The sequence below is a fragment of the Daphnia magna genome, unplaced genomic scaffold (assembly GCF_020631705.1).
Source record: "Daphnia magna isolate NIES unplaced genomic scaffold, ASM2063170v1.1 Dm_contigs123, whole genome shotgun sequence".
Taxonomy (NCBI): Eukaryota; Metazoa; Arthropoda; class Branchiopoda; order Diplostraca; family Daphniidae; genus Daphnia; species Daphnia magna.
The window spans coordinates 175,466-247,554 of record NW_025533131.1 but is presented as its reverse complement, the minus strand read 5'-3'; the positions used below and the strand labels follow the sequence as shown (position 1 = coordinate 247,554).

The window sequence follows — 72,089 nt, the reverse complement described above, 5'->3', positions numbered from 1 at the left end:
GAATAATATTCGACTGTGATGCGGGAGACTCGAGTTTGAATCCTGGGATATCCTGATGTTTTTTCAAGAATAGATGTCCAATGGATGTCATATTTATAGCCAAATAAAAAGATGTAGTCAACATCCGACCCCGACATCTGTCGGACATCCGACGGACTGCCTTGTGTTATGTGGGTAAAGGTAAAGTTCTGGATTGGCACGAAGAATACGTATCAGAACTAGGAGATGAACTTGAATACGATGACTGGAGATCAGCAATCATAGCAAGATTCCAAGACGCCTATAATCTAGCCACGCTAAAGAAAAAATTATTGCAACTAAAACAGAAACCGGAAGAAAACTGCAGAGCTTTCCTGTCAAGACTAAAGAACCTATACGACGGAATCGAAGGAAAAGAAGAAAAACTTGATCACAACAAGACAGTTGTGGAAGACCAGCTCTTGAGTAAAGTAAAAAAGATGCGGGATACCACCAAAATTAAAATTTTAATCCAAGGGATCTTACCAATTATAAAAACGGAACTTTACCTACGAATGCCAGAAGATGCCAACGACTTCGATGTACTATGCAAACAACTGTTTGTTTCAGAACAGATCTTGCAAAACAAGGAAAACAACGACGACAAAGAACTGACAGCAGTCATTGCTGGCATTGCACACCATGGAAAACAACAAGATTTCGAAATAGAGAAAATAAGACAGAAAATTTTAGAGATGGAATGTGCTAATAAAAATGAAATATCACAGGAAAAAACTGCAGTCAAAGCAGCCACTGACCAATCAAAGCCTCGCAGATCAAAATCACGGGAACACAATTCAAGACCATAATATACGAGAGTACGATTTAATAATAACCAGCAAAACAGCCGCGAATCAAGCTACTCACGCAGCCGAGAACCAAATTTTTCCAGAAGCAGAGAAGTCAGCCCATATAGAGAAAACTATAACGACCAGAGAGAAAGGGAAAGTTTTCAAGAACCGACAACGCAACGCCAAACACCTTATTCATACGGGCCACATCAAAATGGCCAACGGCAACTAAACCCAAGACAATTTTAACGGCCACAGAATAATTCGTATCAACCGCAAAGAAATATATACCAACCCAACACATTTCAAAATTTTGGGAACCCTCAATATCAGCCATGGCGTGAATCGACTGGTGATCAGTATCAGCCACGAGTACAACCTTTTCACAACACACAACCAGCGAAAAACAGTTACATTAGTGCTACAAGTGTAACAAAAAGGGACACATGGCGAGAGAATGCTGGACGGATATGGCATGTATCAACCGTCAACTACGACGTCAAATGTAGGAAACCACTCACTCTATAATTCCAATAGCATTAATCACTATCATGTAAAACGTAACTTTATGGCAGAAATACCTAAACTTATACGTATCCCAATTAGAATTTTTGAAAAAGAAACAAAAGCTTTAGTAGACACTTGTGCAGCAGCCAGTTTAATTTCATCTAGCTTTTATTTTAACATAAGTGGTAAAAATTTAAAACAAATAAAAAACACCGATGATCCGATATTTAGGGCAGTATCAGGACAAGAGCTCAAATCATTAGGCCAATATGAATTTCAAATAACAATAAATAAGAATAATTTAATTAATTAATTATGTGATGGAAAATCTTAATGAAAATTGTATCTTAGGATTAGATTTTTTGGCTAGCAATAACGTAAAAATTAATACTAAAAATAAGCAGATCACTTATGATCACTATGGAGTACAACATAGTTTTTCCGAAAGTATATTAACATTGTATAGCATAACTTTTTCCGAAGTGGGAATAAATATCCCACTAAGGTCTTTACCCAATTTAGAAGAAGAGGAACTTTCATTAACTACAAAAGACTACATTAATTTAGAAGCTTTTAGTCAATTAGATTTATCAAACCAGGTAAATGGAAAATAAAAAAGAAGGACTTTAAAATACCCTATTTTTCTAATGAAGAAAAAACAAAAATTGAATGGTTGCTTGTAAAAAACCAAAGACTGTTTGCCGATAAAGAATCAGACCTTGGGTTGGCTATTAATGTCAAACATTTCATTAATACGGGAGATAGCGCACCAATTAATCAGCGTCTGCGTAGAACGCCTGAAGCACTAAAAAATATGGTAAAATCGAAGATTGATAGTATGCTACAAAATAAAATAATAAGAGATAGCATAGTCCATTCTCAGCGGCAATTCTAATGGTTGACAAAAAGGATGGTGAAATGAGAATGTGCATTGACTACAGACAATTAAACAAAATAACGATAAAAGATAGATATCCCTTACCTAGAATAGATGATACCGTAGATGCATTGTGCGGTTCAAAGTATTTTTCAACACTGGATTTATTAAGCGGATACTGGCAAATAGAAATAGAAGAAAGCGATAAAAATAAAACAGCCTTTATATGTGAATTTGGACAATACGAATTCAATCGTATGCCATTTGGATTGACAAATGCACCAAGCACTTTTCAAAGAGCAATGAATAACATCCTGAAAGATGTACTTTTTAAGTTTTCATTGGTTTTCTAGATGACATTATTGTTTTCAGTAGTTCGATTGACGAACATATAAAACACTTAGAAAAAAATTTTGAATTGTTGACAAAAGCGGGATTAAAACTAAAACGAAAAAAATGCGAATAAGTTTTTTTAAAGTACTTTTATTTTTCATACCATTGATGGCCTACAGTTTTGAGGGTGACCCTGGTAAGTCCCCTCACGTACTACGTCATATTGTTAATGAAATTATTTTAAGCTCATAGCGGAACATAGTTACAATGAATTAGTTTATCTTTCAAGAGAAGTTGGACAATTTAGGTTACATAGTATCAGAACAAGGCATAACGCCAAATCTTAAAAAATTGAAATCAATTATTAATTACCCTGCACTAAAAACACAAAAGAATTTAGTTCATTTTTGGGACTAGCAAGTTACTACCGAAAATTCATCAGAGCTTTCGCTGATAAAGCTCATCCATTGACAGCACTGACAAGGAAGTCAGTCGAATGGAAACGGGGGGAAGAACAAAGGGACGCCTTTGATTGTATAAAGAACTGTCTCATATCTAGACCTATTCTGAGCTATCCCAATTTCACGCGCGAATTTATCATCTATACGGATGCATCAGGATACGGAATAGGAGCTGTCTTGGCACAAATACAACCTTTACCCCAATCAGCGGATTCAGCTGCGACCGACGAACAGGATCACAGTGAATCAGACGACCTAGAAGTCGTCGGCGTATACTTCTAAACATCTGAACGACCGTGAAGCCAAATGGTAAACAACAGAGAAAGAAGCATATGCATCTTCATGCTGTAGATGTATTCAGAACGTACTTATACGGTCGGAAGTTCACAATATTAACTGATCATCGACCTTTAGAATGGTTGATGAGCAAATCTGAACCGGCGGGACGACTAGCAAGATGGGCATTGAAATTACAAGAATTTGACATCGTAATAGGATATCGACCTGGTAAGTCACACCAAAACGCCGACACTCTTAGTCGTATTCCAATATTACCCATTGCTAAAGTAGAATCAAAAACAGAACCCCAGATTAATAATTTGGAGAAAGAATGGACTGAATTACAGCATGAAGATAACTACAGCCGAAGAATAATAGAGAATCTTAAAAAGATACAGAATGGAAACAAAAAGAGAAATATAAATTGATCTAAGTTAAATGAGAAACAAAAACTAATTGATAGATATGGAAGGATATTAGTTCCCATTGTGAAAATAAGAAAAATCATGGAGGAAAATCATGACCACATATTAGCAGGAAATTTAGGTATACCAAAGACCCTAGCAAGACTACGAAGGCAGTACTCTTGGCCTAATATACGATCTGATGTCACGGCATACGTTAACAGTTGTTTAAAGTGTGCAAGACGAAAAGCATTTGACACGAGTAAAGCACCATTGCAACCTTTGCCACCAGTAGATAGGGTATGGGAAAGAATTGCAATGGATGTAGTTGGACCAATTCAAGAAAGTGTTAAGGGATATAAATATATTTTAGTATTATCAGAATATGTCAGTAGATTTGTCTTTACATTTCCAATGAAAAATCAAACCGCACAAACAATAGTCAATATTCTAGTAAATAAGTTAATAACGAAATATGGAGCCCCAGAAATCGTGTTGACAGAACAAGGAACAAATTTTTTATCAAATATTGTTCAAGAAATATGTAAATTATTTAGAATAAAACAGATGCGCACAACTGCATATCATCCACAAACCGATGGATTAGTAGAAAGGTTTAACAGAACGCTATGTGATATGCTTGCTTGTTATGTGGTAGACGAACCCGAGGAATGGGACAGATATCTGCCATTCGTCACATTCGCATACAACACGTCAAAACAAGCAACTCTCAAAGATAGCCCATTTTACCTTTTCTACGGAAGAGAACCCATTCTACCAAACGACATTAAAATAAACCGTCATTACGAAATGGAAGGAAATCAACATGAAGAATATTCTCGCCAGTGGAAAAAGGCACAAGAATTAGCGAACCAACATTTGTTCAAAGCTCAAACGAAGCAGAAAAAGTATTATGACGACGGGACAAAACGAGTCAAGTACAATCCAAGTGATCTGGTACTATTAAAAGCACCACCCCAAGCCGGAAAATTTATAAATAGATGGAATGATCCATTTAAAATCACACGTGGTTTCTCAGAAATTACGTACGAAATCCAAAACATTACAAATGAAAAACAAAAATCGATTGTTCACTGCAACCGACTTAAACCTTATATGGCACGAGATGTTCCGGCCAAACAAGAACAAGAGATAGTCAGAGAGAAAAAAGCAGAAACGACAGCCATTAGACAAAGACCAGGGAGGCCTAAAAGCAACTTGAACTGGAACAACCCATAATATCATTCCTAGATCCAAGAATGCTATCCCCCAATCCAATATACCAGAATAATTCTGACTTGAGGACAACTTCACGATATAATTTAAGATCGAGAAATGAATCATCCAATTTCTAAAAATGCGATTAATTTTTTTTAAACAGATGGAGAAAAAAATACTACTCATTTGCATTTTAACTACATTGCAATCAACCCACACAATCTTCTCGTCTGTATGCGATTGCAACTATGTTAAAACACAAGGAATTCTAGATATTAACTGACCATACTATTGCAAAAACCCCAGCATGACCCATCAACCAAGATTCCTAACAAATTATACGCCAATGACTAAACAAAACACAGTAAATTCTAACAAGACGGGTCGATAAATTATCGTTGGGACACTGTTATGGAACGAGCCAGAAGCAACATTTTAGTTTCGAGTACAGAAATCCACATCAACCTAGAACATTGTCGGCAGCAGTAATAATATCTCTACATACTCAACACGCCTTATTTGGAAAAAATCTACCAATCTTGCCATCATTAAACCATCGTGATCCAAAGGAGATTAACTATAAAACAAACGCAACGGAATGAATAACTAAAAATTCAACCATAACGACAAAGTCAGCATCATCCATGACTGCTACAACAGATAAATCAGTCATACCTTCCATTGCAGCCACAGTACCAACAAGTGTGAAACCAGAAACAACAACAACAACGATTAGGCCACTCACAACAGCAACAAAACCGACAACAACATTTAAAACAACAACGACAAAATCAACTACTACCACAAAAAAGCCGACCACAACCACAAAAAAACCGACCACAACCACACAAAAACCGACCACTACCACACAAAAACCGACCACTACCACTCAAAAGCCAAGTACTACCACAGTAAAATCAACCACTATCACACAAATATCGGCCTCTACACCGAAATCAACTACCACATCAAAACCTACTACGAAATCAACAGAAGTAGAGCAATTACCCACAATAACATCAACAACCGCATCAACAACATTAACTAGTACATCACTCAAAACGGCTATCATGACACAGTCATCTACAACTACAGAAAAAGTTAACACAGAAACCACAGCAATAGACAAAATAAAACAAAAAACTAACCAAGCTGAAATTATTTCTTCCACCGAGCCAACTATAAGCCTAAAGTATCCTACACCAATTCAAACAAGAGAACAGCCAAGCGAAACAACAACCAGTGGAATAACAAAATCAAAGGATTACGAAGAAAAAGATATAGACAAAATTGAGAGACAGAAAAATACAACCCGAGATGAGTCAGAAATTCAAGACAAAAGTTTAAATGATCAATTTGAGGTTTCAAGACAACAAAAAGAAAATATAGCACACGAACGTGTAGTAGATGACTATCGACCGCTAAATGACGCGAATACAAGTAACGGTCTACCAAAATCCACTGAGGAGCTAAGTGACTTGATAAAATACGAGCTTGAAAAAATGCACGAGCAATATAAAATTAGTATTGAAACTGAACACGACAATAAATTGGCAAAGATAATTCGGATGTGTACTGCCAGTTATTAAAGATAAAATGAACGCAAGCCATAATCTTAGCCCAAACAAATGGATTACTTGCAGCCGCCGCACTCGGACTTCCAATGTGTACAAGGATATATGGTTTTTGTCAAGCCATGACATTGCAACAATGCGACCCAAAAAGGATCTCACTGTCAGCGAAAGAGACCAAGTGTGGGTTCCAGCCATTTTTCATTTACGGAAAAAACAACTGTACGATCGGACTCGACGGATGGTCTATTCACCCGTATTCAGAGTGTTTATGGAAATCACAACGGATAATCATCAATGGATACCCTCATACGTGGCAGCATAACGCAACCGCAGGAGACTGGATTAAACAAGAAGCGACCATACACACCTCAAATCTGGATTTAATTGCAAAATTCGAAAAACTGCACTTAAACAGCTTCGACTATGGATTAAGGAACCACCTAGCTCATGAAACAATGGAAATGGAACAGCTGAAAATCCTAAATGACCTGGTGGGACGAATTAATGAAGGAGAAGGCAAAGATTTATCTAACATCCTAGTAACAGAAGAACAGGACAATCAAATCGGAAACATGTTTTCCTGGTTTGACACATTAAAAATCATGGCTCTTTCCGCGATAGGATTCATCCTATTTCTCATCTGTCTAAGAATTTTTATTGCCTGTAATCCTATTCCACGGATTAAGCAAAGCTTCAGACGACGCAAACAATCACGTAAAGTGAGCGAAAGTGATATTCAAGAAATGGATTTCATGATACCAGAACCCATCTACAGTGCTGGAGGAGCAAATGAAAAACCGTTCGTTAGGGAATTTGCACCTTTAATGACGTCAGCGACAGAAAAACCAAAAGAAAACCATACATCGATAAACACACCGAGTGCACCAAAGAAAGGAAAATTGTATCCTTTCGAAGAATTAAAATGGGAAAACGAGCAAAACAAGGAATGTACGGGAAGTCACACGACATGCAGCTATGTCGTTGGCTACGGAATGGTGTGGTAGGATCTATGCAGATATACTCCAGAAGACCATTTAAAACGCACAATTAACAAATAACGAGAAAAAACAACAACAAAACAAAACAAAAAATGATAGATAAAAAAACAAACAAACAAACAAAACAAAACAAAACGAAACCATAGTGAGAAATTAAGCACACCGACGGAAAGCAAATCAATCATCCTCAGCAAAATCATTCAAATGGTTCAAAACATCCAATCGGACTTGACGGTGCTCGAGTCGTATCTGAATTTCGGAATATGTCAGCTCCGGATATTTGTTCGAAACCGAAGCCGCAGGATGATAAATGTCAACCCCTGATTCCGCCCACCACAAGAACCGTGCGTACAGCAGAGGAAGAATGTTGCGAAGTCGGGCGTAGCCAGGATATTCACTATATATGAAAAATAATAATAATAACAATAATAAATAAAATAAAATAAAACAAAACAATAAATGAATCCCAATAACAAGAAAAGGATAGCACAAATGACCAAGAAGACGGAATTACTTGTAATAGAAGTCATTGCACCACACAGGCTGTACCACAACCACGGGAGCAACGGGACAGGAAACACCACTTCGATTCGTGTTGAATAATTCTTCGAACAACTGGACATCGGCAGTGGTGAAAAGACGATACTCACAACACGAATGGAGAAACATCACCGGATGGAAAAGTGAAAAAGTCATTTTATTTCAGCAAGATGCTGGGAAACAAAGTCTAGCGTATACATCGCAAGAAAGTGGGGGATTCAAAATTAAAACAAAACAGCACAGACAGTCAAGCGACAACTAAAGAACAAAGATCACGCTACACCAATAAACTTCGATCGCCTTGACGCAATTTTTAAAAAAAAGGGGGGGCGGGGAAGACATAAATTTCCATAAACCAATTTGCGGAAGAGAGAAATCGTGTACGAGACTGAAACTGTATATAAGGAGGAGTCGTTTAAATCTAGCATTTACATATAAGGTAAGAAGTTTTTCTTTAAAAAGGAGGGGTCAATTAACAAAACATTCACATATACTGTAGAAAAAGCTTTTCAGACTAGAAGATAGTAATAGACAAAATAGGAAGGGGGCAACTAATAAAACATTGACATTCAAAGTAGATTTCTTTAGTAGATATTCGTAAGAAACGTTGAACATGTTAGGGGTGGGTATTCCAACTATATAACAAACAAACGAGCAAGAAAAGTTTTAGTTGTATTCTACATTGTATTCTACATGTAAACAGGATCAAATATACTTGTATTCAATGTGAATACACTGTGAAACCATTAGTTTTTACTTCTATATGTAGACAGGATCGAATATACGTGTATTAAATGTGAATACATTGTAATCTTATGAGTTTATACTTCTACATCTAAACAGAATCAAATATACTTGCATTCAATGTGAATACACTGTGATATCATGAGTTTACACTTCTACATGTAAAAAGAATCAAATATACTTGTATTCAATGGGAATTCACTGTGATACCATTATTTTTTACTTCTATATGTAAACAGTTTTAAATGTACTTGAATTCAATGGGAATACACTGTGATATTATGAATTTACACTTCTACATGTAAACAGAATCAAATATACTTGTATTTATTGTGAATAGACGGTGATACCATGAATTTTTACTTCTATGTGTAAACTGAATCAAATATACTTGTATTCAAGGTGAATACACTGTGATACCATTATTTTTGACTTCTATATGTAAACAGTATCAAATGTACTTGTATTCAATGGGAATACACTGTGATATTATGAGTTTTTACTTCTACAGGTAAAAAGAATTAAATATATTTGTATTCAATGTGAATACACTGTGATATTATGAGTTTATACTTCTACATGTAAAATGAATGAAATGTATTTGTATTCAATGTGAATACATTGTGATATTATGAGTTTATATTTCTACGTGTAATTTGATTCTGTTTACATGTAGAAGTATAAACTCATGGTATCACAGTGTATTCACATTGAATACAACTATATTTGATCCTGTTTACGTATGAAAGTATAAACTCATGATATCACAGTGTATTGACATTGAATACAAGTATATTTGATTCTGTTTACATGTGGAAGTATAAACTCATAATATCACAGTGTAATCACTTTGAATACAAGTATATTTAATTCTGTTGACATAAAGATGTGTAAATTCATAATATCACAGTGTATTCGCATTGAATACAAGTATATATGATTCTGTTTACATGTAGAAGTATAAACTCATAATATCACAGTGTAATAACATTGAATACAAGTATATTTGATCCTGTTTACATATAGAAGAAAAAACTCATGGTATCACAGAGTATTTACATTGAATACAAGTATATTTGATTCTGTTTACATGTGGAAGTATAAACGCATAATATCACAGTGAAGTCACATTGAATGGAAGTATATTTGATTCTGTTAACATGTAGAAGTGTAAATTCATAATATCACAGTGTATTCACATTGAATACAAGTATATTTGATTCTGTTTACATGTAGAAGTATAAAATTATAATATCACAGTGTATTCACATTCTGTGATTCTGTTTACATGTAGAAGTATAAACTCATAATATCACAGTGTATTAACATTGAATACAAGTATATTTGATCCTGTTTACATATAGAAGTAAAAACTCATGGTATCACAGTGGATTCACATTGGATTCAAGTATATTTGATCCTGTTTACATATAGAAGTAGAAACTCATGGTATCATAGTGTATTCACATTGAATAAAAGTATATTTGATCCTGTTTACATATAGAAGTAGAAACTCATGGTATCACAGTGTATTCAGATTGAATACTAGTATATTTGATTCTGTTTACATGTAGAAGTATAAACTCATAATATCACAGTGTATTCACATTGAATACAAGTATATTTGATCCTGTTTACATATAGAAGTAAAAACTAGTGGTATCACAGTGTATTAACATTGAATACAAGTATATTTGATCCTGTTTACATATAGAAGTAAAAACTCATGGTATCACAGTATGTTCACATTGAATACAAGTATATTTGATCCTGTTTAAATATAGAAGTAAAAACTCATGGTATCACAGTGCATTCAGATTGAATACAAGTATATTTGATTCTGTTTACATGTAGAAGTAACAACTCATGGTATAACAGTGTATTCACATTGAATTCAGGTATATCTGATCCTGTTTACATTTAGAAGTATAAAGTCATAATATCACAGTGTATTCACATTGAATACAAGAATATTTGATCCTGTTTACATATAGAAGTAAAAACTCATGGTATCACAGTGAATTCACATTGAATACAAGTATATTTGATTCTGTTTACATGAAGAAGTATAAATGCATAATATCACAGTGTATTCACATTGAATACAAGTATATTTGATCCTGTTTACATATTCAGTCGCGGCTGTAAGTTTCTTTACGTGTAGCTAAAATATCCGCCATTTTACTGTGTATTGGCGGATGGTATGTTTCTATGGCAGAGGTTGAGATACCTTATTTGTTCTTTTTTTTTTGTTTCTTACACCCTACCCCTCCGCCCATTTTTATACTTAACTCTTCTTTTATATAAAATTACTAGTTTACCACGACCCAGGTAGCACACAGAGCTGTTACAGACTCCTGTAACCGATCTGTTTCACATACTTGTGAAACAGATTCGTATCAGGCTTGTTACATCTCTGTTTTACAGGAAATTTGTCTGGAATTGCTCTGTTTTACAGGATTTGGTAAAAGTTTGTTTCACTGATCTGGAACAGATCTGTAATCTTTCTGTAATACATAATTCTGGTTTTTCACTGTACTACAGACCTGTTACAGATCTGTTTTTTACTTGAGAAAATTGTTTCTGATTTTGCTCTGTTTCCCATGTTTGTCACTTGTCTGTTTTTACTCTGTAAAAATACATTCTGTTTTTCTTCTGTCTAACACGTATGTTACATGCATGTTTTTACTCTGTATTACCGAGTGAAATATATTTCTGTTATGTGTCTGTACTACATGTCTGGTACGGGTCTGTATTTCCCTTGTAAAACATATGACAGAAATCATCTGTTCTCAGTAGGTACCCCCGATATGGTACAGGTCTGTTTTTTCCTTGTAAAACATATGACATAAATCATCTGTTTTGTGTCTGTATCTCAGGTATGTTACAGGCCTGTGTTTTCAATGTAAAACATACTTCAGTGATTATCTGTTATGGGTTTGTGGCCCAGGTATGTTACGGGTTTGTATTTCCCTTGTAACACCTATGTCAGTAATAATCTGATCTGTGTCTGTATCCCCGGTATGGTACATTTCTGGATTCCCAATAGCAAACAGACTTAAATGTTTTCTCATATATTACAGTGTAATACCATGCAGCCAGATGACATCTTATATAAGTCAGTGTTAGGCTAATGGTTAAGAGTTAAGCTCAGCACTCGAAAGGTTGAAGGTTAAATCTTGGTCAAGGCAAAATGGAAACATTGTTAAAGGTCGAAAGAATATTTATAATTTGTTGAAAAGCTTCCGGTTTCCGGATATGGAAGTAGAAGATCGGTGGTAACTGTTAAAGATCGTGATAAGACCGTGATGACTGTTGAGAGGACAAGGGAAGAAAATAGAGATGACCCAGAGCTTCAAAATGAGTATATGCACACATTTTTAAAATGTTCCTCAACTTCTTTGTTGATGACTAACTGTTAAAAAATGACAACGTGATCAAAGTTAAATAAATGTATTCAAGTTAAAGAGATCACACTTGAAAACATAGATTTTGTCAGACTATGTTATGCTATATTTCATAGCATAACTACATTCATCATTCAAAATCACGTCAATAAATAAAAACCTTTGTGTTGGTCAGACTCGTCGGGCAAAACATGCCAATGTCAAATAAATAAAAATGAATTCACTACGTACACATGGGGTTGAGGGATGTCAAATGAATTAAAATAAATTCAATTTACGTGGTATGGAGTATGGGGATGACTAACCATCGTTCAATCATCCCATCGTGGAAAGGAAGAGTAAAGCTAGAGAAATGCACTGAAACTTGAGGGAGGCTCGACTGCAGAAAAACTCACAATTAACATATTAAAAGCCGTGGTTTCTCTTGAATTAGCCAGGAAATTTACTTATTTTGGAGTAAAAACTAAAGACGGCGACGGTGACAGACTCGCGTTTAGCTCTACCTTTATTTGCAATGAATTATTAAAAATATCTGTTAGGGAAAACTTTCCGAAATCCGAGTTGGATGAGGAATTTTTTAAAAAACATATTTCCAATTGGCTGAATGGAAGTAAGGATACGAGGAAAAAAAATTTAAGTGCTAAACGGGATTGAAAATTTAAAATTTCGTGTTATTAATTTAACTTAATACTTTTTCAAATACAATATTTCTGCATCTCCAATAAAGAATTTTTTTGTTTATTTCTTGTTGCTCAAGCTGTTTTATAAACGCTTTTCATGCCGTTTATAAAACGAAATAAAATTTTATACACACATAGAAATCGTGTTTATGTGGCAACGTCTTTGAAGATGAGTTTAGTCTATACCAGCGCCACCGCACCCACGCTGAGGCAGCTACGCTACCATTAGTCGCGTTTTGGCGAAGTTGCGAGAAGGAACGGCTGCCGGTCGTTTTTTTATTAGCTTTTGGTGACATTTTGTGTGAGTCGAAAAAGAAATTTGTGTGTGTGTGTGTGTTTATGGAAGGCGTTCCAGCTGAAATATTTTGGGAATTATGGTGAATATTTTGCGTGTGTGTTGATGGAAAGCGATTCCGGCGGATTGGGTGGCGAAACTGTGTGTGTGTTTGTTTATGGAAAGGGAAAAATCTATTAGCCCCCGCTAGGGGGACTCTCTCTTGCGCCTACCAGCAGCCGCCAGCCGGCTGTGTTGTTGACAAGTGATAGTTCGTCGTCATGTCTTTTCATTGGAATTTTCATGTCTTCTCAGCACACTTGTAAGTTTTGGCATGTTAAAGTATTTTGTGTAATTGTTACATCATGATGAAAACATGTGCTACATGTGTGTTGATGGAAAGCGATCTGTAGGTTATATAATAGTTTTCATTATTCTTGGTTTATTTCTTATTTTGATTTTGCTTTAGATTTGCATTTAGACTGACTGAGAGCTATCAGTTTTTCCTTTCGAGAAAAATAAAAGGCCAACACCATGGTTAAAAAAGGGTTTTTGTTAACCATGCTCAAAGTTGCCACTACTCGTGTATCATCCAAGCTATCATGTGTGTTGATGGAAAGCGATCTGTAGGTTATTGCAATAGTTTTCATTATTCTTGGTTTATTTCTAATTTTGATTTTGCTTTAGATTTGCAATTAGACTGACTGAAAGCTATCAGATTGTCCTTTCCAATTGCTGAAAAAGTTTCTTGGTTGGATGCCAACATCAGCCGTGTGAAGGCAACTCTTAAGACTAAGGACTTGCCTATTAAAGCCGCTGCCTTCCATAGCGAACACCAGGTAAATTATCCCACTCTCCCTACCTCATCACGATTAATTCTTAGGTCACGATAATTAACATGCATTTAAATTTCCTTGCAGGCTTTTGAAAGCAGCATGAATCCAGTTTTGAACAAACCCAAACCACAGCCTCCTGCCCCACCGGCTGAAGCTGCACAGTCGGGCAAGCCAGAGGATGCTGCCAACGGCTCAACAATAGTGCTCCCAGAATTGATCCGCGGACCGCAGTCCCGACTCCATCATGCGAAATTAATTGGCCGTGCATCACCAACTTATATCGGATGGGCGCTCCGTATTGAAAACTATTGCTAAATTTCATAAAGCTTTACATAATTTTGCTTGGACAATCATGTGTAAGTGGTGTATAAAATGAAATGCGTGTTGAATACAAATTTTAAATCGCGTGAGTTGTATACTTGTATTATTGAAACGACGGATCTGTAAACAGTTGGTAGTACAAAGACTGTGGTACGCGTTATGTAACAAACCTGTTATACAGATTTTGTAAGTCAGGTCTGTAACAAACCTGTTATACAGATTTTGTAAGTCAGGTCTGTCACAGACCTGTGTGACAGTCTGTAAAAGTAGGACACTACAAACAATTTACAAACTCTCAAAAACAGATCTGTAACAGACCTGAAACAGAGTCTGTGTGCTACCTGGGGATGTGTCATACGATTACGCACCCCTATTATCTCACACTCAAATGAATAAAGAAAACGTTTTCTGATTCATTCAAACGATGGGACTTAATGTTAATTTCCATGCCCAAGTAAGTCCGAGTGTAGCTTAATACTAAGTCGATATTGTTAACACGTTAAATAGGGTTGCTTACCGTATGCCACATCGTGATAAAATAGTAATTGATTTTAAGCAGAAAAATTAAGTAAATATGGTTGGAAGGTTAGGGGAAAGAAACAAAAGAATGGAACAAATAAGGTATCTCAACCTCTCCCATAGGCATATACCATCCGCCAATACACAGTAAAAGGGCAACTAACAAAACATTCACATATACTGTAGAAAAAGCTGTATTCACATATTCACTGTACAGTGTATTCACATTGAATACAAGTATATTTGATTCTGTTTACATGTAGAAGTATAAACTCATAATATAACAGTGTATTCACATTGAATACAAGTATATTTGATCCTGTTCACATATAGAAGTGAAAACTCATGGTATCACAGTGTATTGACATTTAATACAAGTATATTTGATTCTGTTTACATGTAGAAGAAAAAACTCATAATATCACAGGGTATTAACATTGAATACAAGTATATTTCATTCTGTTTACATGTAGAAGTAAAAACTAATGGTATCACAGTGTTTTCATATTGAATACAAGTATATTTGATTCTGTTTACATGTAGAAGTATAAACTCATGGTATCACAGTGTATTCACATTGAATACAACTATATTTGATTCTGTTTACATGTAGAAGTATCAACTCATAATATAACAGTGTATTCACATTGAATACAAGTATATTTGATCCTGTTTACATGTAGAAGTAAAAACTCATAATATAACAGTGTATTCACATTGAATACAAGTATATTTGAAGCTTTTTACATATAGAAGTAGAAACTCATGGTATCACAGTGTATTCACATTGAATACAATTATATTTGATTCTGTTTACATGTACAAGCATAAACTCATGGTATCACAGGTTATTCACATTGAATACAAGTATATTTGATCCTGTTTATATATAGAAGTTAAATGTCGTGGTATCACAGTGTATTAACATTCAATACAAGTATATTTAATTCTCTTTACATGTAGAAGTATAGACTCATAATATTACAGTGTATTCACATTGAATGCAAGTATATTTGATTCTGTTTACATGTAGAAGTATAAATTTATAATATCACAGTGTATTCACATTGAATACAAGTATAATTTATTCTGTTTACATGTAGAAGTATAAATTTATAATATGTTCACGTATAGATATCGTTTATGGTGGAGGCTGTAAATTGTAGCGAATTCATGTTAACGTATTTGTCTATTTTGCCCTTGTATTCCGAGAAAAAGACGTGTTCCAACGTCTGGACGGAGACAAGGGAGCGGACTTGTTTTTGCTCTCTTCTCGGGTAGTAGTTTTTAAGTTTAGTTTCTGATTCGAGACTAGTAAGTGTAGTTTGCGAACCAAGTGCTCTTATTGTGTGTGGTAGTGTAGAGTGCGATCCGTGTGTTCTTGTGTAGTGGTGTTGGGCGCTATCAGTATAGTTTTAGTCCATAGCTACTGATAGCGAACGGTGAACCTGCCGCCCGGCTGTAGTGTCGATTCAGCCAGCGGCCCGGTGAACGATTCGTATTAGTTGCCCAATCTACGTGAGTTTCACAGTCCCCTCGTGCGTTGTAATTGTGTGCGTAACAAATGGTGGAGATGCAGGGTACTAGGCCTCTAGCGCACACATTATAATCGACCCAAACGATCCTCGCCCCAGACGATTTCTCAGCAAAGTATGGCCAGATAGGGTCAGGGACCCATTCATAAATTCCGTATAAACATCGTTTTTGCAAACATGCAGCGATCACTTCGAAATAGGCGGGAACGTCCGCGGGCGGACCAACACGATGTCGACCCAGTACGTGAACCCCCCATCCCGGCATTGGCACCGGCCCCGCCGGCTAATGACCCAATTCCGGCGGAACCAGTACCCAATCCACCCGTTGTTCCTCCGTGTCCGCCAGTCTTAGCACCCATACTCCCCGCTCTACCGCCTGTTTCGGCCCCCCTCCAGCAAGGCAGAAAGACCCCCCTTTGTTCCGGGGAACGCGGGAGGAGGATGTAGTCAGTTGGATGTTCCGTTTCGTTCAAGTTGCCGACTATAACCAGTGGACCGCTGAGCAGCGGCTACGGATTATAGGAATGAGCTTTGACGGAGTGGTCCAAAAATGGTATTATGGGTTGATGCTTAGGGAAAGGCCCCCCGACACCTTCGAAGCGCTGTTAACTGAACTCTTCCGTGCGTTTAAACCAGTAAACTACAAGGACCATTTAGAAGTTAGGCTTCGCTCGAGACAACAAGGGGTAGCCGAACCGTTCACAGATTACTTCCACGACGTTCTATACATGTGTTCCAGGATTGAACCCAACATGAGCGACCGAGTTAGAATTCAACACCTATACCGTGGCCTCCCACCAGCTACCGTTAGGGGAATCTATCGGTTCATCACCCCGACGAGCACCACCGAAGAATTTTTTCGAGAGGTACAGGTATTTTTACAAGGGGAAGACATGGCTTCGCGACGGGAATCACTCTCTCTCCCCCAGACACCCGTATATCATTTGCGAGATGAAAAGCGCCCCCAATCAGACAGTTCTCTCACCCAAGGACCAACTTCCCATTCTAGTGGTTTTGTGACAAAGAATGATCTGGAAGCCTTCGGTCAAAACTTGTTGAGTAAAATCCTACAAGAACGCTCTGGTGCCAGGCCGGAATGACGACGCTTCAAACCAAACACAGAAAAATGGGCCAGAGGAAGTCGAACCGAAGGGGAAATGCGAAACAAACGGACCCGCGACGGCCGACCGATTTGCAATAAATGTAATCGACCAGGCCACATCGAACGCAATTGTTACTCTAAAATACGAAGGCGGGATGCGAGCGATAACACAAGTGCACCTTCCGAAGGTGCTCCAAAACCCGATCCAGACGTCGGAAGCGCCCAACAAAAAAACTAGGAGCGGTGGAGAAAGGGGGAGGGACCACCGCCATTACTCTTAATATACCCCCTCCAATCGGTCGAATCTCGTGTTTACTAAGGTGACGTGTCGAAATCGAACTTTTGAAGCAATTATAGATACGGGTGCCGAAATCTCAGTTATTTCCCCCAAAACATGCGAACTTTTGAACATAAACTCTTTGCAAAGCTGGGAAGGGCCTCTTTTAATTATGGCAAATGGTACCCGCGCAAAACCAAACGGAACAGTTACTCTGGAAATGGTGATTGGTTCCACTCCGGTTACTGCCGTTGCAGCAGTCCTACCAATTAATGGGTTTGACCTGCTTTTGGGAAACAATGCCTTGCGTCAATTACACACTGTACAAATTGAGTATGATCCGGAAGGTGCGGCGGTATTTTCCAACAACCCCGAATCGGAACCCAAGGCAGTTAGCGCGTCAACACCTACCATCGTCAGCCGAGAATCCCGAACCATCCCTGCGCTATCGATGGTCACAGTGGCTGTTGAAGTCCAAGAGAATGAAATAGACTTTTTAAATTTGCAATTGATAATTGAACCCTGTGTAACGAGCCAACTGCATTATTTACGCTTTACAGAAGATGGCAAATCTGCACGGACATTGAGTGTACGCAAGGTGTACACCAAGGCAACGCCCACATGACCAAGTGACCACACGCCACCGCCATCTAAGCCACACCCAATGTGCCACTTGCTATTCTGTATAAAAGCAATGTTATTCACAACAATATTCAGAGTAGTGTCATGCTTCTTGGTTTGGTTGTATTGCTATTGTAGAAGTCAAATAAATACACGACTGGCAAATCTTACAATTAGAGGTCCCAACGAGACTTGAAATTGAAATAAAAGATTTTGTCACCGGTATAAAGAGACTTCGGAACAGTAGACAATAAAATTGAATCAGGAGGATAAAGTGCTAATAATTTTTTTTTCTCTCTTTCTACTTGCGTTGGTCAACAAAATCCATCACGGTAAGCGAATGCAGAAATCTTTTTTACCACAGACTACTCTCAGGACCGACTTCGTTTACCCAGACTTAACTAACGAAACTTCACCACCAGTAAACCCAAATTTAAAAATCCATGATATAACAAGTCCTAACTCTGAAATCAAAACGCCAAGAGCCGCATTTATTCTCAGCTGGAAACAATTAGTTGAATTAGAATACAAGTATACTAAGGAAAAATCAAAAAGTTATCAAACAACTTCAACAACAACCACGATAAAACAATTGGAAGATAGAAAAAAAGAGGCAAATACAGCGGCGCATAACGCCTTATACCAATTTGCGTACTCAAAATTAAAAGAAACTTTAAATACGCCAGACGAAATCACTCACGAGACGATAAGTAAAACAACAAAAACTATAAGAGATCAGATTCAGTCACTCGGAGGAGAATTTAGTAACGTAGACACTCTTTTACAACAGTTAAAAACTGTTAACGGTAAAGAGAAAGAATTCTTGATCAAAGTAAACACCGTTCTACAAGAAGAAGCACTTGCGCAACAAGTCGCAGAGAAAAAACGAACAGAAGAAATCAGTTTAGAAAACTTTAACTTACAAAAACAAATTGCAAAAAAAGAAAGGAACCCAAATCAATCGACCGAAAAAATAATAGAAAGTAACGAATTCTAAAAGAATTCACTAGAAAAAACTTATCAGCGAATCAGTGAATTAGAACAAATACTTCGAAAAAACACAGAAAACGAAGAATATCTTAAAAAACTATTGAAAAAGAAGGAAGAAACCACAGCACACGTGGAAACCGAAGGTCAAAAAAGAACATACAGAAGAAGTTTCAAAACTAATAGAACAAATCAACGATCTAACATCACTAAGTGAAATAAACGACAAATCATTACATTTTGAATTAGATACAGAACACGTTTTAAAGCAACAGCAAACTATTGAAACTCTAAAAAAACAAGTAGAGTCCCAGAATAAAACAATAGAACTATTGCAGAAACAGAACGAACTTTGTAACAAAGAGAAATCAGATTTTAAAATCATGGGAGTTGACCACGATACTTCCGAGGAAGCTGAGACTTCGAGACACAACCCAATAGGAAAATCAACAGAAAAAACCCCTACCGCAGAAGAAACAGACATGATCAAAACCTTTACTCAACCAATAGTAAAAGTATTGGGGGAACTGTTCTCTCGAGAAGATAAAAAATCCATCCCTCCATACAAAGGAAAAAGCACAGACAAAATGATAACGGAGTGGCTTAAAACAGCTGAGCACGTAGCAAGAAACAACAACTGGGACGACACCCAAAAATTACGATTCTTTTCAGACAGACTTTAAGGTGAAGCTTTGGATTGGCACGAAGAATACGTATCAGAGCAAGGAGATGAACTTGAATACGATGACTGGCGATCAGCAATCATAGCAAGATTCCAAGACGCGTATGATCTAGCCGCCTTAAAGAAAAAATTATTGCAGCTAAAACAGAAACCGGAAGAAAACTGCAGAGCTTTCGTGTCAAGACTAAACAACCTATACGACGGAATCGAAGGAAAAGAAGAAAAACTTGACCACAACAAGACAGTTGTGGAAGACCAGCTCTTGAGTAAAGTAAAAAAGATGCGGGATACCACCAAAATTAAAATTTCAATCCAAGGGATCTTACCAAATATAAAAACGGAACTTTACCTACGAATGCCAGAAGATGCCAACGACTTCGATGCACTATGCAAACAACTGTTTATTTCGGAACAGATCTTGCAAAACAAAGAAAACAATGACGACAAAGAACTAACAGCAGTCATTGCCGGCATTGCACACCATGGAAAACAACAGGATTTCGAAATAGAGAAATTAAGACAGAAAATTTTAGAGATTGAATGTGCTAATAAAAATGAAATATCACAGGAAAAAACAGCAGTCATAGCAGCCACTGACCAATACGAGCCCCGCAGATCACAATCACGGGAACACAATTCAAGACCACAGTATCCGAGAGTACGATTTAACAATAATCAGCAAAACAGCCGCGAATCAAGCTACTCACGCAGCAGAGAACCGAGTTTTTCCAGAAACAGAGAAGCCAGCCCATATAGAGAAAACTATAACGCCCAGAGGGGAAGGGAAAGTTTTCAAGAATCAACAACGCAACGCCAAACACCTTATTCATACGGGCCACATCAAAATGGCCAATAGCAACTAAACCAAAGACAATTTCAACGGCCACAGAATAATTTGTATCAACCACGAAGGAATATATACTAACCCTCAAATTTTGGGAACCCTCAATATCAGCCATGGCGTGAATCGACTGGTGATCAGTATCAACAACGAGTACAACCTTTTCACAACACACAACCGGCGAAAAACAGTGACATTACGTGCTACAAGTGCAACAAAAAAGGACACATTGCAAGTGAATGTTGGACAGATATGGCACGTATCAACCGTCAACCACGACGTCAAATGTAGGAAACCACTCACTCTATAATTTCAATAGCATTAATCACTATCATGTAAAACCTAACTTTACGGCGGAAATACCTAAACTTATACGTATCCCAATTAGAATTTGTGAAAAAGAAACAAAAGCTTTAGTAGACACTGGTGCAGCAGCAAGTTTAATTTCATCTAGCTTTTATTTTAACATAAGTGATAAAAATGTAAAACAAATAAGAAACAGCGATGAACCGATATTTAGGACAGTATCAGGACAAGAGCTCAAATCATTAGGCCAATATGAATTTAAAATAACAATAAATAAGAATCATTTCATTAACCACAACTTTTATGTAATGGAAAATCTTAATGAAAATTGTATCTTAGGATTAGATTTTTTGGCTAGTAATAACGTAAAAATTAACACAAAAAATAAGCAGATCAGTTATGATCACTATAGAGTAGAACATAGTTTTTGCGAAAGTATATTGCCATTGTATAGCATAACTTTTTCCGAGGTGGGAATAAATATCCCACTAAGGCCTTTATCAAATGTAGAAGAAGAAGAACTTCCATTAACTTCAAAAGACTACATTAATTTAGAAGCTTTTAGTCAATTAGATTTATCAAACCAGGAAAATAGAAAATTAGAAAAGAAGGACTTTAAAATACCCAATTTTCCTAATGAAGTAAAAACAAAAATTGAATGGTTGCTTGTAAATAACGAAAGATTGTTTGCAGATAAAGAATCAGACCTTGGGTTAGCTATTAATGTCAAACATTTCATTAATACGGGAGCTAGCGCACCAATTAATCAGCGTCTGCATAGAACGCCTGAAGCACTAAAAAATACGGTAAAATCGAAGATTGATAGTATGCTACAAAATAAAATAATGAGAGAAAGTCATAGTCCATTCTCAGCGGCCATTGTAAAGGTTAACAAAAAGGATGGTGAAATGAGAATGTGCATTGACTATAGACAATTAAACAAAATAACAATAAAAGATAGATATCCCTTACCTAGAATAGATGATACCGTAGATGCATTGTGCGGTTCAAAGTATTTTTCAACACTGGATTTATTAAGCGGATACTGGCAAATAGAAATAGAAGAAAGCGATAAATATAAAACAGCCTTTATATGTGAATTTGGACAATATGAATTCAATCGTATGCCATTTGGATTGACAAATGCACCAAGCACTTTTCAAAGAGCAATGAATAACATCTTGAAAGATGTACTTTTTAAGTTTGCATTGGTTTATCTAGATGACATTATTGTTTTCAGTAGTTCGATTGACGAACATATAAAACATTTAGAAGAAGTTTTTAAATTGTTGACAAAAGCGGGATTAAAACTAAAACGAAAAAAATGCGAATTCTTTCAAGAGAAGTTGGACTATTTAGGTTACATAGTATCAGAACAAGGCATAACACCAAATCTTAAAAAATTGGAATCAATTATTAATTACCCTGCACCTAAAAACACAAAAGAATTGAGTTCATTTTTGGGACTAGCAAGCTACTATCGAAAATTTATCAGAGCTTTCGCTGATAAAGCTCATCCATTGACAGCACTGACAAGGAAGTCAGTCGAATGGAAATGGGGGGAAGAACAAAGGGACGCCTTTAATTGTATAAAGAACTGCCTCATATCTAGACCTATTCTGAGCTATCCCGATTTCACGCGCGAATTTATCATCTATACGGATGCATCAGGATACGGAATAGGAGCTGTCTTGGCACAAATACAATCTCCACCTCAATCAGCGGATTCAGCTGCGACCGACGAACAGGATCACAGTGAAGCAGACGACCTAGAAGTCGTAATCTCGTATACTTCTAAATATCTGAACGACCGTGAAGCCAAATGACCAACAACAGAGAAAGAAGCATATGCAATCATTCATGCTGTAGATGTATTCAGAACGTACTTATACGGCCGGAAGTTTACGGTATTCACTGATCATCGACCTTTAGAATGGTTGATGAGCAAATCTGAACCGGCAGGACGACTAGCAAGATGGGCATTGAAATTCCAAGAATTTGACATCGTAATCGGATATCGCCCTGGTAAGTCACACCAAAACGCCGACACTCTTAGTCGTATTCCAATATTACCCATTGCTAAAGTAGAATCGAAAACAGAACCCCAGGTTAATAATTTGGAGAAAGAATGGACTGAATTACAGCATGAAGATAACTATTGCCGAAGAATAATAGAGAATCTTAAAAAGATACAGAACGGCAATAAAAAAGGAAATCTCATGGATCTAAGTTAAATGAGAAACAAGAACTAATTGATAAATATGGAAGGATAGTAGTTCCCATTATGAAAATAAGAGGAATCATGGAGGAAAATCATGACCACATATTAGCAGGACATTTAGGTATAACAAAAACTCTAGCAAGACTACAAAGGCAATACTCTTGGCCTAATATGCGATCTGATGTCATGGCATACGTTAACAGTTGTTTAAAGTGTGCAAGACGAAAAGCATTTGGCACGAGTAAAGCACCATTGCAACCTTTGCCACCTGTAGATAGGGTATGGGAAAGAATTGCAATGGATGTAGTTGGGCTAATTCAAGAAAGTGTTAAGGGATATAAATATATTTTAGTATTATCAGACTATGCCAGTAGATTTGTCTTTACATTTCCAATGAAAAATCAAACCGCACAAACAATAGTCAATATTCTAGTAAATAAGTTAATAACAAAATATGGAGCCCCAGAAATCGTGTTGACAGATCAAGGAACAAATTTTTTATCAAATATTGTTCAAGAAATTTGTAAATTATTTAAGATAAAACAGATGCGTACAACTGCATATCATCCACAAACCGATGGATTAGTAGAAAAGTTTAACAGAACGCTATGTGATATGCTTGCTTGTTATGTGGTAGACGAACCCGAGGAATGGGACAGATATCTGCCATTCGTCACATTCGCATACAACACGTCTAAACAAGCAACTCTTAAAGATAGCCCATTTTACCTTTTCTACGGAAGAGAACCCATTCTACCAAACGACATTAAGATCAACCGTCATTACGAAATGGAAGGAAATCAACATGAAGAATATTCACAAGCCGGGGAAAAAGGCACAAAAATTAGCAAACCAACATTTGTTCAAAGCTCAAACGAAGCAGAAAAAGTATTATGATGACGGGACAAAAAGTGTCAAGTACAATCCAGGTGATCTGGTACTATTAAAAGCACCACCCCAAGCCGGAAAATTTATAAATAGATGGAATGGTCCATTTAAAATCATACGCGGTTTCTCAGAAATTACGTACGAAATCCTAAACATTACAAATGAAAAACAAAAATCGATTGTTCACTGCAACCGACTTAAACCTTATATGGCACGAGATGTTCCGGCCAAATAAAAACAAGAGGTAGTCGGAGAGAAAGCTGAAACGACAGCCATTAGACGAAGACCAGGGAGGCCTAAAAAGCAACTTGGACTGGAACAACCCATAATATCATTTTTAGATCCAAGAATGCTATTCCCCAATCCAATAGACCAGACTAATTCTGACTTTAGGACAACCTCACGATATAATTTAAGATCGAGAAATCAGGCATCCAATTTCTAAAATGCAATTAATTTTTTTTTTAAACAGATGGAGACAAAGTTACTACTCATTTGCATTTTAACTACATTGCAAACAACCCACACAATCTTCTCGTCTGTATGCGATTGCAATTATGTTAAAACACGAGGAATTCTAGATATTAACTCACCATACTATTGCAAAAACCCCAGCACTAACCATCAACCACGTTACCTAACAAATTATACGCTAATGACTAAACAAAACCCGGTAAAAACTTGGAAAGGATGGACTTGCAAACAATGGATTAAGACAAAGAAAATAACCGGATCTTTCTGGATAGGGTCTTTTGACACAGTTTATTCACAGGAAACAAAATTACTCTCAGCAATTGAATGCTGGGAAATGGTAAATAATAAAAAAATGTGGGGGTAATCTTATGCAGGCAGGAACAACAACGTTGAGTTTTACATCAACTCCTACAGGGGAAGGGAAGTGGTATGCTATCAAGGAATACCATGCATTAAATTGCTTAGCGGAAGAGATAACATTAAAACAAGAGACACCAGAAAGCTTAGTGGAAAGTCCATTTGGATTTTTAAACACCACTCAGCAAGAAGGGGAGTATACACAAAATCATAACACCATAGTATGGGGAGATAGATCAATGAATTCATCAAATTCACAAATTATTTTTAAAGGTGAAGGGTATATAGAATTAACAAACTCAATGGTTAATGAAAACACTAGCCGTCTTCTAGATAATAACAAACAGATAGAAATAACTTTCTCTAACAAACCAGATATAAATAATAAAGAATTTACCCAACCTGGATTTAAAGTAGTAGGGATGCCTTTGGTATTTCTTATTTTTCCAGGAGAGACGACCACAAAGTTATATAAAAATTTTAAAATTTCATTACCATCCTGGGAGAACCAAGTAAATGTAGATACATGGTCTTGCAATGAATACGCAGACCCAGTAGCGAGCAAAGTAAAACGGTCGACTAATAACGAAATTGAATTTCTTGACAACCGTGCTGAAAAAGAAGCTAGGGGGAAAAGACTTTACAGCATATCGTATGCATGGGGTTCGATACGATTGGGACATCCTATAATAACAAACGTAGAAGAAAATGGAATAATGATTAAACAAGATACAATTGCGTATCTCATGGTTAATGGCTAATCAATAAACACGCAAGTATCAGTCCACAATCAATATGATATTCAAGATCCTTTGCCAACAGGAACAAAATTCGAATACATCGTAGATCACAGCATAAGGCTTATCAACACTAACATCTGCATCGTGGCAAATAAAAACAATCAAATTATGGCAGAAAATTGCACCGAAAACACATCAAGGTGGATACTGGATTTAACTAACTACCAAAGGATTTCTCTGGAAACAGGCCTATGCATCACCTTACATGATGAAGAAGAGGGACGAGTTAGATGGGCAACACTAAAAACATGCAGTAGACAGGGAACAATTAGTGAAAGTCAACAATGGGTTATCGAAATCCTAACAACAAACCCGGATGTGTTGGACAATTTCCCAGATGCATCCATTGACGAATTCGAAGAAATCCAGTTGGAACAGAGGACATCAGTAACAACAACCGTCAGTTCGCCAATTTTCGGAGGATTATTGAAACGGAACCATGGGAGAGGAAATATCATATGGGACATGATAGGATGGGGACTAATGAAACATGGTAAGTCACCCGATGAAAAATGTTTAACACACAATGGCGTTAACAAACCAATAACACTCGAAGCATGCGATCCTTATTGGATCAAATGTCAAACAAGCCTACAAAAATTATTAACAAGTAATGACCCCTTGGTGCAATCACAAACAACCAGGGCTAACTGTAGCGAAGCATCCAGCAAGGGCCAAGCCTTCGAATATTCCTCCGACTTCACGATAAGACCATTTAACACAAACAACTGCATTAAAGCAAACACAACGATGCTCATCCTGCACGAATGCTCAGATAAAAGTTCCATCTGGGGAACATTCGATCACACAGGAAAATTAATGGCCAGTGATAGAACAGGACTTCATTCAGGCGCTTCGGACCGGAAATGCCTAACAAGACGGCAAAACAACATTTAAAACAACAACGAAAAAATCAACTACTACCACAAAAAAACCGACTACAACCACAAAAAAACCGACAACAACCACACAAAAACAGACCACTACCACACAAAAACCGATCACCATCATTCAAAAACCAAGTACTACCACACTAAAAACAACCACTATCACACAAATACCACCCTCTACACCCAAATCAACTACAACATCAAAATCTACTACGAAATCAACAGAAGCAGAGAAATTACCAACAATAACATCAACAACCGCATCAACAACATTAACTAGTACATCACTCAAAACGACTATCACGACACAGTCATCTACAACTACAGAAAAAGTTAACACAGAAACCACAACGACAGACACAATAAAACCAAAATCTAACCAAGCTGAAATTATTCCGTCCACCGAGTCAACTATAAACTTAAAATAATTTACACCAAGTCAAATAAGAGAACAGCCAAGCGAAACAACAACCACTGAAATAACAAAATCAAAGGATAACGAAGAAAAACATATAGACAAAATTGAGAGACAACAGAATACAACCCGAGATAAGTCAGAATTTCAAGACAAAAATTCAAATGATCAATTTAAGGCTACAAGACACCAAAAAGAAAATACAGCACACGAAATTGTAGTAGATGACTATCGACCGCTAAATGACGCTAATACAAGTAACGGTCTACCAAAATCCACTGAGGAGCTAAGTGACTTGATAAAATACGAGCTTGGAAAAATGCCCGAGCAATACAAAATCAGTATTGAAACTGAACACGACAATAAATTGGCCAAGGAAATTCGGGATCTGTACTGCCAGTTATCAAAGATAAAACGAAAGCAAGCCATAATCTTAGCCCAAACAAATGGATTGCTTGCAGCCGCCGCACTCGGACTTCCAATGTGTACAAGGATATATGGTTTTTGTCAAGCCATGACATTGCAACAATGCGACCCAAAAAGGATATCACTATCAGCCAAAGAGACCAAGTGTGGTTTCCAGCCATTTTTCGTTTACGGAAAAAACAACTGTACGATAGGACTCGACGGATGGTCTATTCACCCGTATTCGGAGTGTTTTTGGAAATCACAATTGATAAACATCAACGGATACCCTCATACGTGGCAACATAACGCAACAGCAGGAGACTGGATTAAACAAGAGGCGACCATACACACCTCAAATCTGGATTTAATTGCAGAATTCGAAGAACTGCACTTAAACAGTTTCGACTATGGATTAAGGAACCACCCAGCTCATGGAACAATGGAAATGGAACAGCTGAACATCCTAAATTACCTGGTGGGACGAATTAATGAAGGCGAAGGCAAAGAGTTACCTGACATCCTAGTAACAGAAGAACAGGACAATCAAATCGGAAACATATTTTCCTGGTTTGACACCTTAAAAATCATGGCTCTCTCCGCGATAGGATTCATCCTATTTCTCATCTGTCTAAGAATTTTTATTGCCTGTAATCCTATTCCACGGATTAAGGAAAGCTTCAGACGACGCAAGTAATCACGTAACGTGAGCGAAAGTGATGGTCAAGAAATGGATTCCATGATACCAGAACCCATCTACAGCGCTGGAGGAGCAAATGAAAAACCGTTCATTAGAGAATTTGCACCATTAATGACATCAGCGACAGAAACACTAAAAGAAACCCTTACGTCGATAAACACACCGAGTGCACCAAAGAAAGAAAAATTGTATCCTATCGAAGAATTAAAATGGGAAAACGAGCAAAACAAGGAATGTACGGGAAGTCACACGACCTGCAGCTATGTCGTTGGCTACGGAATGGTGTGGGAGGATCTATGCAGATGTACTCCAGAAGACCATTTAAAACGCACAATTAACAAATAACGAATAAAAAAAAAAAAAAACAAAAAATCGTAGATGTAGTAAAGGATTTTATTTCCAATCAGTAGTTAAAACAAAAACAAAAAAAAAAAAAAACAAAAAAAAAAAAACAAAAAAACAAAAACAAAAAATAAAAACAAAAACAAAACCAAAACATAAAACCAATACAAAAACAAATAAAACACAAACAAATCCATAGTGCAAAATAGAGTACACCGACGGAAAACAAATCAATCTTCCTCAGCAGAATCAGTCAAATGATTCAAAACAGCCAATCGGACTTGACGGTGCTCAAGTCGTATCTGGATATCGGAATACGTCAGCTCCGGATATATAAACCGAAACCGAAGGATGATAAATATCATCCCCGGATTCTGCCCACCACAAGAACCGTGCGTGCAGCAGTGGAAGAATATCGCGAAGTCGGAATAAAAATTAAAAAAAGGAGGGGGGGAAGAAATAACATTCCATAAACCACTTTTCAGAAGAGAGAAATCGGGTACGAGACTGAAACTGCAACGACTATATAAAGAGGAGTCGTTAAAATCTAGCATTTACATATAAGGTAAGAAGCTTTTTCTTAAAAAGGAGGGATCAATTAAACAAAACATTCACATATACTGTAGAAAAGCTTCTCAGACTAGAAGATAGTTAAAAGACAAAGGACATCTAAAAAAAATTGTCATTCAAAGTAGATTTCTTTAGTAGATATTCGTAAGCAACCTTGAGCATGTTAGGGGTGGGTACTCCAACTATATAACAGACAAACAAGCAAGAAAAAATTTTTTGTTGTATTACCAACCTTCCACGGAAAAAACATTTAAAAAAAAATGAATCAAACCAAGAAAAACGAAGAACTAACAAATGTAGACTGGAGTGATAAAATCTTGATGACTTGGATTGAAGAAGATACCCCGCAATTAGAAATAAGTGAAACACTACCAACAGGAAATGACTGGGAAGACGAACTCTTAGCTAATCTTATGAGTAATGAAGCTAAAGGTGAGATACAAATTAGTGCGAACGCAAGTGAAAGTATGCAGGTATCACGGAATATAAATATGGAAGAAGACGTAACAAGATACAGCAAAAGTGACAGTGATTGTGAATTTATGCAAAAGAAAAGATATAACAATAGTGAAAGCGATTGTGAATTTAAGCAAGAGAAAAGTTCTATATCACCATTAGAAACGGAAGAAGAAGAAACATCATCGAGTAAAGTGGGTTACTACTATAGTAAAATAGAAAGTGACTTAGACCCATCGTCGTCAGACAGTGAAACGGTCGCCAACTGTAAGGTAGTAAGTGTAATCAACAACGAAGAAGAACAGGAAACTTGGTCATTACCAGTTCCTTTAATAACACAAACGGCCTACTGTAAAAACTGTATGATGAAAACATTCTCAGCTATGGACATGGAGATGACACGAAGAAGAATCGTCACCATAACGATGTTGATGAAAGGAGAGTTCAACTACAATTTGCTGGAAGTATCAAGAGAAATGATCAGAAACCACCTACTAGAAGCAAGAGAAAATGGGAAAAACATAAAACAAATTCTGGACACTGTTTTCCCCAATGGAACAACATTATTACACGGGAGTGTGATAAAAGAAAGATTCGACGTGACGGATATGTTCCTTCAATACGGAGCTGATAGCAATATTTACGAGGAGGGGATGACAATAGCACACCGAGCAGCAGCGGATAATAATGTCCATTTACTCCGTATTCTATCCCATCACGGTAACACATTCAACATCCAAAACAACATGGGAGAGCCACCATTACTAGTGGCTATAGCTCTCAATAATATGGAATGTGTAAAATATTTGTGGATGGATCGAATTATTGTGCACCAAACGCTGGATGAAGAAACAGTGTTACATTATGCTGCTAAATATAACAACAAATTCGTCGCGGAAGTATGTCCAGCGGAATTCATCAATAGGAGATCACGCACATCAAAGGAAACTGCATTGCAAATAGCTGTAAGGTACAGACATACGGATATTATAGAAATATTGTTACGTCGAGGAGCTCGAGATGATAACCTCAATACGGACGGAAAATATGCACAGGACTATATAGATGACGAAACTAGCATTCGAAATCTATTCCGATAATTCCGAGTGCTAAAAAGAAAAAATAAGTGTACCAACAGCCAGACATCATCTAAAAGAAAATAACACCCCATTATTTTAATCAGCGCAAAAAGTTACCAATGCTACAATATTTTAGACGCTTCTTATAAATATATATTATGGCGCAATTCACGTTGCTTTTCCTAAGACCTGAAGTCTGCACACAAAGGTGAAATTGGAGGACCAATTATCCTGCTGCAAGGGGGGGAAAGAATGTAACGAGCCAACTGCATTATTTACGCTTTACAGAAGATGGCAAATCTGCACGGACATTGAGTGTACGCAAGGTGTACACCAAGGCAACGCCCACATGACCAACTGACCACACGCCACCGTCATCTAAGCCCCACCCAATGTGCCACTTGCTATTCTGTATAAAAGCAATGTTATTCACAACAATATTCAGAGTAGTGTCATGCTTCTTGGTTTTGTTGTATTGCTATTGTAGAAGTCAAATAAATACACGACTGGCAAATCTTACACCTGTAACAAAATTCTCGTGACTAAGGGTTTTTCGGTCGGACACCTCTTATTACCTTTTGGGGAAAATCCATGCATCGCGAACATCAAACTTGTAAATTTCTCAAGAACTGATCAATGGCTAAACAGAGGTACTGTTTTGGGAAAGTTAGATACAGTCGAGGTAATGAGGAAGCAACTTGATGAAGCAGATCGCCTCAACGAACCGACGGTGGGCTTACTTTCCATAGCTGACCCTACGACACCCTTCGCCGACGTTATTAACAAACAATTGCCGTCGGCTGATCATCGCGCAGTTCTGCACCTACAGAATCGTTTTTCTGATTGTTTTGCCTCTTCTAACAGCGATCTCGGACGGTCCAACATAGTGCAGCACCGCATAGACACTATGAATAGCACACCCATTCACCAACCCCCATATAAGAGCGCATGGAAGCAGCGTGAGGTGATAGAGTCCCAAGTTCAGGACATGATTAGGGATCAAGTGATTGAGCCATCGAGTGGTCCCTGGGCTTCCCCAGTTGTGCTTGTGAAAAAAAAGGACGGCTCATGGCGCTTTTGCGTCGATTACCGGAAGTTAAATGCCGTCACCACCAGGGATGTGTACCCACTACCCCGAATCGAAGACGCCCTCAGTCGCCTGAAAGGGACCCGCTATTTTTCAATAATGGACATGCAGGCGGGGTACTGGCAGGTGGGGCTAAATGAGAAAGATAAAGAGAAAACGGCGTTTGTCACCGCGGACGGGCTTTATTAGTTCCGCGTCATGGCGTTCGGGTTGGCTAATGCGCCCGCAACATTTCAACGAATGATGGACGTACTCCTAGCCGGGCTAAAATGGAACACCTGCCTCGTTTACTTGGATGATATCGTTATTTTCTCCCAAACCATCCCAAAACACCTATCGTGTCTTGAGACCGTTCTGTTGCGATTCCGGGAAGTGGGTCTAAAATTAAAATTATGAAAGTGCTCATTTTTGGCTACTCACTTGAAAGTGTTGGGGTACATTGTAAGTGGGACAGGCCTATAACCCGATCCAGCAAAGATTGAGGCTGTTCAGAATTTCCCGGTACCCTCCACTCGTTTGAAAGATGTACAAAGCTTTTTAGGGCTTTGTACGTACTATCGGAAGTTCATCCGCAACTTTGCTGTGTTGGCGCGACCCTTGACCAACCTGACTCGGAAGAACACACCTTTTCATTGGACAGATGAACACCAGTCTAGCTTCGATGCGCTTAAGAAAGCTCTGCTTAGTCCCCCTATTTTAGGACACCCTAACAATAATCTACCCATGGAAATCCATTGTGATGCGTGCGGTTTTGGTTTAGGTACCGTGCTGGTCCAACGTCAAGAAGGGGCCGAACGAGTCATTTCGTATGCCAGTAGGCTCATGAAGAGGGCTGAATCGAATTACTCGGTGTCGGAGCAGGAATGTCTGGCATTAATTTTTGCTGTCGACAGGTTCAAATCATACCTATGAGGGATGAAGGTGTTAGTACTCACTGACCACCATGCCCTATGCTGGCTAATGAAGAAAAAGAACTTGGCCGGCAGGTTGGCACGATGGAGTTTACAATTGCAGGACTTAGATCTTGAAATTGTGCACCGCAGTGGGCACCTTCATTTAGACGCAGATGCCTTATCCCGTAACCCCGTTGCACCCCCTGAAGATACCCCAGAGATTCCTCTACTATCCCTCCAAACTGTCGATAAAGAAAGTATCAAGGCCGAACAGGAAATGTCAGGCTGGTGGAGACCAATAATACTTGGTCTACGAGAAAAAGACCCCACAAATCTTACTCGTAAGCTTATTCGGCACTATGAAATACGGGAGGGACTCTTGTATCATCGTGTTATAAAAAATGGGAGGGCATACTATCGACTCTGTCTAATTCCATCTCTCGTTGAGCCAGTGCTGCTTGCTTGCAATGATGACGTAACCGCTGGCCATCTTGGGGTCACACGAACTTTAGATAAGATCCAAAAGCGATATTTTTGGCCCAAAATGTCACGTAAAATTTTTCATTATGTACAAACTTGCACAGATTGCCAAACAAAAAAAGACCTGTCGGAAAAGCGAATGGGATGTTACGTCCGATTTCTACCCAGCAACCATTCCAAAGAGTAGGGATAGAACTGATCGGCCCCTTTCCCTCTCCCGTTTGAAAAATAAGTATGTCATCATAGCGATAGATTACCTGACAAAATGGGTAATTGCCCAACCTGTACGAAGCGCAAAGACTAAAGACGTAGTGGATTTTTTCGTACGTCATGTGGTGTTACAGCACGGGGCCCCATCCATCCTTATCTCGGACAGGGGTAAATGCTTAACATCGGAGTTCGCGAATCAGCTGTTTCAGACCCTCTAAACAAACCACCTAGTTACGGCGGCCTACCACCCCCAATGCAACGGCCTCGTAGAACGATTTAATCACACCTTCGCCGAGATGCTGTCGATGTATGTTAGTTCATGTCATGACGATTGGGACGAATTTATCGACTTTGTGGTATTCGCTTATAACACCAGCCACCAAGAGTCCACAAGTGTTAGTTTACTCTACGGGCGTGAAGCCGTACTACCCATAGACGTAGTTTTAGGTAACAACTCCAACCCGATCGCAAGCGGGGATGACCCTAGTGAGCGAATCCGGAATCTTGCCGGTCATCTCGAAACCATTCGACGAATTGTCAGAAAGCGCCTCGACGCAGTGCAAAATCGTCAAAAAGAACGTTACGATGACCATCGGAAAAATGTGTCGTTCGCGGTGGGAAGCCTGGTATGGATTTATCGCCCCTATCGAAAGAAAGGACGGTCTGAAAAACTCCTGCACCGGTACCACGGACCCTTTAAGATAGTGCGAAAGGTATCCGATTTACACTACATCGTCGCTCCGATTAGTGGACGAAGAAAACTTCAAGAAAGAGTACACGTGGCAAATCTAAAGCCCTGTTTACAGAGGCGTTTAACGCCTCTGTCGAAGCCTGCTGTAACAGCATCAAATACGATCAATGAAAAACATCAGTGCTTCGAGAAATCGCAACGGTGGTGGCCAGCGAGTATCCCCAACCGCATGTAGGAACATCTAGCGTCCCGCATAAATCAATTGCAAAATCGGTGAACGAGGAGCTTCGGGCGAGTGAAGATACAGCTGAACCACAAGTGACAAAGCGCATAACACGTTCCCAAAGTCGAGCTCAGCGCGACAGACAAAAAGACGAAGTATGCACATAGAACAAACTTGAGCTGAAACCAGAGGTACTGTCGTGCAGGATTGCAGAGCAATCTGGTTTAATGGCAGAGCCACTGGAACCAATGAGCAAGTAGTGAGAAGTAAGAGGCCGGCCGGCAAGAAAGAAAGGTGTGACAGAGCTCAGCCTGAACCCATGGTTGCGCTCAGCGCGTTACTCAAAATCGCGAAAAACTAAATTCTGCATACGAATAACTATGACCAATGTTGTGATCCAAGTAAAAAAAAAAAAAAAAAAATTTCTTTTATACCGTTAACATTGTTTCAATCAATTCAATGATCGAGGTCGATCATTTTTCCGCGGTGGAGGTAATTTTCACGTATAGATAACGTTTATGGTGGAGGCTGTAAATTGTAGCGAATTCATGTAAACGTATTTGTCCATTTTGCCCTTGTATTCCGAGAAAAAGACGTGTTCCAACGTCGGGACGGAGACAAGGTAGCGGACTTCTTTTTGCTCTTTTCTCGGGTAGTAGTTTTAAGTTTAGTTTCTGATCCGAGACTAGTAAGTTTAGTGTTCGAACCAAGTGTTCTTATTGTGTGTGGTAGTGTAGAGTGCGATCCATGTGTTCTTGTGTAGTGGTGGTGGGCGCTATCAGTATAGTTTTAGTCCGTAGCTACTGATAGCGAACGGTGAACCTGCCGCCCGGCTGTAGTGTCGATTCAGCCAGTGGCCCGGTGAACGATTCGTATTAGTTGCCCAATCTACGTAGTGTCACAGTCCCCTCGTGCGTTGTAATTATGTGCGTAACAATATCACAGTGTATTCACATTGAATACAAGTATATTTGATTCTATTTACATGTAGAAGTATAAACTCATAATATAAAAGTGTATACACATTGAATACAAGTATATTTGATCCTGTTTACATATAAAACTAAAAACTCATGGTATCACAGTGTATTCACATTGAATACAAGTATATTTGATTCTGTTTACATGTAGAAGTATAAACTCATGGTATCACAGTGTATTCACATTGAATACAAGTATATTCGATCCTGTTTACATATAGAGGTAAAAACTCTTGGTATCACAGTGTATTCACATTGAAAACAAGTATATTTGATCCTGTTTACATATAAAACTAAAAACTCATGGTATCACAGTGTATTCACATTCAGTACAAGTATATTTGATCCTGTTTACATACCCTGCTAACACGGCTGGTCTGATATCCGCCTATGCGACGTATGTTCATCCATTCTTCGTCGCGTCTTTTTTTCGTCCAAAAAATACGACGATAGTGCGTATTTTTCACGTCTTTTTACGATGTTTCTATCTTGTCTCTTTTGTATTAGTTTTAACTGTCTAATAGACGTGCTAATTTGCCACAAACTGGATATATTTTCCGTGTGTACAAATTACGTCCATTAGATGACCAATTTAAATATTTATTTATGTTAAAAAAGATAACTTATGGCGCTGACGTACTTTATAAAAAATATCGCGGCAAATTCAAAAGGTAAAAGCTTTCTACATTTTCCACTTGTATTTTTATGTATTGCAACATTTGAATAAATAACATTACAACATTTCAATCAATGATCATTTAGCAAACGAGCTAGAACAAAGAGGTGACAAAAAAAAATCGTTGATGCAGTTTGGTTTCTTGATGCCACAAAATACTGCAACTACAATTAGTTCGGCATATTCTACGTTGTATAACTTCCCCACAATGGGCCAAAAACTGTTCCCACTACTTTTAACTAAAGGGAGCCCATCGATATTCCATATAAATTGCAAAACATTTGGAATGTCCTTTGAGTTCAAAAGAGCCAAAACAACAGCAAGAGTCGAAGCTATGCCAAAATTGAAGTAGGAACCAGGCTCAACAACTCTACATTGAATTCTGGATTTCAGTGACTTGAGCAGTGTTCTCGAGTCCAAGGGAAGATACGCCAGACCAGCTTCTCTGTTTAAACGCTTCAATAGGTTCGAGACATGAGCTCTTGGTATGTTGCAATCCAGTACCCATTCAGCAAGACTCCGTCTCACAGCTTCTTCATGAGAAACATCAATGTTCTCATCATTTAAATTGACCAGCCAATCATTGACGTAGTCATCTGGGATGGATGATTCCCTAACAGATTTGTGGTAAGAATCATCTTCCTCCAAAGGTTCCTCCCAGTCAAGATTTTCATTGTTCATGAAATGTTGGTAATCTGTGGTATAACCTGAAGCACCTGAAGCCTGACTGTCACCTTTAAGAAAATTGGGATGGCCTGGGAATAAACATAAATGAATAAGGATTGTGATTCATAATGTTGCTGTGTTACCATTAAACTCATTGCTCATTGATGTTGTCCCAACACTTGCTAGAGGAAGATGTAAGTGTTCATCGGTGTTGACACTCTTGCTTGATGTAGTTTCGCTGTTGACAACTTCAGCTGCGAGTACATTTTCATCACCTAACATTAAACAGAAATATATTAGGATATCAATATACACCACATTATTATTCTATAGAAGTAGTATTACCAATCAACTCTATCCTCAATGCTGGTGTAACACTTGTTGGTGATGGAGGCAAGTCATTGCTGATGTTCACAGTCCCGTCAGTTGCCTCACAATGAGTTCCAACATCATATGTTAGTAAATTCTGACTCCCTATAATGAAAGTCATAAAATTAATGAAGATTACAACACACCCCAGCCATGGAGTAACATTCAACATTGCATTTACTAAACATGGTTTACTAGAACGGAGTTTTCAATCAAATTTACTTACAAAGCAATCCATCAATGTATTTGTTTGTGTATTCTTTTTTCCGTCTCAGTGTTTGGCGGTATCCCACTTCTATTTTCTTGGTCCGAACAGCATTACGGTCATCCTGTTTTCCATCAGCCATTATTTTAACACCAGGCAGCATGGAAAATTAGATAGACATTTTAAATTTTTAGTCTGTTCGCCTCAACTCAAAAAGATAAACGAGTGTAATGCCATCGACATAGTGGCTGCTCTAACCACAACCAGTCAAAGATTGTCTAACTTCTTTGATTACACTTTTTGTTTTACCTGATGTTTTGGCATAATACGTTAAATTATTATTAACGAATTAAGCCAATTTTTTAAATTTCTGATATTTAAATATATACTCCATTTTATAGTTCAAAATAGAATGTAAAATTTAAATAAGATTCTTACTTTCACCACAGTCGCTTGTTTGCGCCCCCCGCCCAGCATCCGGTAGCAGACTAGTAAAAGTAGTCGCGTGGTTGGTTTTTTGTTTTAGATTTGCTTTTAGTACAACACATACCACATTCTTGAACTGGTTAATACCATTCTTGATTGCACTATATATTTCGAATGATGGATTCTCAAACTCAAAGTAGTGTAAGTAATTATTCAATCGCATTGCCAACGATGGAATTCGACGGCCTACCTGTTAAAGATATCGAATCGCTACGATTGTTGGAGATAAAGCTGTTGGACCCAGCTACTTTCAAAGAATTTGTGAGTAATTGCTGGCAATATATCTATCTCGTGTAACTTGGATTTCATTTTATTATGATATGCAGGCATTGATGGTCAGTCGTATTGGTGGAAATGGAGCGGCCAATTTTGTCGATCGAGCCTGGGACGAAATTCTTAGTGTAAATGCTAAAGCAAGTTGCAATTGAAAAGGTGCAAAGCGTAAGGGAACTGATCAAAAGTATGGCCTAGAAAATTCCACAGTTACTGCAGCAGTATTCAGTGAGTATTTTGTTAGTTATCTCTCCTCTAGTTCGTAATATTTACAACACAAAAACGTATTTTTCAGAAGCCGTACTGGATAAGTTTTCCGGTTCGGACAAAAACGAATTGACAAATTTTACGAAACTTGCAGTGAAGCACGCGCCCGGGAAACAAAGGAAACAGAACGCCGCTGCTGCCGTTGCTGAAGAAGACGAACCACTTGGATAAACACAAGGTGTGCCAGATTTGATAATTGCTTCTGTAAATTCTAACCTTTATCGTGTGTTTGTGTATTCTTATAGTTCTGTATGCCATTCAAGAGAATCAGCTTGAATGGTCAGCCAAATTTTTGCATCAAGACAAAACTGCGATCTTCGGAAGAAAACACATCGACAACAGGATATTCTTGAAAAAATACCTGTAGTTTGTCTTCTCGTATATTGCCGGTTCAATCGAAGAATTGTTGATTCTTTTGATGTTCTTTGTCCGTTTTTTCATTTGTGTTGATTGACCTCCCTTGTTGTCATCAAACTCGTCTCAACACACTAAATAATCTGGAATTGTCTTACACTTAGGGGAGAACGGGGTCAACTTGGACACGGGTCATATTGGACAAAGACCCTAAGTGCTACATGTTATGGTAAAAAAATTTTTTTTTTAATTTTTGTATTGACTGCAATGTTTAACGTTCTAGAAAAAATATTGATTAAAATCGAATCATTTTTGTTCTTGTTATCACAGAATTAAAAAAATGGCCCTGTTTGATGTAATATTCTTCCCTATTACTGTAAGCCTTTTTAAAGTGAAAAACACTACAAATGAATGAAATAATGATATGTGAAATAGCCAATTCATTTCTTTAATGATTGATAAAAAACTTAAATTTTAATGCCTTTCCAGTGTTAAGTTATTAACGAAATACTAAATAGCACCGGGTTGGGTCATTTTGGACACACAGTTTGGGGGTCATATCGGACAACTTCGATATTGGAGTGGGAGGTGCTTGTGGAGAAGCCATATACGCCCGTTTGTTTGTCGATACTTGATACTCTGTTAAGCCCTCCCATTTTACTCTACCCGCCTACAAATTGTCCATTTCAGCCCCCTATTTTTCATTTCTATTGCAAATATTTCAATATGAATGAATAAAATATTGAATAAGCAGTCTACCCATATTTTTTTTAAATTTATTTTATGTCTCCTTATGAGGAAAACTGGCAGTGTCCAATCTCACACCGTCCCTGTCCAGTTTCGACCCGCCGTTTAAATAAAAACTAAAAAAAACCGACTTCATTAAAATCCTTATAACTCGTTTATTTTAAGACTTAAAAATTACAAAAAAATTGTGGAGTTACCCAAGAAGGTGCTGCACCATTAAAAAAAATAAATATTAGAAAAAGAACATAGAAATCTAAATAAAGAGGAAAGAAATTTTTTGTCAAGTTTGACCCCGTTCTCCCCTATCGCTATATTTGTAAGTGGAAAATACAACGAGTATTACATTTAATTCATGGCAAACTTTATTTAATTTAAATGTATTTCGGCTGTACATATTTCGGCTGTACATATTTCGGCTAAATTGGATGTAGGGTGGAGAGTCCAAAACATGGACAAACAGTGTATAACCTACATCCAAATGTGGCCAGGGTAAAATTTCAAACACGTCCACATCTTGTCCATTTGAATATCCTATAAACGTAAAACAATTACGTAGAAAGATGTGACATTAGGACAGACATTCAACGTACCATGGATAACCAAAATGTATATCCAATCGTCCAATATGGATAGCAGGGGTACGTTGTTGAGATGTAAGCGTGCTAGCAGGGTATTGTCACACTTGACTTGAAAACGTTTGCATTTTTCTTAACACAGAAAAAGGGAATACAATGATTACACGAATAATAAATTGAATCCTTACTTTTACTAAGCGTCTAGTTAGGGGAAAAGAGAGCGACAAATAATGGAAAAACAGTGGGTTTTATACTAGCTTTGAAATTACGCTCTCTCCCTAAGGTTAATAGATTTTGCTGCACATTCTAAAGCTATTCTGGAACTTCTACTTAATTAGGGAGTAATGTCTGATAACATAACAGAAAGTAGAACATTCGTAACTATAGCGTTTGAGTTTGGCGCTTCTAGGAACAGATAGGGACATCTGCTGTTGTTCCCCCGCGACAGGTCCCCCTTCTTTAAGACAGGCGACCCGACTGTACTACAAAATAGCATTTAATGCGGAACAACCTGGAAAAAAGTGGGAAAAAACCAAAGAATTGGAAGAGTTTTCTAAAGTTAATCATCTTCATAGCCAAAGAAAGGTAATAGCGCGAGATGAAACAAGGTCATGACGAAGGTCGTAACCAAACATTGATAAGACATTTAAAAAAATTAGAAGTGGATAACAGTATAACATAAGATGACAATTCCAGAATACTTGTATAGTGTTTTTTCAGCCTCTGAAAAATGTTCAGCTACTCTGACGTTGTGGAAAGTCTTTGCGTTTTCGAGTGCGCTCTTGTGAGTTTTGTCGACTCAACGTTCGACAATCAACGTAGTTGTTACAGCCGCTTACTTCCAAGTGACCGTGTGTTTTTCTTCACCATTCTTGCGGAAGTTCAACGGACTGGTGCTCGATTGAGCTTTTCACCATCCGTAAGCACTGTCTGGTTTGCAGATTATTATTTCGGGTAACAAGTAATTTTCCTTGCTTTCTTTTTAACAAAAGCTCCTCTTTCTTCTAGCACTTATTCAGGCTACGCCAAGTATCGCGATTTGTTTTGTATGACTCATGCGCGCCTTCTCTGGTGGATTGAGTCTGATGAGGACATTTTCCATCCAACTCCGCACCGTTCTGATTTCTACACTGAAGTAACACAGGCTGAAATGGATAATCGTCTGGCCGCGCGTCAGACGTAGAACGATGTTTTGGAATCGTTCAACATGGAGACTCCCAGTCCAAACGATTTCCATTTGCTACGGGAGTTTTTCCGTAGCTTAACTTCTCTACTGGATTACATTAAAGATCAATTAAATGAATAGCGATGTAAGTTTTTCTATGGATTTTCCATAAACTTTTTTCTACTGGAAATGTCTTTTTTCTTTCTTCAGTATGACAAAATGGTTACGCCTCTTGCATCTCTAGCTCCTCCCTCCCGCAGTCTCCAGGGGGAGGGTTGTCGTATCGCTCATGTACGGCCAAGCGTACACTGAGTGTATACAATTTGTATGCTAAAGCAATTAACCCTAAGGCAATAAGTGAGATTGCAGACACCAATTCGTAAGGGTAGCGTATAGAAGATGTTTCTTTCTGTTTTTTCGTTTCAGTGATGAGATTGTGAATTTGCTCTTCGGTCATTTCCGTTGAAAGACTGGCTTGAGCATTACGATGAAGCAGTTGACTAATGATGTCTATTGAAGAGGTGTTTTCTCGCGGAAGTTCCACGAAGGTATGTTTCTTGTTTTTAGTAATGTTGACATCTTGAGAAAAAATTTCAACTGTTGGTAGGACAACTGCTTGCAATTTTGGTGCCATTATGTTGCCTTCCATACTAGCCGGGAATACCCACTCTTCTGTACGAGCAGTGCATCCCAAAGGTATTTCAAACATTCCTACAGGCGGCAATGTTGTTGTTCTTAGTTTTTGCTGCTCACCACCAGATGGACACGAAAATACAATTTCGTGTGGCTTTGTTGCTGAATAAACCCTTTGGTTGGATCCCATGTAAACGACTTCAGGACCGCGCCATTCCGTAAATTTCTTTCTGCATTGTGTGTTAATTCTTGGTGTATCATTCATGAACACAGCTATTGCACAGGATTTTCGAGCAGTTCTTTTGCTGACACCGGCATGGAACTTGCATAGCGAGTGTCCTATCTTGCTACAGTCTTTAATGTTGTCTTTGGAAAGTTCCAAAAATGTTTCGAGATCTCCTGACACAGCAAGGTAATCTGGTAAATTTACAAACAAGACGCCATGAGTTCCATTATCTGTTGATCCTGGTAGGTTGATAATCTGGAAGAGCTTGTACGGCTGAGCGTGGTCAAAAATAGGAACATATATGAAGAGGCGAAAGGAATTTTCCATGGCTGCAACCGAGACAGTAGACTCTCGGTAAGCGACCCAAAGTTCGTCACTTGGAATAGACCATCCTCTTAGTAATTGACCATTGATTGTTTTAACAACTTTATTGAATTTAGCTGGAGAGATTATTTGAGGGGCCAAATGCCCGTTGGCTAGAAGACTAAAGCCGACGTCGAGACTATCAGCAAGTTGTTGTAGCCACAGCAAGATTTGATTCATTGCTTCAAACGTTTCATCCAGTTGGAAAAAGTATTCGAAGTGACTCAGTTCTAAGTCTTCCATGTCAGCTATTTTTTCCATTATGTTTGTGGTCACATTTTTCAGCATGGAGTATTGGCCTCGTAGTTCTCTAAAAAATTTTGCGTTATTTCTTGTTTCCCATAGTGATTCATTCAAGACTGTGACTTGTTTGTCTATAATGTGGATCACTTCTCATTGATTTCGGGAGAGAAGTTGAATTTGATTATTCAGCTCTTCCAAATCTTTCTGTGTCGACACTCCAAAAAGCCATTTAAGGATTGTTCCTCCCCCATCGACGAGACTTCGACGATTTCTTTGGTTTGTATTCAAGGCTTTTTTGATGTTCGATAATCGATCTGCCGCGTTCTCCATTCCTTTCAGGAAAGACTGCATTCTGCTGGTAGTTCTCTTGGCTGCTATTTTTTGAGGTCTGGTACCTTGATTCTTCCATCTTTCTGCTACTTCTTGCTGTTTCAGAATTTTCTCTTTAAGGTACGCCGTGGCCGTATCAGGTAATCCAAAATCAAGGTCAGTCACTATTGTCCAAGATGATTCTCTAAACACGACGTCAGCTTGTTGTTTAAAAATGGCGTTTTCTCTCAGGATTAGTGAACTGCTTGTGGAGGGGGCCAGCAAGAAAATGAAGAACGGCACTAAGAAAGTGACATACCTAGCCGGAGGTCTTCTATTTCGTATTGGTCTTCGTGATGCATCTGAAGGGATCTGGTCTGGAGAAGAGGTGATCACTTCACTACCACTTGTGTCGGGTGACACGTTAATTTCCTCAGGTACTGTTACTTCCTCTTCGGTCAGAGGTTGTGAGTGAACTGCATCAGGTAGGTCTTGTGCTTCTTCTTGTTATTCTCCATCGTTCTGTTTGTCTTTTTCTGTGGCTCTCTCAGTGTTATCTGGGATGGATGTCTGCGGTGACTCCAATTCCAAAGTGGCTTCGGGAAATGACTTCATTCGAGCGACGTGAACAATATCTGATTTTCCCCGACCGGTTGTGGAGATTACTTCGTAGTTTACTGGCTTTAGTTTTTCTCAACACCCTGAATGGTCCCAACCAGCGGTGAAGAAGTTTTTCTGCTTTTCCTACTTTGCGAAATGGCTTTAAGATCAGGACTAGATCTCCTGTTTGAAAAGATAGTTCTCTATGGCGAGCATCGTAGGTTTCTTTTTGTTTTTCTTTAACTTTCTGCATTCTAGTTTTTACAATTTCTTTTGCTTCAGTCAGATCAGCTTGTAGTCGATCTGCATAACTCATTGCAGCGTCTTCTTCTGTCAACAATGGGTTGGGATCAGCGTCCAATTCCAAATCAATGGGAAGTCTGGGTTCACGTCCATAGAGCAGAAAAAATGGTGAATACCCCATCGACTCTTGTCTTGCTGTGTTGTATGCAAAGCATACGTATTGTAGAGTACGATCCCAATCACGTTGGTCACTGCTGACGTACATTGAGAGCATAGCTGCCAATGTATGATTCATCCTTTCCACTGCTCCATTTGCCTGAGGGTGGTAACTTGAAGTTGTCTTGTGGTTTGTGTGCAATTTCTTGACAACAGCTTACGTTAGATCTGAGGTAAAGCATTTTCCTCGATCCGTTATGATTTGTTCTGGAGCTCCGTGACGTAGAAGAATTTGATTAACAAAAAATTCTGCGACGTCATCTGCTTTTCCAGTCGGCATGGCTTTCAGTTCAACCCCATTTGGTTAGATAGTCCACTGCCACGATAATCATCTTGTTTCCTTTGGTAGATAGTGGGAATGGACCTAGTAGATCAATGCCTACTTTTTGAAATGGTCTTTTTGATGCATTGTAAGAGTCCTGCAGGTTTGTCTGGGACTTCTTTTCTGCTTTGACAATGTACGCAGCTCTGTACGTGACGAGTTATGTCGAGTGCCATCTTCGGCCAGAAAAAACGATCACAAATCTTGTGTAGAGTACGATTGATGCCAAGGTGACCTGACACAACGTCGTCATGGTATGCCTGTAGAATTCTTTCACGGTAATCGACCAGTACGCACAGTCTTCTGTAGTTCTTTCAATTTTTAAAAGTTTCCTTGTACAGCTTTTTGCTGTGAATTACAAAATTTTTGACTCTTGATTTTCCGTTCTGGAGTTTCACAATTAGCTGATTCTAATTGCGACAGGCTTTCTGCGTTTCGGCCAATGACTCGTCTTCGTCTTCGGAAAGGCCAGGGAAAGTGATTGCTCCCACGATGAAACAGCGATCATCTTCTAGCTCTTCTGCAACTGGTAGCGGATTTCTTGAAAGACAGTCTGCATTGTCATGCGTTTTCCCACTACGGTACACAATAGTTATGTCGTATTCTTGAAGCGACAAGCTCCATCGGGCCAAACGGCCTGCAAGGTCTCTTTTGCTCATTAACCAGCAAAGAGCCTGATGATCGGTCACCACTTTCACTTTGCAACCCCACACAAAACATCGAAACTTGGAAAGACACCACACTAGTGCAAGACACTCTTTTTTGGTGATTGAGTAGTTCACTTCTGATTTTGTTAGAAGGCGGCTGGCGTATGCTATAGGACGTTCTGCTTCTTCAATGTGTTGAGCTAGAACGCCTCCTATGCCATAACCACAGGTATCGGGAAAGATTTCCATTGGTAGATCATAGTTGGGATGCGCCAATACTGGTGCCGAAGTAAGTGCTTGTTTCAAAGCATTGAAGCTGCTACTTTGACCTTCTCCCCACGTGAAGGGAATTTCTTTCTTTGTCAGTGTAGTAAGCGGGCGTGCGATTGATGCAAAACCTTGGATGTGACGTCGATAATACGAGCACAGACCAAGAAAGCTTTGTACTCGTTTCACCTTGTTTGCTGTTGAATGGCCTTCATTGGGTGATGGGAAGCTTTGAACTGCCTCCAGTTTTTCAGGATATGGTGCCACACCTTCTTTTGAGATGAGGTGTCCCGACACTTTCAGTGCGTGCTCCATGAATGAGCATTTTGACCATTTCAACTTCAACCCAGCTTGAGAAAGGCAACTCAGCACTAGACGAAGTCTTTGCAAATGCTGTTCGAAGGTTGCTGAGTAGATTATGACGTCATCCAAGTATATCAGGCACGTCGTCCAACGAAGTCCAGCTAAGATGATGTCCATGGCCCTCTGAAAAGTACCAAGGGCGTTTGTAAAACCGAACGGAAGAGTACGGAGCTGGTACAATCCGTCTGCAGTGATGAAGGCTGTTTTCGGTCTGTCACTGTCGATAACTGGAACTTGAGGGTATCCTGATTGAAGATCCATGCTTGAGAAAAATATGGCGCCTTCAAGCCGACTCAAGGTGTCGGCAATACGTGGTAAGGGGTATGAATCTTTTACCGTTACTGCGTTAAGTTTGCGATAGTCCACGCAGAAGCGCCAAGTACCATCTTTTTTCTGACTAAAACCACTGGGGAAGACCAAGGGCTGTCAGAAGGTTTTATGACTCTTCTACGCAGCATTCCTTCCACTTGATCTTGAATAACAGCTCGTTCTTTCCAGGCACTCTTGTAAGGAAGCTGATGGATTGAGGGCGCATTAGCGGTATTGATGTCATGTTTGACGACTGAACAGTACCCCAAATCATCCTCGTTTAGTGCAAAGCAATGGGCAAATTGCTTGAGGATTTTTACTGTCTCTTCTTTCTCTTCTTTTGTTAGATTTTCCCCAATTCTTCCTTCGAGATGTTTCAACAATTCTTCGTTCTCTGCATCTGCATCGCGGTTCTTCACCGAAGCATCTAGTGTTAGAATTTTTTGAATTTCTTCCATTTCTTCAGCTTCGGGGTGTTTTTCTAGGATTCCCAGTGTCACTCCTTTTTCTAGCCACACTGTTTTCGGAGACAGGTTGGCGACTGGAATATCTTCCAAATCCGTTTGTACGAGCGCGTGACCAGTAGACTGACTTGATGTTGCTAACAGGGAAGCTGATGGTGTCACGATGCACGAACCTTCCATTCTGTGAGAGATAGATGTTGGAATTTGCTTTACCGTGTATGCTGGTATTTCTTGACTATCTTTTGAAATCTGCCGGCTTTCTTGTGACTGTTCTACTTGGAGAGCAATGATTTCTGGAAGCGGTGATTTTCCCGTCGTGAATGATGACTCTTCTTACTCGTAGTCAATGTGGATAGCTCGAAATTGTTGTAGGAAGTCATTTCCTAACAGTAGTTCAAAACCCGACATTGGCATAACTATTGCGTTACCTTTTATAGTTTTACCTCTGTGGGTTACTACTATGTCTGCCGTACTCTGTGGTTACAGGGTTTGACCATTTACTAGACGGATCTTTGGTCCGACTAGAGGTTTTTTGACAAATTCCGTTTTCTCTAGTAATTCGGGTGAGATTACTGTGACTGCAGCTCCTGTATCAATCAGTGCTGTTGCAGTTATTTCTCCACACCTTACTGCTTCCTTTTTAAGTCTTGCAGGATTCAAGTTGAACACGATCATTTCTGGGTCAGCCATTTTTTCTTCCAACGAATCTGGAACGGTTAGGTTGATGGAAAGATTTCCCTTTGAAGTCGCCCCAGCGGCTGAAATTTTAGGCGGACCCCTGTATTGTTCTGATTCAGGGTTCTTGAAACAGCTGCGAGCAATGTGTCCTGACCTCTTACAAAAAAAACATTGCGGCCTTCCTGTTAGAGTGCAACCTTTTGGTTTAAAAGGTCCTTTTGAATTTACTTGCTCGTTTTTCTCTTTTAAAATTAACTTTTCGCAAGTCTCTTGAATTAATTCTCTCATAGTCTTCATCAAATCTTCATGCTGGTCTGGGTAGACCACTGACAGGTTTGGTAACTGCTCCTGAGGCTTCTGCGGCTCAGCTGTCGTATCCTTCCATCCTCGTGTGTCTGACATGAGTGATGCTTCTGTATAGGATTTTGCTAGTGCCAAAAATTCTTCGCATGTCTTGGGCTTCAGCGGATAAATTTTTCTGAAAAAAGTTGGACGAAGTCCTCTAAAAAGGTGTTCCAATTGGTGCGTTTCTGACATTTTCGGACCAACCAGTCTGCAAAGATTGAGAATTTCGTAGTAGTACCTAATGGTTGGCTCGTCCACTCCTTGGGTCCTGCTTCTGAGTCTGGTCTCTTGGAAAAGACCGTAATTATCTGGTTGAAATTCTTTCAAAAACACCGAACATAGACCGGGTACTGCGGCCACAGCCGGATTTCCTGCAGCAGCTGCCTGTGCTGCTGTGTCTTCCCAGTCATTCGGGAGTCTTGCGCACAGGAACCAATTTCTTGCAGTATCATCCAAGTACATACTGAAATTATTTCTTTTGTCAGCATTTCTCCAACCGTTGTGGGTAGAAATTGTTTCGTAGCGCTCTAACCATTGACGAGCGTCTTCCGTTGGACTCCTCCGAAAAACAGGTGGGCTTATAAATTTTCTAACAGCTGCCATAGCTGTACCTTGAAATTTCTGCTGATGTCTTGGAGGTACCAAAGGGTGTTGTCCTATCACAGGAACAACCAGATGTGTGGGCACACTTAATTCTGCTTCGGAGTCGGATCTTGAATCTGCCTCGGAGTTAGGTTGTAAATCTGCTTCGGAGTCGGATCTTGAATCTGACGGATTTTCATGGTTGCTGAAATCGCTCTGTTTAAATTTTACTTCACCTAAGGTAACTAGATTTTCAATAGAAGTTGAGATTTCTGGATCTTATGTTGGGCCTGTTGTTGCACTTTCACCACCTGACAATTCGGGTGATAGTTCTGGATGCAATCGTCTACTTGGATCGCGATGGCAACTAGGAAATCTTGGATTAGATTTTTTCTGCATCGACTAATTTTTAGAGCAGCACAAAATTCGTGAACTACGGGTAACGAGCTGCATCTCCACCATTTGTCACTGTTCCGGCGACAAGCGCTTACCTGATTTGGCAACGAAGCCATCTTTATGTCGCGCTTCGCTATTGTTTCCCTTCCCTCCATTTAGGCTTGTCTGTCCTCCGCCCTTCGATAGTTTGCTAGTCTTTTGTCTGGAGTCCAGAGTCTGTAGCGTCATTTTACAGTGTGCAGACACAGTCTGCAGCTTCGATTACGTAATACAAGTCTCTACTGTTCTCAGTCCGCCATTTTCGCAAGAAAACGAGACAGGTTCCAAATTCGTGGGAACAGTCACACTTGACTTGAAAACGATTGTATTTTTCTTAACACAGGAAAAAAGGAATACAATGATTACACGAATAATGAATTGAATTCTTACTTTTACTAAGCGTCTAGTTAGGGGAAAAGAGAGAGACTAATAATGGAAAAACAATGGGTTTTAAAATGGCTTTGAAATTACGCCCTCTCCCTAAGGTTAATAGATTTTGCTGCACATTCTAAAGCTATTCTGGAACTTCTACTTATTTAGGGAGTAATGTCTGGTAACATAACAGAAAGTAGAACATTCATAACTATAGCGTCTGAGTTTGGCGCTTCTAGGAACAGATAAAGACATCTGCTGTTGTTCCCCCGGGACAATATGGAAGTTAAATCTCGTGGTATCACAGTGTATTCCCATTGAATACAAGTATATTTGATTCTGTTTACATGTAGAAGTATAAACTCATAATATAACAGTGTATTCACATTGAATACAAGTATATTTGATTCTGTTTTCATTTAGAAGTATAAACTCATAATATAACAGTGTATTCACATTGAATAAAAGTATATTTAATCCTGTTTACATATAGAAGTAAAAACTCGTGGTTTCACAGTGTATTCACATTGAATACAAGTATATTTCATTCTGTTTACATGTAGAAGTATGAACTCATAATATAACAGTGTATTCACATTGAATACAAGTATATTTGATCCTGTTTACATATAGAAGTAAAAACTCATGGTATCACAGTGTATTAACATTGAATACAAGTATATTTGATTCTGTTTACATCTAGTAGTATAAATTTATATCACAGTATATTCACATAGAATACAAGTATATTTGATTCTGTTTAGATGTCAAATATAAACTCATAATATAACAGTTTATTCACATTGAATACAAGTATATTTGATTCTGTTTACATGTAGAAGTATAAACTCATAATATAACAGTGTATTCACATTGAATACAAGTATATTCGATCCTGTTTACATATAGAAGTAAAAACTCATGGTATCACAGTGTATTAACATTGAATTCCAGTATATTTTATTCTGTTTACATGTAGAAGTATAAACTCATAATATAACAGTTTATTCACATTGAATACAAGTATATTTGACCCTGTTAACATATAGAAGTAAAAACTCATGGTATCACAGTGTATTCACATTGAATACAAGTATATTTGATCCTGTTTACATAAAGAAAATAAAACTAATGGTATCACAGTGTATTCACATTGAATACAAGTATATTTGATTCTTTTTACATGTAGAAGTATAAACTCATAATATAACAGTTTATTCACATTGAATACAAGTATATTTGATTCTGTTTACATGTAGAAGTATAAACTCATAATATAAAATTGTATTCACATTGAATACAAGTATATTTGATGCTGTTTACATATAGAAGTAAAAACTCGTGGTATCACAGTGTATTCACATTGAATACAATTATATTTGATTCTGTTTCCATGTGTTCCAAATGGAAGATCTGGCTACGGGAGAGCAGACAACGGACGGGGCCACACACGTTTTCTTACCTGATTAATCCTGACGTTTCTTTTCCTCCGCTGATTAAGTGTTATAGTGAGTGGAATATAGGAGGTTAGAAAGAAGAAGAATACATCTTTTGTGACCTCGTAGATCTCAGGTATAATTATTGTATTTATTGGCTCAACGTTTCTTTAAGGTTCATACAATACTGAACATAATGATGCCGAAACCCGGCTGTCATAAAACCAGCTTGCTCGTTTACGTTAAAAAAATTTTTTTTTGATCTACTAACTAATATCTTATAATTTACAGCGAAACCATATGTGATAAGTCGACATAATCTGTAAGAACAATGGAGTGTTATCACAGAGTTGACAGCTCATAAGTTTGTCACAAACCACTCTGAGAAATATTGGTTGACACAACTTGCCTCTTCCATTCAATTGCATTACTGTTAAAAGATACAGCCTTAAGGCAAGTAATTGGCTCTCAAGAGCAAGAATTCGCAACTGACTCTTAAGAGTATAAAACTATTGGAGAAAGATATCGCAGAACCTTAAGGGACAAGTCGACCTCAATAAGGAACAAAGGTAAAAGAAATAGTACGAAACTCAAAAGAACCTGGCCTTAAGGCGTAAATTAATTCTAGATAGAGAAGAAAACTGACCGATTAAAACAGGTCGTGTAGAAAGTAGAAATTTCAACATCGTCAGAAAGTGAGCTCGATGAGAGCACCTTGACGCCTGAAGAGGCTAAGCGTAACCGAAAAACATCACGTAACAAGTTCACGAGGCTTGCTAAATCCATTGAGAATGCAATAGCTCACTCTAAAAGCATTGAGGCCGTATAATTACTGAAACAATCGCTGAAGGAACATTATGAAGAATGTATGCGAATGCATACAAAATGCTCAGCAGAGGTAGTGGCTGGCCCAGATAGCGAGGAGAAGGAAAAAGTCGAGAAATGGGCCTACGATCTGGATGGAGCCTACACACTCGTGAATGAAGCAGTAGAGACATACGTTGCCAAAACGAACGCAGCCGACGAACGATCACGCAAGCAAAAAGAAAAAGAAGAGACAGAAGAAAAATACGCTCGAGTGGCCGCAGAGGACCTCATTGTGCAAAAACTACAAGAGGCGGAACAAAGAGCGGCAGATGCAAAAATGGCAGCAGAGACAGCCAACAAAAGAGCTGAAACAGCAGCTGAGGATCACGCAGCCTCACTCATAATAATCAAAAACCAAGACGCAGCTCTTAAGCGCCGTCATGACCAAGAAGACGAAGAAATAGCGAGAAAGCGGTTGGCGGAGGACACCGAGCGAGCTGAACTTCGTAGGAGATTGAGTACATCAACGACGAACCCAGTTCAGTAAGCCACCAACTCAACACCTAGGACTTCAACTCCTATTAGAAACGTCGGGTTCCAGCACGAAATTTCGCAAGTCGACCCACCTTCAACTTCCCGAAGATACGACACAACCGGAAACGGGACAACGAATGGGTCGACGATCCCCAACACAGTCGATGCTTGGATATTCCAGCCGTTCGTGCCGGTAGTTCAAATGACAGGAGGAGGCGACGCGATGATGACAATGGCCATGCTGGCCAAAGCAGCCACCTTTGGGGGAGAAGCTCGCGACTGGCCTATGTTCATTCAAACCGTAAAGAGCATGATTCACGACGTCTTTCCATCAGACGTACAGCGACTCACTATGCTATCAACGATGCTAGCGGCTCCTATTCGAGAGGGAATGAGCCAAATCTTCAACACACCACTGGCGTATCAAGCAGCTCTACACGAATTACACCGTAAGTACGGCCACCCGCACTTGGTAGTCCGTTCGTACATTCAACACTTAATGGCCATCTCGCTCGGCGAAGGAGGATCCAACCTCGAGACATTTTCAACGCAGCTAAACGGTGCAGTCGCTACTCTGGATGCTGCTGGTTACGTTCACGAACTGGAATCGAGCGTAGCTTTGGAAGGACTCGTTTTAAAATTGCCTACACACTTGCTGTAGAGATGGGGAAGGAACGTAACGCGACTTTTTCCAAGAGTACCCACACTACGCGATCTGAATGCGTGGCTCGGCTTTGAGCTGATGGGAATGAAAAATATACAGGGCGTGATTCCGCAAACCAAGCCTCCAACCTCAACAATTGCCCCCCCCCCCCCGCAACACTCGACTCGCCAGCGTCACCAAGAAAATGGATCTGGTTGGACCCGGAATAGTAACCAATCGTTCTATCGTGCGGCAAACACAAACAAAACAACCCAACCAACAGTGAACGCGGTAGCTGCTGAACAAGGAGTACTGAGCAAATGCAGTGTCTGCAATGAAGAGCCGGGTCACGCTCTGGAGCGTTGCACTCAATTCCTGGAAATGTCGGCCGACGACAGGGCGAAAGCAGTGTTCGATTTGGACAACTGCTTCCGTTGCTTGGGGCACAACCACTTGTGCCGCGAATGTAAAAAATCACTACGATGCAAAGTCTGCAACAACGCCTCACATAACACGCTGATTCACGGTGCATCTCGAGCAGCACCTGGACATCAAAGTCGCCCCTCAAGTCGAGGCCGATTCCGTCCATCCTCCAAGTGACGCCAACCAAACACCGAAACAACGCCGACGGGAGGACATGACGCTCGTTGGTTTGCTGTTTCACCGTATGTACGCCTCCTCGTGCACAACGGCCCAAACGTCGTGTCAACCGTAGCCTTACTAGATCCCGGCTGCGAAACATCACTTATTTCAAAGGAACTGGCGCTTGTTTTAAATCTCACTGGGGAGCGAACAAAAATGAATCTGAAAACCTTTCACGGGCAGGATCCAAAACTAACCTTAATCAAAACCCACTGCCAAATCTCGTCTACGACAAACTCCAACAGCAAGCTCACAGTCAATCCGCTAATCATCGTACCAGAACTACAAATCAATAAAAGATTCATCTATTGGAAACAACACCAAAATCGCTGGCCAAATCTTAGAGACGTAGAGCTATCAAACTTTGACTGGAGAGAAGTTGGCATTTTCATTGGAGCAAACGTTCCTGAAGCTCTTCGACAATTAGATCTCCGACAATCATCAAACGGAAGCCTTGATGGAGTAAAAACACCATTTGGTTGTACGGTAGACCCGAGTCCATTAATATGTGCCCCCTCGGAATGGCGGGAAAACTTTAGCACCGCTGTAAATTTCGAAGACGGATAGTATTTTGCAGCGGCATGAATAATAGCTGTGTTCCGGTATTCTTGGTCCCCGAAAATTAGGTAAAAATATGGTTTTCGAAGCCACCAGAGGTTGGGGAAGGGGATAGAAAAACAAAAAAACGACAAAAAAATGAAAAGGAGTAACTGTCGTTTAGTTAAAAAAAATTTTTGTTCAGTATTAGAAATGGCAAGGGTATTAGAACACGTTGGACGATTTTTCGGGCCTTTACCCGAATTACATCGTGACAGTTATAGATTATCCCCAGCAATTCGTATAGAAATAATAAGACTATACAGGAATAATTTTGGAAGTGCGAAAAGAATCGCTAAACATTTAAATATCCATAAGGTATCGGTTTTCCGCTGGATTGATCGTTACGAAGAAAGAGAAAATTTAGAACCTAAATTTAATGTTAATGGTCGGCCTAGACATACGACGGAAAACGAAGATTTTTTATTAGCTTGTTCAGGTTTGAAATTTGTTATTTAAACTTATATTTTATCAGTTTTGACGATTTTTTTTTTCCGCAGCGGTTCTTAACAATTTCAGCAATTCTCGGGATATTGCGGCACATGTCAGACTTGATCATTTATCAAAGAATTCCATTACGAGGCGGCTGAACAACTGTGGGATGAATTCACGTATTGCTGCAGTTAAGGACATTCTAACCGAAGAACATCGAGCAGCACGCTTACATTTCGCAAGGCGATACGTTCATTACCCATTAGAATTTTGGCGATGGGTAGTTTTCACGGATGAAAAATCATGGTCATCGGCCGCGCACGGACAACTCAGGGTTCGCCGATCAGCCAACGAAAGATTCGATCGGAAAAATATTTATTCGATTAAAAGAAGCGGCAGAACAACGGTAAGCGTTTGGGGTGGGATGTGGTTGGGTGGAATAACGCCACTTTATCGCGTTACCAACAATTTAACTTCGGCTCAATACGTAACAAGCGTATTAGAACAAACTTTATTACCCTACGTGCTGGCGGAGTTTCCAGGTGTAGACCCCGTTGTTTTCGTCCAAGACAAGTAATACGCTACTACTTTATGTCATTTTACTATACTAATATTTTTGCATTTAGTTCGGCAATTCACAATGCACGGCATACTAGAGAATGGCTAGCTTTGCATCCACAGCTCATTGCCCTAGATTGGCCGACGAAAGGTGCAGATATGAACCCGATTGAAAATATTTGGGGTTATCTCGTCTGCAAATTAACGAAATCTAGAACCGGAGACGGGTTGCCGTATCACGCGCGTGATGCCAACAACGCTAATTTGTTATTTGAATTAGTACGCAATGAATGGGAAAAACTTGCTGAAAACGAGAACATTCTTCAACATTTAATTGAAAGTATGCCAGAACGTCTTCAGAAGGTTATTGATGCTGAAGGTGGATGGACAAGATATTAACAAATAAGAAAAAAACAGAAGCCTTATGACAAGCTATACTTTTTCTATTATATTGAAATAAAATTCTTTTGTTTTTCATCAGTTTTCGTTTTTTTGTTTTTGTTTTTCTATCCCCTTCCCCAACCTCTGGTTGCTTCGAAAACAATATTTTTACCTAATTTTCGGGGACCAAGAATACCGGAAAACAGCTATTATTCATGCCGCTGCAAAATACTATCCGTCTTCGAAATTTACAGCGGTGCTAAAGTTTTCCCGCCATTCCGAGGGGGCACATATTAATGGACTCGGGTGTACAAGGAAACGCGCCCAAAGAAGTTTGTCTCTCCACCACCGTCTCATGCAACAGCATCCAAGCAAAAGAAAACGATGACGTCCTCACGCAGTTTTGGCTGCAAGAAATGTGTGGTTCACCAGAAGACAATAGAAGAATAATATCAATGAAAGACGAAAACCCGCTCGCTTTCTTAAAGAAAACGATTAGAAAAATAGGCAGTGCATCTGAACCAAGATATGAAATTGGGCTCCCCTTCCTGACCCCACCAGTTAAACTACCCAACAACAGGAGCGCCGCGCTTAGACGTCTGTACGCAGTGGAAAGTCGCTTTCGCACCGACCCAGTGTACGCCCAAAAGTAAAGTAAAGCAATTGAGCTATACATGGACATGGGGTTCGCTCGACGATTGCAAATGAGTGAACTAAAAGGACCGGTAGGAAAAACTTGGTACGTTCCTCACGGACTAGTCGAACAGCCAAACAAACCAGGCAAGCCGCGACTAGTTTTCGACGCCCGGAGCAAGTTCAACAACATTTGCCTGAATGATGCCCTCCACAATGGCCCATTGCTAATGGCCGATATGTTGGACGTACTATTCTTCTTCCGAGAGAAACCACACGCCGTGAGCATGGACATTAATAAAATGTTTCTTCAAGTACGGGTTAGACCCGAGGATCAAACTGTGTTTCGGTTTTTCTAGCGACGCCCAGGAGTCCCGGGCATACCGATCGCGCACCAAATGTTGGTCCTCATATTCGGCGCAAGCTCCTCTCCAACGTGTGCTGCTTACGTTTTACGCCACATCATCGAGGATCACCCGGAATATGCTGACGTGGCCGAGCTTATAGCTAAAAAATTCTACGCGGACAACTATTTGGACTCGTTCAACACAATAGAAGAAGGAATAGCAACCTGCCGCAGGCTACGCGAGTTGCTGTTCCTGGGAGGTTTTGTCCTCGGCCAGATGGTGACCTCGGCCAGAGAGATCCTTCAGTCGCTACCAGCTACCGAGCGCGCCAATCCGGATCTCAACATAGACCTGGACGCCCTCCCGGTTCATCGAACCCTCGGACTGGAATGGAACGGCGAAGGAGACCATTTCTTCTTCACCCTCGTCATACCGACAGCGATAACGAAAAGACAAGTCCTGTCCGCCGTATCCGCGATCTACGACCCGATGGGATTTCGGGCGGCAGTTACAATAACCGCCCAAGTATTGCTGCAAGATGCATGGTGCGTAGGTCGCGACGTACAGCCCGACGAACGGCGTCCGAAGAAATTGGGGTGTGACCACCAGCTACCGCCGGACTTGCAAGAGTGGTGGGACTGCTTCGTAAGGAGCCTGGAAAGCCTTCGGGAACTTCGGGTACCACGTTGTCTCCGCCCAACCTCGTTTCCTGCAAACGACACGACAATCACACTTCACCTCTTCTGTGATGCCTCATTATTCGCCCTGGGAGCCAGCTTGCTCCAACGAAGTGAGTATCGCGGAAAAATCGCTCTTCGCCTGGTCGCAGCCCGATCAAGAGTGGCCCCGGTAAAACAACAAACATTGACTCGGTTGGAGCTAATGGCCGCGCTGCTAGGAGCACGGCTCCTCAAACGGTATCTTCAGCTACTACAGTTTCCCTGCTGGTCGCATTGGTGTTGGTCAGACTCCAATAACGTTCTCTACTGGCTGCGTTCGGAGGCTACGCTGTACGCCCAGTTCATCAGCAGCCGCAAAGAACAGATATTGTCCGTCTCTCCTGCGTCCAGGTGGCGTCATGTTCCCTCAGAACTAAACCCCGCCGATGACCTAAGCCGAGGAATAGAAGCGAGCGAGCTGACGGAAGGCCACCAAAGCCTAGCAGGACCTGCCTTTCTGCTAATGGGAGAAGAGGAGTGGCCACAAAGGTTCGGAGGAGGAGCGGTGCAGCCGGAAGCCCTGGAAATCGTAAGACCAGTAGCTGTGTGTGAGGAGGTGAGGGTGAATGTCGTGGTGGTGACAGAAGCAGGAGCTTCCAGTCTTCCCCCGCTGACGATCGGCAATCTAATCGAGTCCAGCACCACGCTCTCCGCTCTTAAGCGATCCGTCGCCGGGTTGAATGCTGCCCCGGGCGAGGAGTTAACGCCGTCATTGTTGCGGGCTGGTCTAGATTGCTGCATAAAAATGGTCCAAAAGTCAGCGTTTGCCAGCGAGATCAATGCGTTGGCCAAAGGCAACCAAATCGGACGCGATTCACCGCTCCGCAAACTCTCTCCATTTCTTGATTCAGATGGTTTGTTGCGAGTGGGAGGACGCCTGCAACATGCCACTATGAACGAGGACGCCAAGCATCCAGTTATCTTACCCCATCACCACAAGTTGACGAGGCTCATCATCGTCAACACCCATGAGTCTCGATTTCACGACTCGACCGAAAGGACACTCTATGAGGTGAGCGCCACCTATTGGATCGTCAGAGGAAGAAGAACGGTGCGCCAAGTGGTCAACTCCTGCCTAGACTGTCGGAAGCGACACGCGAAACCATTGGCTCCGGAAATGGCACCCCTTCCCGCCTGTTGAGTGACGCCTTTCCAACCACCGTTCAGCAATGTCGGGGTCGATTACTTTGGCCCACTGCACGTTCCAGTCAAGCGGAGTACGAAGAAAAGGTACGGGGTGCTATTCACCTGCCTCGTCACGAGGGCTGTCCACCTGAAGCTAGCCAACACCCAGGACACCGACTCATGCCTCATGGCCTGGCGTCGCTTCGTAGCTCTGCGAGGCTCCCAAAGAACGTGTGGAGCGATAATGGGACCAACCTGACAGCCTGCGAAAAGGAATTGAAAAAAGGGCTGGCAAGGATTATTAGCGAGGGCCGATTGGTGGCGGAAATGGCTGATAAAGGCATCAACTGGCAATTCTCCCCTCCATCAGCCTCACATTTTGGCGGATCCTGGGAAAGCTTGGTCAAATCAGCGAAATCGGCGCTTAAGGTAGTGCTGGGCACCACCACGGTGAACGAAGAAGTGCTGCGTACCGTCCTAGCAGAAGTGATTGCTATCCTGGACGCTCGCCCGCTGACACACCTGAGCGTCGACCCGGAACACGAAAGCCCACTCAACCCCAATCACTTTCTTCTAGGCCGAGCCCACCCACACATTCCTCCTGATTTGTTCGATGAAGATGGGCCGCTGTCGCGCAAACGCTGGAAGCAGGCACAAGAGATAACCATCCGGTTCTGGCGTCGCTGGATGACGGAGTATGTACCGTCATTGATGGAGAGACGGAAATGGACCCGGAAGAGCCGCAACGTCCAAGTCGGCGACCTAGTACTCATCGTGGACCAAAATGCACCGAGGGGGACGTGGCTGACGGGTACGGTCAGCCGGCTGTTACCGGCGAAATCTTCACTGCCGTCCGGAGAGCAGGTGGTCCGGACCGTCTGGGTAAAGACGACGACCGGCGAATACCGACGGCCCGTCGTGAAACTGTGTCTCTTACGAAGAGCCATGGACTCCTCTTTCTGAGGAGGGGACTATGTTCCAAATGAAAGATCTGGCAACGGGAAAGCAGACGACGGACGGGAACACACACGTTTTCTTACCTGATTAATCCTGACGTTTCTTTTCCTCCGCTGATTAAGTGTTGTAGCGAGTGGAATATAGGGGGTTAGAAAGAAGAAGAATACATCTTTTGTGACCCCGTAGATCTCAGGTATAATTATTGTATTTATTGGCTCAACGTTTCTTTAAGGTTCATACAATACTGAACAACATGTACAAGCATAAACTCATGGTATAACAGTGTATTCACATTGAATACAAGTAAATTTGATTCTGTTTACATTTAGAAGTAAAAACTCATGACATCACATAGTATTCACATTGAATACAAGTATATTTGATCCGGTATATATATAGAAGTAAAAACTCATGGTATCACAGTGTATTCACATTGAATTCAAGTATATTTGATTAGGTTTACATGTAGAAGTATAAACTCATGATATAACAGTTTATTCACATTGAATACAAGTAAATTTGATTCTGTTTACATTTAGAAGTAAAAACTCATGATATCACAGTGTATTCATATTGAATACAAGTATATTTGATCCTGTTTATGTATAGAAGTAAAAACTTATGGCATCACAGTGTATTCACATTGAATTCAAATATATTTGATTCTGTTTACATGTAGAAGTATAAACTCATAATATAACAGTTTATTTACATTGAATACAACTATGTTTGATTCTGTTTACATGTAGAAGTATAAACTCGTAATATAACAGTGTATTCACATCGAAAACCAGTATATTTGATCCTGTTTACATATAGAAGTAAAAACTCATGTAATCCCAATGTATTCACATTGAATACAAGTATATTTCATTCTGTTTACATGTAGAAGTATGAACTCATAATATAAAAGTGTATTCACATTGAATACAAGTATATTTGACCCTGTTTACATTTAGAAGTAAAAACTCATTGTATCACAATGTATTCACATTGAATACAAGTATATTTGATTCTGTTTACATGTAGAAGTAAAAACTCATGGTATCACAGTGTATTCATATTGAATAAAAGTAGATTTGATTCTGTTTACATGTAGAAGTAAAAATTTATAATATCACATTGTATTCACATTGAATACAAGTATATTTGAAGCTGTTTACATATCGAAGTAAAAAGTCATGGTATCACTGTGTATTCACATTGAATACAAGTATATTTGATTCTGTTTACATGTAGAAGTAAAAACTCATGGTATCACAGTGTATTCACATTGAATACAAGTATATTTGATCCTTTTTACAAAAAGAAGTAAAAACTCATGGTATCACAATGTATTCACATTGAATACAAGTATATTTGATTATGTTTACATGTAGAAGTATAAACTAATAATATAACAGTGTATTCACATTGAATACAAGTATATTTTATCATGTTTACATAGAGAAGTAAAAACTCATGGTATCACAGTGTATTCACATTGAATACAAGTATATTTGATCCTGTTTACGTATAGAAGTAAAAACTCATGGTATCACAGTGTAATCTCATTGAATACAAGGATATTTGATTCTGTTTACATGTAGAAGTATAAATTCATAATATAACAGTGTATTCAAATTGAATATAAGTATTTTTGGTTCTGTTTACATATAGAAGTAAAAACTCATGGTATCACAGTGTATTCACATTGAATACATGTATATTTGATTCTGTTTACATGTAAAAGTGAAAATTCATAATATTACAGTGTATTCACTTTGATTATAAGTATATTTGATTCTGTTTACATGTAGAAGTATAAAGTTATAATATTACAATGTATGCACATTGAATACAAGTATATTTAATCCTGTTTACATATAGAAGTAAAACTCATGGTATTACAGTGTATTCACATTGAATACAAGTATATTTGATTCTGTTTACATGTACTGGTATAAACTAATAATATGACAGTGTATTCACAATGAATACAAGTATATTTTATTCTGTTTACATATAGAAGTAAAAACTCATGGTATCACAGTTTATTCACATTTAATACAAGTATATTTGATCCTGTTTACATATAGAAGTAAAAACTCATGGTATCACAGTGTATTCACATTAAATACAAGTATATTTGACTCTGTTTACATGTAGAAATATAAACTCATAATATCACAGTGTATTCACATTCTGTGATTCTGTTTATTTGTAGAAGGATAAACTCATAATATCACAGTGTAATCACATTGAATACAAGTATATTTGATCCTGTATACATATAAAAGTAAAAACTCATGGTATTACAGTGTATTCACATTGAATAAAAGTATATTTGATTCTGTTTACATGTGGAAGAATAAACTCATAATATCACAGTGTAATCACATTGAATACAAGTATATTTGATTCTGTTTACATGTAGAAGTATAAACTAATAATATCACAGTGTATTCACATTGAATACAAGAATATTTGATCCTGTTTACATATAGAAGTAATAACTCATGGTACCACAGTGTGTTCACATTGAATACAAGAATATTTGATTCTGTTTACACGAAGAAGTATAAACACATAATATAACAGTGTATTCACATTAAATACAAGTATATTTGATTCTGTTTACATGTTGAAGTGTAAATTCATAATATCACAGTGTATTCATATTGAATATAAGTATATTTGAATTTGTTCACATGTAGAAGTATAAACACATAATATAACTGTGTATTCACATTGAATACAAGTATATTTGATTCTGTTTACATGTAGAAGTGTAAATTCATAATATCACAGTGTATTCACATTGAATACAAGTATATTTGATTAAGTTTACATGTAGAAGTATAACCACATAATATCACAGTGTATTAGCATTAAATACAAGTATATTTGATCCTGTTTACATATAGAAGTAAAAACTCATGGTATCACAGTGTTTTCACATTGAATACAAGTATATTTGATTCTGTTTACATGGAGAAGTATAAACTCATAATATCACAGTGTATTCACATTGAATACAAGTATATTTGATTATGTTTACATGTAGGAGTGTAAATATATAATATCACAGTGTATTCACATTGAATACAAGTATATGTGTTTCTGTTTACATGTGGAAGAATAAAGTCATAAAATCACAGTGTAATCACATTGAATTCAAGTATATTTGATTCTGTTTACATGTAGAAGTGTAAATTCACTATATCACGGTGTATTCCCATTGAATACAAGTATATTTGATTCTTTTTACATGTAGAAGTATAACCTCATAATATCACAGTGTATTCACATTGAATACAAGTATATTTGATCCTGTTTACATATGGAAGTAAAAACTCATAGTATCACAGTGTATTCACATTGAATACAAGTATATTTGATTCTGTTTACATGTACAATTATAAACTCATAATATCACAGTGTATTCACATTCTTTGATTTTTTTTACATGTTGAAGTATAAACTCATAATATCACAGTGTATTCACATTGAATACAAGTATATTTGATCCTGTTTACGTATAAAAGTAAAAACTCATGGTATCACAGTGTATTCACATTGAATACAAGTTTATTTGATTCTGTTTACGTGAAGAAGTAAAAACTCATAATATGACAGTGTATTCATATTGAATACAAGAATATTTGATTCTGTTTACATGTAGAAATATAAACTCATAATATCACAGTGTATTCACATTCTGTGATTCTGTTTATATGTAGAAGGATAAACTCATAATATCACAGTGTATTCACATTGAATACAAGTATATTTGGTTCTGTTTACATATAGAAGTAAAAACTCATGGTATCACAGTGTATTCACATTGAATACAAGTATATTTTATTCTGTTTACATATAGAAGTAAAAACTCATGGTATCACAGTTTATTCACATTTAATACAAGTATATTTGATCCTGTTTACATATAGAAGTAAAAACTCATGGTATCACAGTGTATTCACATTGAATACAAGTATATTTGACTCTGTTTACATGTAGAAATATAAACTCATAATATCACAGTGTATTCACATTCTGTGATTCTGTTTATTTGTAGAAGGATAAACTCATAATATCACAGTGTAATCACATTGAATACAAGTATATTTGATCCTGTATATATATAAAAGTAAAAACTCATGGTATTACAGTGTATTCACATTGAATAAAAGTATATTTGATTCTGTTTACATGTGGAAGAATAAACTCATAATATCACAGTGTAATCACATTGAATACAAGTATATTTGATTCTGTTTACATGTAGAAGTATAAACTAATAATATCACAGTGTATTCACATTGAATACAAGAATATTTGATCCTGTTTACATATAGAAGTAATAACTCATGGTACCACAGTGTGTTCACATTGAATACAAGAATATTTGATTCTGTTTACACGAAGAAGTATAAACACATAATATAACAGTGTATTCACATTAAATACAAGTATATTTGATTCTGTTTACATGTTGAAGTGTAAATTCATAATATCACAGTGTATTCATATTGAATATAAGTATATTTGAATTTGTTCACATGTAGAAGTATAAACACATAATATAACTGTGTATTCACATTGAATACAAGTATATTTGATTCTGTTTACATGTAGAAGTGTAAATTCATAATATCACAGTGTATTCACATTGAATACAAGTATATTTGATTAAGTTTACATGTAGAAGTATAACCACATAATATCACAGTGTATTAGCATTAAATACAAGTATATTTGATCCTGTTTACATATAGAAGTAAAAACTCATGGTATCACAGTGTTTTCACATTGAATACAAGTATATTTGATTCTGTTTACATGGAGAAGTATAAACTCATAATATCACAGTGTATTCACATTGAATACAAGTATATTTGATTATGTTTACATGTAGGAGTGTAAATATATAATATCACAGTGTATTCACATTGAATACAAGTATATGTGTTTCTGTTTACATGTGGAAGAATAAAGTCATAAAATCACAGTGTAATCACATTGAATTCAAGTATATTTGATTCTGTTTACATGTAGAAGTGTAAATTTACTATATCACGGTGTATTCCCATTGAATACAAGTATATTTGATTCTTTTTACATGTAGAAGTATAACCTCATAATATCACAGTGTATTCACATTGAATACAAGTATATTTGATCCTGTTTACATATGGAAGTAAAAACTCATAGTATCACAGTGTATTCACATTGAATACAAGTATATTTGATTCTGTTTACATGTACAATTATAAACTCATAATATCACAGTGTATTCACATTCTTTGATTTTTTTTACATGTTGAAGTATAAACTCATAATATCACAGTGTATTCACATTGAATACAAGTATATTTGATCCTGTTTACGTATAAAAGTAAAAACTCATGGTATCACAGTGTATTCACATTGAATACAAGTTTATTTGATTCTGTTTACGTGAAGAAGTAAAAACTCATAATATGACAGTGTATTCATATTGAATACAAGAATATTTGATTCTGTTTACATGTAGAAGTATAAACTCATAATATCACAGTGTATTCACATTCTGTGATTCTGTTTATATGTAGAAGGATAAACTCATAATATCACAGTGTATTCACATTGAATACAAGTATATTTGGTTCTGTTTACATATAGAAGTAAAAACTCATGGTATCACAGTGTATTCACAATGAATACAAGTATATTTTATTCTGTTTACATATAGAAGTAAAAACTCATGGTATCACAGTTTATTCACATTTAATACAAGTATATTTGATCCTGTTTACATATAGAAGTAAAAACTCATGGTATCACAGTGTATTCACATTGAATACAAGTATATTTGACTCTGTTTACATGTAGAAATATAAACTCATAATATCACAGTGTATTCACATTCTGTGATTCTGTTTATTTGTAGAAGGATAAACTCATAATATCACAGTGTAATCACATTGAATACAAGTATATTTGATCCTGTATATATATAAAAGTAAAAACTCATGGTATTACAGTGTATTCACATTGAATAAAAGTATATTTGATTCTGTTTACATGTGGAAGAATAAACTCATAATATCACAGTGTAATCACATTGAATACAAGTATATTTGATTCTGTTTACATGTAGAAGTATAAACTAATAATATCACAGTGTATTCACATTGAATACAAGAATATTTGATCCTGTTTACATATAGAAGTAATAACTCATGGTACCACAGTGTGTTCACATTGAATACAAGAATATTTGATTCTGTTTACACGAAGAAGTATAAACACATAATATAACAGTGTATTCACATTAAATACAAGTATATTTGATTCTGTTTACATGTTGAAGTGTAAATTCATAATATCACAGTGTATTCATATTGAATATAAGTATATTTGAATTTGTTCACATGTAGAAGTATAAACACATAATATAACTGTGTATTCACATTGAATACAAGTATATTTGATTCTGTTTACATGTAGAAGTGTAAATTCATAATATCACAGTGTATTCACATTGAATACAAGTATATTTGATTAAGTTTACATGTAGAAGTATAACCACATAATATCACAGTGTATTAGCATTAAATACAAGTATATTTGATCCTGTTTACATATAGAAGTAAAAACTCATGGTATCACAGTGTTTTCACATTGAATACAAGTATATTTGATTCTGTTTACATGGAGAAGTATAAACTCATAATATCACAGTGTATTCACATTGAATACAAGTATATTTGATTATGTTTACATGTAGGAGTGTAAATATATAATATCACAGTGTATTCACATTGAATACAAGTATATGTGTTTCTGTTTACATGTGGAAGAATAAAGTCATAAAATCACAGTGTAATCACATTGAATTCAAGTATATTTGATTCTGTTTACATGTAGAAGTGTAAATTCACTATATCACGGTGTATTCCCATTGAATACAAGTATATTTGATTCTTTTTACATGTAGAAGTATAACCTCATAATATCACAGTGTATTCACATTGAATACAAGTATATTTGATCCTGTTTACATATGGAAGTAAAAACTCATAGTATCACAGTGTATTCACATTGAATACAAGTATATTTGATTCTGTTTACATGTACAATTATAAACTCATAATATCACAGTGTATTCACATTCTTTGATTTTTTTACATGTTGAAGTATAAACTCATAATATCACAGTGTATTCACATTGAATACAAGTATATTTGATCCTGTTTACGTATAAAAGTAAAAACTCATGGTATCACAGTGTATTCACATTGAATACAAGTTTATTTGATTCTGTTTACGTGAAGAAGTAAAAACTCATAATATGACAGTGTATTCATATTGAATACAAGAATATTTGATTCTGTTTACATGTAGAAGTATAAACTCATAATATCACAGTGTATTCACATTCTGTGATTCTGTTTATATGTAGAAGGATAAACTCATAATATCACAGTGTATTCACATTGAATACAAGTATATTTGGTTCTGTTTACATATAGAAGTAAAAACTCATGGTATCACAGTGTATTCACATTGAATACAAGTATATTTGATTCTGTTTACATGTAGAAGTGGAAATTCATAATATTACAGTGTATGCACATTGAATATAAGTATATTTGATTCCGTTTACATGTAGAAGTATAAAATTATAATATTACAGTGTATGCACATTGAATACAAGTATATTTAATCCTGTTTACATATAGAAGTAAAACTCATGGTATTACAGTGTATTCACATTGAATACTGTAAGATTTTTTCCAGCCCGTGACTGAACTTACCTTAGTAAAGAGAAAAATGTGATGATGAAATAAGAACACACGGGAGCACTGGCTGCTGTCTTGACGGTGTGAGGTATATTTTGTAACTGATTGCCCCTTTCCCTGTACATTTTCCGGCCGGTAGGCCGAGGGGCGGGGCTACACAAAAAAATTGTAACATGGTGGCCTCCTAGCGAGGGCCACCCAAATCATATTCAATAAAACGTAATGGAAGTCGTGTCCGTCTTCCAGTTCGTGTTGTCGGATGTTGGGAACGAGATATATTCCCAACACACTCCCCAACAGAGCCCGTGGTCCACGGCTCTCCCTGCTCGACTGGATCTGCGGCGGCCACGGGTGGAGTTGCTTCTTCTGGTTCCAATTCCAGCTCTGGCGTAGGTGGAATTTCGACGTCGTCCGGCTGATCCTCACGTAGCTCTAAGGGGTGTAATGATTGAATGGCACGGTTGATAAGATTCCCGTTCGGCGTCTTGACCATAACCGAACGGATCAACCCGTCTCTGCTAGTGATTAGCTCCTTCACTACTCCTATCGTCCACATAAGGCGCTTGGTGTTGTCATCGTGAATGATGACAACTTCTCCTACCCGGATCTTGCGGCCGGGTCCCCCTTTACAGTGGAACTTGTCGATTTGGAGAAGGTAATCCGTCACAAATCGTTCGCAGATATCGCTGACATACTCCCTACGTTGACGATCCATTTCCAGCAGTTTCAAATTGGTTGCGTCGGGAGCCATGAGGTTTTCGGCTGGCTCTGGCGGAGTGCAGTTCGAACGCCTATTGTTGAGAAACTGGTTCGGGGTGATGGGGAGCGGGTCGTCGCTCCCTTCTGCCACGTAGGTGAGTGGCCGTGCATTCACCACGCTCTCGGTTTCAATGAGACTAACCTCTAGCTCGTCGTATTCCAGACATGCACGACCATTGGAGCGCCTCAACAAATCCTTCATCGTCCGCACCATGCGCTCCCAGAACCCTCCCCACCATGGGGCTAGGCTGGCCGAGAAAATCCATTCGGTTTTCCGCATTGCCAGAAGGTCGTGGATCGCTGGGTCGGATCTTAAGACTTTCAAGTGTTTCGAGACGCATCTGAATGTTTGGGCATTGTCCGAATACATGATGGAGACGCTACCTCTCCTGGCGGAAAATCTTCGAAATGCGAGGAGGAAATCGCGCGCGGACATTGTTTTTGTTAGCTCCAGATGGACGGCCCTCGTTACAGCACAGGTAAATAGGCAGGCATAGCTCTTTGGCTGTTTAATTGTGCCTTTCTTTTTGGCTTAGGATTCGTACAATTGGAGATTTTCTTCATTTTCCTCCGATGGTTCTGTGGTTGGAGGTTCTTCAATGGGCTCCATCGCTGGAGGCTCTACCGTAGGCTCCAAAGTCGGACCATCCGTTGACGAGGGATCCGTGGAGGATGTAGGATCCGTTTGCTTGCGTTTCTTACGCAATGTTGGGTGTTTGTAATATAGCGGCCCTGCGAAATCAACACCCGTGATTTCGAAGGCTTTCGCTTGTTTCAGTCGATTAATCGGTAGAGGTGCAGCTATTTCTCTGAATGGCGGTGAAGATAGCCGTTGGCACTTGACGCAGGCGTGCCAGACTGATTTGGTCTGTTGGCGTCCTTTGATGATCCAAAAACGTTCTCTTAGATCCGATAGAGTGGTTTTAACTCCAGCGTGTTTTAGCGAGACGTGTCGATCTTGGATGATTAGTTTGACGACTGGATGTTGAGCGGGAAGCAAGATGGCGGGTTCAATCTCCCTGTCTCTTAGCGCTAGCTCTACTCTTCCTGTTATTCTAATCAACTTGTCTCTTGCGTCCCACACGGGTCGGAGTGCGGCAATTTTCTCCTTATGGTGCGGTTGCCGCCCTTCTTCCAGATCTTGAAACGTCTTGGGAAAAGCTTCTTTTTGGAGCTGCCTATAAATAAGTAGCTCCGCTTTCGTCAGTTCCTCTACTTTTAGATGTTCTACCATTATCTGTTTTCCGTCTCCTGTCTTGATTGGAGTCTTCACTTGTGTGGCGTTTGTGGGGCGGTTTTTGGAGGCGAATCTCAGTATCCAAGCAGTTCTTCTGAGTAGTCGATTCCAAGACGGAATTCGATCCAGGTGCCATTCCACTGGAGTGGCTGGCTCCACGGAAGCTACCGACATGGTGACGGTTTTTGATTTTGCTTCCGCTTCGATTCTTTCATGGATGCTGGGTTCTTCTACCTCGGGCGTTGAATCCGGCCATTTGGTTTCGTCTTCTTTCAGCCATGATGGTCCGTTCCACCATAGCTCGGAGTGTACCAGCGTTACGGCTGGCGCTCCCCGCGAGGCGAGATCCGCAGGATTTTGGACGCCTGGACAGTGCCGCCACCAATTTGGGCCAGAAAGTTTCTTAATAGCATCGACTTGGTTCCTGACGAATGGTTTCCACCTGTTGGTGTCTCCTCGGATCCAGCCAAGTGCCACTAGAGAGTCAGCCCAGAATATAGTTCGCCACGATTCGATGTGGAGAAAGTTCTTGAGTTTTTCTCCCAATCGTGCCGCCAAAAGTGAGCTTAATAGCTCCAATCTTGGTAAGGTGACCTTTTTCTTTGGAAGAGGCGCCACTTTTGTCTTGCTAGCAAGAAAATGGATGACTGTGTCGCCGTTTTTGGTTTGTAGCCTTGCGTAGGCAACGGCTCCATAAGCGGCCTCGGATGCGTCGCCGAAGACATGAATTTCTGCATTTTGTATGACCCTTTTCGAGTAGCCTATCCAACGTGGGATTTTTAAGTTGGCAAACTCGTTCAACCCAGTCATGGCTGCTATCCATGTCTTCCGTATTTCAGGAGGCGCTTCCACATCCCAGTCAATTTCGGCTTCCCAAAGTTTCTGGTAGAAAATTTTCAGCAGGAGCGTTGTGGGTGCTAGAAACCCAATGGGATCGAATACTCTTGCCGATATTCTTAAAATATTTCTTTTGGTCACTAGTTCTCCCAATTCTGTCGCAGCTTCGATGATAGGTGCGGGATCGAATTGGAAGGTGTCGGATTCGGTATCCCATCGAATCCCTAGGACCTTAGGCTGACCTTCTTCCAGTTTCTGAGTAAAAATCTTCACTATGGGGTTGATGAGCCCCTTTTCACTGAGAAATTTGCGAACTGTTTTGTCGTTGGTGACCCAACTTCGCATGTTGAGTTTTGCCTCCTGGAAGATGGATTTCGTCTCTTGTATCCTGGTTTTGGCTGTGGAAATGTTGTCGGCGCCTCCAAGGTAGTCGTCAACATAAATTTGCTCCTTGAGCTGTCTTACTGTGGTGGAGTAGATTGATTCCATGCCGTCTAGGTGCTTGTTTAGTGTAGCTCGCAGCAAAAATGGGCTGGAGCTGAGCCCAAATGGGACTCGTTTCCACTTGTATGCCACTAGAGGCGGATTTGGCGTTTCTGGCTCCGTGATCCACAGGAATCTGACAGCTTCGGCGTCTTCAGGATGCAGGGCGATGTTTAAGAAAGCTTTTTCGATGTCTGCTATCCATGCGATTTTGTTCAAACGGCATCGCATTAAGACGGCTAGCAGATCGGGATTTAGGTTCGGGCCGGTTTCTAAGACATCGTTGAGGCTTGGGCCATACTTTGATTTTGCCGCCCCGTCGAATACCGGTCGAATCTTCGTGGATTTTTTGTCCTGTCGGATGACAGGATGGTGTGGCAGATAAGTGTGGAGTCCTTCGTAATTCTGGTCTGCCTCCTCTACGAAGTTTTGGACGCGAAGCTGGTCTATTTCCTTATGGTAGGCTGATAGAAGCTCTGGTGTTCTTTTGAGTCTTTTCAATAGACTCTCCAGTCTTCCTTTTGCCATCAGGAAATTCTTTTCTAGCCTCCATTTGTCCGTTTTCCACGGGATTGGGGTGCAGTATCGCCCATCTTTTTGACGGGTGATTTTGTCGCCAAAGGAGCTGAGAGCATCGTCTGGCTCCACTGCATCACAATCGTCTAAAATGGCAAAGTGTTCCAGCTTCCAGAACAGAGATAAGTCAAAGTCCGTTTGCCGCTTCAATTCTTCTTTTACGATTTTCCGTTTTTCCTTTTTGTTTTTGGAGGTATGGTTGAGCTCCTGGCTGGAAATTTCTTCCATAGGCCTTGGCTGGGCGGGCGAAAATTCTTTGGCCTCCTTGCCGGCTCCCATTACGTCCATATCTTCGGAGGGATTCGTAAAATAAAATTCTGAATCGAGACATCTGGCTGCGTACGATGATACTGTCTGATGATTGGAAAAGCTACTGCATTGTAGCATTTGCTGGATTATTGCCTTTTCTTTTTTCGATCTTTTTTCCTTCGAAGGTCCAGCTATCATGCGACCTAGTTTTGTGTTGTATGCTCTAAGGCCGCACGGACTTTGGATAGCCGGTTCGTTAGGAATGATCTCAAACATTTGGTCGACTCCGATTAAAATTCCGACTTCTTTTTCTTGGCTGTTGGTTTCAAACCTGTCGTCAGCCATCTTTTCGTCTTCCAACCACAGGTGTCTTGCGAATGCCGTGTGGGAGTAGGGTCCAGTGTCTCCGATGTAGTCCGTTTCCAGGGCTGTTATTTTGACGAGAGGGGCTCCTTTCCAGGTGCCCCGAACTTTCTTCAGATGATGTCGGGTTTTTCCAACCTTTTCCGTTGCTTGATTCTTAGTAGTAACAGCTGGGTCCGACTTCTGGATTTCCCTTAAAGAAGTGGGCGAAAAATTGAGTTGAAAGCTTTTAGCTTTCGTGTTGCCACCAGTTGCGAGTAATGGAAGGGAGTAGCGTTTCGCTGTACTCCAAACAGTGGGCGTATTTTTTAAACTCCACTGGCTTGGGATTTTCTTCCTTCCTTTATCAGGCGACTGTGAGATGTGGCGAATAAATTTGGCTCTTAGTTAGCTTTCGGTAACTTAGAGCACTGTACCGACTTTGTTGTCAGTTATACAGGTGTCGCGAGGTTTGGACAATGGCTTAGCACGATCTAAGATTATTGGACATTAAGCGGAGTGCAAAAAAATTTGGCTCTTCCAATGGCATAAGGAATTCAAAGCAAGGTTTTAGGAGTGGCGAAGAAATCATAAGTTTTAAAAATGGGGATCCACCATAGCGTTATTTCTTTAGGCTAGGTGGCATTAATTTGCAATTTTTTTAATGAAATAAATGAAAATTTTGGAATTCTTGGAAAGAATATAATAATTAGTGGCGTACTACTTCAATATAAAAAGAAAAATCACAATTTCTGAAGTGTACAAAAGAAGTTGTAATTTTGAACGCTATGTGGCGTAGACGTTCGTTTCTTTGAAAGAGAAAAAAAAATTTTGATTTTTAGATCACCAACAAAAAAAGGAGAAAGAGTTTCGAATCTGAGCGCTAGATGGCGTAAGACGTTCAGCTTTGAAAAAAATGTTTGAAAATAAAAAAAAGAAAAAAGTTTGCTATTTTGAGCGCTAGATGGCGTAGGCGTTCAGTAGATGAGAAAAATGTTTAAATTTTTTGAAAAGGAAAAAAGATTGCTTATTCTGAGCGCCAGATGGCGTAAGCGTTCAGTGGATGAGAGAAAAAAAATTGAATTTGAGAGGGAAAGAAAAAAATTGAGTGATAGGTTTGTAAATTTGAACGCCAGATGGCGTTTGCTTTCAGTTAGAATGGAATTTTGAAAGTTTTTGAAAGTTTGAGAAAAGTGATTGGAATTTCGAGCGCTAGATGGCGTTTGCTGCCTCGAAATTTAAATAAATAGAGATTGGCGTTGCCTAATTTCTAAATATGTGAGAAAGTTTTTTCGTTTAGGGAGTGTAACTATTAAATTACCCTCCAGTTTAG

The 72,089-nt window shown here is 38.9% G+C and overlaps 4 protein-coding genes, 1 long non-coding RNA gene and 2 pseudogenes across 6 annotated transcripts; 4 read left to right on the top strand and 3 right to left on the bottom strand.

Annotated features, from left to right (window-relative positions):
* Positions 1 to 13,077: 13,077 nt before the first annotated feature.
* LOC123466899 lies at positions 13,078 to 14,348 on the top strand. Of its 2 annotated transcripts, none has more exons than XR_006641565.1 (4): positions 13,078 to 13,427; positions 13,575 to 13,731; positions 13,793 to 13,944; positions 14,026 to 14,348. It is a non-coding gene; the product is annotated as an uncharacterized LOC123466899 (long non-coding RNA). The 2 variants fall into 2 exon arrangements; XR_006641566.1 differs by having other exon boundaries at positions 13,078 to 13,514.
* Positions 14,349 to 25,980: 11,632 nt separating this feature from the next.
* LOC116926890 lies at positions 25,981 to 28,279 on the top strand (annotated as a pseudogene).
* A 7,768-nt stretch (positions 28,280 to 36,047) lies between these two features.
* LOC116935855 lies at positions 36,048 to 37,396 on the bottom strand. The gene is made up of 4 exons (XM_032943079.2): positions 37,231 to 37,396; positions 36,981 to 37,109; positions 36,779 to 36,910; positions 36,048 to 36,724 (listed from the first exon to the last, which is right to left on the bottom strand). Exons 1-4 carry the CDS (start codon positions 37,370 to 37,372, stop codon positions 36,048 to 36,050), a joined length of 1,080 nt encoding a protein of 359 aa, XP_032798970.2. The 5' UTR covers positions 37,373 to 37,396.
* Positions 37,397 to 50,811: 13,415 nt separating this feature from the next.
* Positions 50,812 to 52,131, top strand: LOC116936202 (annotated as a pseudogene).
* A 3,272-nt stretch (positions 52,132 to 55,403) lies between these two features.
* Positions 55,404 to 58,510, top strand: LOC123466896. Its single transcript, XM_045166990.1, has 3 exons — positions 55,404 to 55,670; positions 55,716 to 57,434; positions 57,590 to 58,510. Exons 1-3 carry the CDS (start codon positions 55,404 to 55,406, stop codon positions 58,508 to 58,510), a joined length of 2,907 nt encoding a protein of 968 aa, XP_045022925.1.
* Positions 58,511 to 66,284: 7,774 nt separating this feature from the next.
* On the bottom strand, positions 66,285 to 67,402 carry LOC123466895. Its single transcript, XM_045166989.1, has 2 exons — positions 66,564 to 67,402; positions 66,285 to 66,288 (listed from the first exon to the last, which is right to left on the bottom strand). Exons 1-2 carry the CDS (start codon positions 67,400 to 67,402, stop codon positions 66,285 to 66,287), a joined length of 843 nt encoding a protein of 280 aa, XP_045022924.1.
* A 162-nt stretch (positions 67,403 to 67,564) lies between these two features.
* LOC123466894 lies at positions 67,565 to 70,117 on the bottom strand. The gene is made up of 3 exons (XM_045166988.1): positions 68,948 to 70,117; positions 67,961 to 68,869; positions 67,565 to 67,729 (listed from the first exon to the last, which is right to left on the bottom strand). The coding sequence occupies exons 1-3, from the start codon at positions 70,115 to 70,117 to the stop codon at positions 67,565 to 67,567; spliced, it is 2,244 nt and encodes a 747-aa protein (XP_045022923.1).
* Between the last annotated feature and the right edge of the window lie 1,972 nt (positions 70,118 to 72,089).

Bases quoted from the DNA above. Each gene is read 5' to 3' on its own strand.
- LOC116935855 (XM_032943079.2), bottom strand. From the start codon at position 37,372: ATGCTGCCTGGTGTTAAAATAATGGCTGATGGAAAACAGGATGACCGT. The intron at 36,911-36,980 runs GTAATACTACTT...GTTTAATGTTAG, and splicing joins ATTGAGGATAGAGTTGATTG to GTGATGAAAATGTACTCGCA. The intron at 36,725-36,778 runs GTAACACAGCAA...GTTTATTCCCAG, and splicing joins AATGAGCAATGAGTTTAATG to GCCATCCCAATTTTCTTAAA.
- LOC123466894 (XM_045166988.1), bottom strand. From the start codon at position 70,117: ATGGCAAAAGGAAGACTGGAGAGTCTATTGAAAAGACTCAAAAGAACA. The intron at 68,870-68,947 runs GCAAGGCTACAA...CCTCTTCCAAAG, and splicing joins CTTATGGAGCCGTTGCCTAC to AAAAAGGTCACCTTACCAAG. The intron at 67,730-67,960 runs GTTAAAACCACT...ACATTGCGTAAG, and splicing joins TCTCGCTAAAACACGCTGGA to AAACGCAAGCAAACGGATCC.
- LOC123466895 (XM_045166989.1), bottom strand. From the start codon at position 67,402: ATGTATTCGGACAATGCCCAAACATTCAGATGCGTCTCGAAACACTTG.
- LOC123466896 (XM_045166990.1), top strand. From the start codon at position 55,404: ATGGGGTTCGCTCGACGATTGCAAATGAGTGAACTAAAAGGACCGGTA. The intron at 55,671-55,715 runs GTACGGGTTAGA...CGGTTTTTCTAG, and splicing joins TTAATAAAATGTTTCTTCAA to CGACGCCCAGGAGTCCCGGG. The intron at 57,435-57,589 runs GTGAGCGCCACC...ACCACCGTTCAG, and splicing joins CCGAAAGGACACTCTATGAG to CAATGTCGGGGTCGATTACT.